Source organism: Erigeron canadensis, chromosome 2 (genome assembly GCF_010389155.1).
Source record: "Erigeron canadensis isolate Cc75 chromosome 2, C_canadensis_v1, whole genome shotgun sequence".
NCBI lineage: Eukaryota > Viridiplantae > Streptophyta > Magnoliopsida > Asterales > Asteraceae > Erigeron > Erigeron canadensis.
This window is the reverse complement of record NC_057762.1, coordinates 38,525,224-38,586,171: the sequence shown is the minus strand read 5'-3', so window position 1 is coordinate 38,586,171 and position 60,948 is coordinate 38,525,224. Positions and strand designations below refer to the sequence as shown.

The window sequence follows — 60,948 nt, the reverse complement described above, 5'->3', positions numbered from 1 at the left end:
TATTATTGTACCTCTCATTTGCGACATCTGAAGTTATATTATAGTGCCATAAACTTAAACTACATCCTTTGTAAACCGTAGGCTCCCTATTATTGTACCTCTCATTTGCGACATCTGAAGTTGTTAATAATAGTGCCATAAACTTAAACTACGTCCTTTGTAAACCGTAGGCTCCCTATTATTGTACCTCTCATTTGCGACATCTAAAGTTATATTATAGTGCCATAAACTTAAACTACATCCTTTGTAAACCGTAGGCTCCCTATTACTGTACCTCTCATTTGCAACATCTGAAGTTGTTGTTGTTATTATTATTATTATTATTATTATTATTATGGTAAAAGTTAGGTAAAGCATGAAGTACCTATTTTAGGTAAAACAGGAGAGGAATATGTAAAATTAATGGGAGGTTATGTAAAATTCAGGGGGCTATATATGTTTATCAAATTCAAAGGTTTAATTTGTAACTTTTTTTAAAGTGGCAGTACCTAAGCTTAGGTAAAGTTTGCAGTACGAATCATTTTCCCTTATTATTATTATTATTATTATTATTATTATTATTATTATTATTATTATTATTTATTATTATTATTATTATTATTATTATTATTATTATTATTGAAAAGACAAATTAAATTACATATATATATATATATATCTAAAGGTTGGTTATTGTAAAACAAGTATTAAAGTAAAACAAATAGGACACGATTTTAACCCTTAGATCATGATAAAATTGATGCATGAAGATTTATGAACCATAAATATATATTGATGCACGATGATTTTCGTGATACACGATAATTTTCAGTAAATAAAAATCTATTGTTATATTTGTTTTACGTTAATAGTTGTTTTATTTTACCTAAACCTATATATCTAATTTGTTTTCTTTAACAGCTGAAATTTTTTACATACATATCTCACTTGTAAAGCCTATCTTATGATGTGTTCTCAAGTTTTGATTTAAAAGAAATTAAATGAATGGAGGTGATGAGAATGGAAGAGAAGTAATCATCTCAAATCATCCCATATTTTAGAAGAAAATTTAAGAAACAAAATCAACAAAAAAATTCATCCATATCATTTCATTTCATTTCTTTTCCTTTTATTAAAAAAACTCAAAAACACAAATTGTTTTCAAATCATTTGTATCCTTTTCTTTTCTCTCCTAAAAAAACCTTAATGTTTGGTTGGGTCGAGAAATGAAATTAAAGTTACTTCCTTTGTTTGGTAGCTTATAGAAATGAGAACACGAAGGAATGAGATTTCTCAGGAAATGATCCCTTTACAATTTTATTTCCATCCAATTTGTAAGGAAATGAAACTTTACACATGAATTTCTCCGTGTCTTATGTTTGAAAAATGAGAAAGAAATTAAAAAAAGATGGGTATAAATATGACTACACGTGCAAGTCACATTCCACACCACTAAACGAAAAACTCTACCTTCTCTCTTTTGTATATAGTTTCCCAGATCAAATCAAAAACCTTAATTACCAAAAAAAAACCCTCTAATTTAAGATCCATCAGCCATGTCATACAACACATGTTCACCGGATCAATTAGAGTATCATATGATGGAGTTTGTGGTCGTAAATACAAATTCCATACCGAGATCTCAACATTCCAGCGAGAACTTTATACACACTCGCTGGAGTATGTATATCGAAATCGGTTACCTCGATAGCGGAGCAACAAAGACCTAACCCATTATTTGAGAAACTGCTACCTCGGGTTACCATTAGCAAGCAAAGAATTCGAATTCATCGAATTTAAGAAACTGAAATTGAATAGGATTTAATTAACAGTGGACAATAAGGTGGTGAAATAGAAAAAGATGATGTATTATTAATTTGTTATGTGCGGGTTAAAGTGGAGTAGTTGTATTTTGTTAAATAGATTGTATACGCAGCTCATTACCTATTTTAGGATTCTACAAAAATAGTTTATTTTTCATTTTGTCAGATTTTCTTACCAAACGCAAAAAATGATTTTAGTTCATTTCTCGTATAAATATCTCTGTCATTACCAAACAAAGGAGTTCATTGAATTTCTCAGTCATTTTATTTTTCTGTGCGTTTTATTTCTCTGAATTTCTCGCTACCAAATGTGCCCTAAAAACTCAGCATTAAAGAAAATTAAAGGTCATAAGTCAAATTATTTAAAAAATTTAAATCAAAATAGTTACAATACAACCCATAACTGTTTTGCATCGGTGTATAGCTTACACACCACAAGTAAAAGTAACATCATTTCTCCATGGATTATCTCTTAGTCACCATCCCACTGCTCCTCGTCGCTACATTTCTCCTGACGGCCGCCCATTTCCGTCGCAAATCCTCCAACTATCCACCAACGATCTTCCCAACCATCCCAATAATCGGTCACCTCTACCTTTTAAAGAAACCCCTTTACAGAACCTTAGCCAAACTCTCAACAAAACACGGCCCAATCCTCTTCCTCCAATTCGGGTCCCGACCCGTCCTCTTACTCTCTTCCCCTTCACTAACCGAAGAATGTTTCACCAAAAACGACATCGTTTTCGCCAACCGCCCTCGTTTGTTAGCCGGCAAGATTCTTGGGTGCAACTACACGAGTTTTGGTTATTCCCCATATGGGGACCACTGGCGCAACCTGCGCAGGTTCTCTACGGTCGAGATATTCTCGTCTCAACGGTTACAAGAGTTTGAAGAGACACGTCATGATGAAGCTCGGCTGATGACACGTAAGCTAGTTTCTGAATGTTGTGGTTCATCGCAAATAGTGAACTTGAATACGGTTTTTCATGAAATGACTTTGAATGTGATGATGAGAATTATATCTGGAAAACGGTTTTTTGGTGGTGATAATGATACGGAGTTAGAACAAGGGAAACGGTTTCGAGAGATAGTAAAAGAGACGTTTCTTGTGGGTGGTGCTTCGCATTTAGGCGATCATTTGCCGGTTTTGAGATGGTTTGGAGTTAAAGGTTTGGAAAAGAAGTTGGTTGCGTTGCAGAAGAAAAGAGATTGTTTTATTCAAGAGTTGATTTATCAACTTAGAAATGCGAGAGAAGAATTTGCTGGTGATAATTATAATGATAAGAACAAGAAGAGGAAGAATACTGTAATTGAAGTGCTTTTGAAGCTTCAAGAGACGGATCCTGAATATTACAATGATCAACTTATTAGAAGCTTTGTATTGGTAAGATCACCTATATCCTTGAAAGCTATATTTATTTTTAATGATACTACAATACATATATATGAATATGCTTGGTCTTTGTCTACTTGTCTAGCATTATTGCTAATTGATTGATTTAGGCATACACATTTAGACAATGGTTATTGATATAGGTAGCTCCATCAGATTCATTGATTTCTGTACTTAGAGCACTGATCTGATCACAAGTCACATTGCCTTACCCGCCCTTAATCAACCACTAGACCTTATCAACACCACATTAAAAAATAAAAAATAAAAAAGTTTTGCCATTCGTAAGCCAAACCACGAGTTGACCACTAGTCAGACCTAGTTGTATGCCCTTTTGGTCGGAAATGCCACGAGCATCCCTCCATGGGGGTATTGTGACTCCTCTTTACTAATGACAATGGAGACTATGCTAACTGATTGGATTGAGTGACCCTCACACGACGTCCCTAGGACCCTGTTACCGGGTTGATTCTTTATGTGATACTCTATAAATAGATTATGCAAGTTTCTGTTGGTGGCGGAGCCAAGAAATTTGTTCAGGATGGGACAAATTAACAATAATAAGTCAAAACCCATATAAAAGCCATGTATCAAGTTTAATATACATATGCTGCATGTTAAAAAATCGAAGTCCAAGGCGGGCCACGGCCCATCCAAGTCATAAGGTGGCTTCGCCACTAGCTAGACCTTGGGTATATATGTTCTATCTAAAATATACAAATAAGTAATTCTCTTGAAGTTGTATAAATATATCTTATTGATTTGGTGCATATTTATTGAATCTATGAACTAATTATAGTTGATGATTAGAACCTATTGACAGCGGGTACTGACACCTCTACTGCGACCATGGAATGGGCGTTTTCCCTTATGCTCAACCATATGCATGTTCTAAAGAAGGCACAAAATGAAATTGACAGTTGCGTGGGAAAATGCCGTCTTGTTGACGAATCAGACATAGCCAGTCTACCTTACCTCCGATGTATTATAAATGAAACCTTACGAATGTACCCTCCAGGCCCATTACTCGTACCTCACGAGTCATCAGACGATTGTGTGGTCGGAGGCTATCATATTCCACGTGGAACAATGTTACTTGTTAACCAATGGGCCATACATCATAACCCTGACTTGTGGAGTGATCCTGAAAGATTTTTCCCGGAAAGGTTTGAAGGGATAGAAGGTGAGAGGGACGGGCTAAAATTCTTGCCATTTGGGTTTGGAAGGAGGAGTTGTCCAGGAGAAGGATTGGCACTGCGTGTGATTGGGCTGACTTTAGGGTTGCTCATACAATGCTTTGATTGGGAAAGGGTTAGTGAGGAGATGGTTGATATGAGTGAAGGTCATGGGCTCACTATGCCCAAAGCTCAGCCTTTGGTAGCCAAGTGCAGTCCACGTCTAGTGACTCAGTTTGTTTAAAGTGTTTGACTCGATTTTGTCCCTCAAGTTAACCATGTAATATGAAAAACAGAGAAGGTAACCTTGTTTGTAAAATACTCGTGGCATAATGATGTAAAAAATGTGAGTTCAGTTAAATCTACTTTTGCCATTACATTTGTGTTTCTTATGTCTAAACCAGTAACAATGCCAAATTCTCAATTTTTGCCATATTAATGTCACATTATTTTTCATTTTTAGAATTTATCCATAATTTCATCCACTATTAATATTACCAATCCCATTAAATTCTTATCTTTTTGCTGTTACATCATTTTTCTCTATTTTAATACAAAAATAAATAAAATAACATTTACATTACATTAATTCAGAAAACCATTAGGTAATAGCCCAGTCGCTATCAGCCGCCACTTTTCAGGAAAGGTTTTGGTTCGAGTCTTACCAAAGGAAAAGTTGATATAATCAGGGGTTATTAAGTAGTAGGGAATCACCTAGACACTAGCCTGACTGAGTGATTAATGAGTATCAAATGATACATGGAATCAGAGAGTTTTCATCCAATTACTTTTTTAGTAAAGGCTTCAAAAAGTGGGCCCACATAGAATCCCCTTTTTGGCTTATCCATGGAGACGAACAGCCTGAACATCGGCATAAAAGTAAGGGCGTGGAGAACGGCCAAGATTCGATGGCCACGATTTGGTGGTAAAAGTAAAGCAACGAAAACGGTGAGGATTTGGCTCCCAAAAAACCTTATTGTTTAGGCCTTATTTTAAAAAAAAATCAATGTGAAGTAAGTTACGATTTACGAATGAATACGCTTGTGGTTATCGTAATTGTCTACGTTCTATTTATGATTAAGAAGAAATTGCTTCTACTTCATAAAAGTAAACTTTAAAAAACAATGTAGTATCATTTGGTTAATAGCCCAATGATAAAAAATAAAAAAAAAAAAATATATATATATATATATATATATATCTCCATTAGAGCTTGAATTTAGGGAGTCTCGGATTCAAGTCTTATAGTCTAAGGTTTTTTTCTAATATGTTGTTGTGTTGTTGGGCGACTATTAAGGTGTTTCCTTCTATTAGGTATTGGGTGAGGAGCTTCTCTAGCATAGATCCGATTATAACAACATAGTCTAGAATTTCCGTTGTGATATTTGATTTGTACACGTCTATATATAATAATAGATGATAATAGAAGAGGTATATCTATCTATATATGTATATAGATATAGATTATTGAAAGAGTAGTTATCCGTGCTTTTTAAGTCTTTCTCCACAATTCAAGTAATCCTTAAACATTGTCACATAAAATAAATCTTATGTGCCATCTCCATATATTTTTGACAATATTTATTATCTATATTATATTAATAAACAAAATACTCTATTGTTTTTAACTTTCTACCTTTAAAATACCCAAAATACCATTAATTTTCAACACATTCCTAACTCACACACTAAATCTATCCAATATATCCCTAATTTTTATATTTTACACTTATATTTATTCAAACTATCTATCTCTTTTATTAATCAATTTAAATATTTCCACTCAATATCTCTATATCATTCTTAATAAAATTATTTACAAAAGATACATCCCTTAACCATAAAATAACTACACTACAATTTACGTCTATTATCTTTAGATTAATAACCACATCGTTACCACCATCGCCACTAGCACCCCCTGCTACCGTTACCGTCGCCACATTGCTCGGGTATCCATCTCGTCATTTATATATCCCAAGTAACCTTTCAAATCCCATGATAAATAAAAAATAATTCAATAAATCCCATACAATATATGTGAAAAAGAATAAACTATATTTATTTCATTATTTAAATTCAATTTTATAAGACAAGTATAACTCTTTCATTATATTAAATTTTATTTTTTGTCATGCACATTTATTGTTTCCCATCTAACGACTAGCACAAAAATTGATTTGTTTATTTATTAATTAATAAATAAATAAGAAATTGATTTTGATTTGATCATCATTTCCTTCAATAAAATTACCTAAGTTTCTAACGAAAATTTCATACAAGACTATTTAATGTTTTAAAGTTTATGTGAGTTTTTTTTTTATTGGCATCATAAACTCTTTTGTTACTTTATTCTAATTTATCTTTAAATCATTTTGATAATTTGATGTATTTATAATATTTATATTAAATTAAAATTGTTTTGTTTATATTAATGTGTTTATATTTAGTTTTCTTATTCAATATTGATGTATTTATTTTTTTGTTTATATTAATTAAAATTTATCATTCATAATAAAATTGTTTTTATTTCTTATTTTTTTTGTAAATCAGTTTGTTTATATTTTGTTTATACAAAATATTAGTTATTGCGTGTGTTTATATTAAAGGGTTTAAATTAACATTAATCGAACAAAAACTTATAATAATTAATGAATCGCGTAGGGTAAAAAACTTAAGTATAAAATATAAAGTTAAAAACATGTCCAAAATGAATCTACCAGAAATTGAAAGAAAGGGAGTACTGTGAAGGCGGCTCTACAATATATGGGGGGCCTTTAATTTTATTTTATTAGGGGATAACTTGTTAAACAAAGACTAATTAAAATAAGATGCTACAATTCATTATTCATAATCTATAATAAATTTAATAATAAGTAGATGTTGGTTATTATAAAAAGAAGCATGAAAGTAAAGTAAATAAGAAAAGATTTTGATTATTAGATTATAATAAAGTTGATACACGAAGATTTACGAAGCACAAGTATATATAATGATACACGAAGATTTACGAAGCACAGTGATTCTCATTGGACGAAAACTTATTGTTTTATTTGTTTACATTAAAATTTATTTATTACAAGTATATATATTCTAAAAACCAATATGCAATGTACAACTCTTGAGGCTTAATGTACAACCCCTTTTTAACTTTAAACAACTTTAATTTTACACCCTAAACTTTTAACATTTTCAATTTTAAGGCTTTAACATCACTTTGGTCTATTTTCATTTGCACCCCCTAAAGTTTTTATCTCAAACCTTTGTCCCATATCAAAGTTTTTGTTTTTAAACTTTTAGCACAAAACTTTTGGGTTTCTCATAATTTTATCAAACAACTTTTACACCTTTGCAGCTTTACCTTTAAACATTTGGTTTTGATGATTTTTTTTGTTCCGCTATATATAATGGTATTTAATATAAAATAATTTAAATCATTGTTACGTTTTACGGTAGTTTAACATTTAAAATAAGACATTTTATTACATCACCGTCGTCATGTTGTCATTATTTGCATTAACATAGTTATTGTGTGTGTGTGTTTTTTTTCTTTAATACATCTTACTATTCATACGGTTTTTATGTTTTATTTTCTTTACTTATATATAGCAACAATTACAAGCTATGTTTGTTGATGACTTTATCATGTTTATATCCAACACTTTATCGTTTAAAAATCATGTCCTGAAGCAACGCAATGGCAAATTTCCTAATTTTATCTAGAAAGTAATCTCATTTTTTTCCTTCTCTTTTTAATAATATAATAATAACCCCGTTAATAATTTATACCACATGGTTTCCATATGTAAGTTACTATACAAAATATTTGGTTTGATATGAATTTTGAATTTTTAGGTATTATCAAGATATTATTAATATTTTATCTTATCATCGAATATTTAATTTAAGAGAAAACAATACTATCTTCAGCAGTATCGTAATTTTACTCATGTCACTTTGAATGTTACCCTAGTGAAGAAATATATAAAAGAAATGATTGTATCAGTTTGTATATCCAGTATTGCTCTATATTTAATTTATTCCCGTGAGGGCCACAACTCGGAAGGTTTGAACAACAGCAATTTGCATGATTTCTCATTGTATTAACTATACTAGTTAATCAACCCGCGATTAACCTGGACATCTTAATTAAAAATTTAAAACATAATAATATATTAAAAAAAAATGTATGTAACATTTGTTATGGATACAATAATGCAATAATTTAATAAATAAGATTCACTATTGCATTATAAAAAAAAATCATTTCATTCTAGTAAATGATTATGACTTTTATTAAACATTTAAGAGGTTAATTATTTTTAAAAATTATGATATCATAATTAAAATAAAAGTATTTTAAAAAAAAACATGAACTTGCCATATCATAAATTTTCCAAAAATACTTGTAAAAAATAATCTTTTTTATTTATTATAGAGATATATTAGTTTAGATAATCGTTTTTCTTTCTAATTAAATATTCAAGCAATAATAGCAAATACGAGTATATATCTATACACTATATAAATCCCTACTTGGGTTTTTCTAAAACTATCCTATGTGGCATGCTTTATGAGTGATTATTACAACTAAAGATCCTATGTGGCATGTGTATATTAGATTTACTCATACGGTTAAGTTATAATGGCGGTTACATATCCACAGCTTTTTTCCTCCTTTTTGATTTTGACTGATGAATTTGAATTTAAATCCTAAAACTGTATGGTAGTTACAACCGTCCATCTTGGTGCCTTAAAAAACAACCCATCGATCACCTTCTCAATAAATAACACACACATCAAATCAAATTCCGATCATGGATTCCAAAAATCCCGTAATGATACGCGAACTTCACACAAACCACAACCCGTGTTCCATAACTGTGAGGATCATCAGGTTGTGGAAATAACCTGTGTATGGCAATGTGAACAACATCGGCAGCATCGAGATGATCTTAATGGACGCAATGGTTAGTATTTTTTATCAAATTTAATTTCAGATGATATATGTATGGTTTATTCATGATTTATGATATGGTTTATATTCATGATATCATGAACATATAAAACGTACAACTACTTATGTTTGTTTCAATTTTGTGTTTTAGGGTCAACGAATTCAAGCTTCTGTCAGGAAAAATGTGATACCAACCTTTGAGAAACTTTTAGTCGAAGGTGGATTGATATACATGAGTAACTTCTTCGTGCATCAGAATGTTGGGTCGTACAAGATTTTGGATAACCCATACAAAATCAATCTTCACAAATTGACTGTTGTGAAGGTTATTGAGAAGTTTTGTGGATGCATTCATGGATTTAGGTTCGTTTCGTTCCCTGATATGACAGATGGGAAATTCGAAAACAACACCACAATTGGTATGTGTTGCTAATTATATATATATATATATATATATATATATATTTACAGTCGATTTATTAGTAATTTATATGTGGATGGTACAGAAGCATAACTAAGTTCATCTTCAATTTCAGATGTGATTGGTAAAGTTTCTGGATATGGTGATGTGATCATTGGTGATAAAAACGGTTCCCCAAATCAGAGGATGGATGTGCAATTGCAAGACATTGAGTAAGAAACTGTTGTGATTTATATTTCTTAATAACTACATCAATATTTTATATGTAGGGTAATTATTTTGATTATGTAAATATGTAGTGGTAACTGAAAAACTAAAGAAGATTAGGTACCTATCATCTTAAAAAGCAAAGCACAAATAGTTGGAAGTTAACTATATCTTAATCGTCTTAACAACTCAATAGTTGGAAGTTAACTATGTCGAATTACACAAATAAATGAGATAACACGAAATCAGTTATATGTGTTTGAAAAATAATTCATCTATTTTTACAATGAGAGATAGAATCTGCTTCTTGCATCTCTGGACTTCAAAATTTATATCTTATAATAAGAAACAATCTTTAAGCACCAATAAAGTAGATGTACCATCAGAACTCAATATTTAGACTAATTTTTTTGAATATGCAAATATGTAGTGGTAACAAGATGAAGGTAACATTCTGGGATTCATATGTGGATGACTTCAAGGCAAAATTTTTCAATGACAAGGCTGATGTTAATGTGATGATTGTACAGTTTGCGAAGTTGTGGGAATGGAGAGGTATTTCTAGAATATATATCATTGGTTTTTTTATTTTCTCGATACTACTTTAATACATTACATGTATGTTGACAGGAAATTTCTCTGTGTCTCATGGTTTCAATGTTGCCTGTATTTTCATGAATAGTAATATCGATGAAATCATTGCCTTCAAAAAAAGGTTAGTCATTTATATAGTCGAACATGAAATATGTGATATGAGCGTGTATGATATTAATTTTGATTTATTATATACAGTTTTGTTGAGAAAAACGGGGATGAAGTTGCAAATCATAAGATGATATCCTTAGCAGATCCATCAACTAAAGCATTCTTCACTAATACCAAATGTGTCCAACTGTTCGAGTTAGATACCATATTCTTCACTAATACCAAATTTGACATGTTTTTTTTTTTTTTTTTATCTCCAATAGTATGTATTTGCTTTACATACAATGTGCACATGAATTAAGTTTGGTTCTGATAACAATCATCATTATTGTCTTTACACTTTCTTCTTCTTGCCGATCTTCAATCTAATAATACGAGCATGTAAATGTTATTACTCTTACTATTTTGGCATGGGTACGATGGATTAATTCCAACTCCAGTAAATTGTGACATATTGCTTTATGATATATAATATGTTCAGAAGTTGCGTACTCAAAGATCTATACAATTTACATTAAAATTTTAAGTTGTCCGTGTATCGCATGAGTCTAGGCACTAGTTTTATAGATAAGTTTGTCTTATTACCATCATCTTTTGATGCATATAGTAAATCGCAAATGAAAATCATGAATTTCATGTAGCATTTATTTAAATATTGTCCAATCATTTAATACTTACGTATATGGATACATTTTTCAGTGATAAAAAACGAAAGAATAATATGGAGTTAGTGGTTCCTTAATAAAGTTTTTAATCTTCAGATATTTAATTAAAGTTTCAGTCTCAGTTTATATATATATATGATATGATATGATATATATGATATATGATATGATATATTATTATTAAATATTTTTTGAAAGTTTTTAGTTCTATTTTAAATATTTGATATAATTTAAAAATAAAAAGAAGATATTTGCTTTTGGAAAAGTAATATTAATAACCTGAGAACCTGACTGTCGCGATAGAAACTGGTGGTCAATTATTGTACTATATAGTGTCTGTTTGCGTTCTTTAATTATGTGGGCTTCACATGTCTACAAATTTTAAAATAAAATGAAAAAGAGAAAAACACATCATAGTATACTACACTACATTAAGGAAAAAAAATTAACCATACTTCTTCCAGTATCATTAATTATTGATTAGTCCAATTCATAGTACTTCTTCTACATCTCTCTACCACCAGTTTCAATCATGGATTCATCTAGCCACCATTCAAAGAAAATCAAAACTGCACACGAGCATCAATGGATCTTTTATTTAGTGTTTACTTAAATCAACCAATATGACGAATTTGGATATATTTTTAGGTGATAAAAATAAAATAAAATATGAGGTTGGTGGTCATTTAGTAATATTTATAACCTTGAGATATTTTATCAAGATTTCGATCTTAATTTTTACATTTATAATGATAAATTACTCTATTGAAAAGTTTTTAAAAGTTTTAGTTTATATTAAACATTCATATAGATAACTCAAAAGTAAAATAAGACCCGGGTTTTCGGTTAAGACCGAATCAACTGTTCAACGGACCGACCCTCAGTTTTCATACTTAACTTTTCTGGGATTCGGGTTTTGCCGGACTGGTCTGATTTTTAGGCCGTGCTCATCACTAATGAAATAGTGTGCTGTTTAAAAAAGTAAAAAAAAAAAAAAAGTTGAATAATCTTTTTGAATGTATTTTAAAAATTACCAAAATATGATATGTGAATTTTATTAGATCAATTAATTTTATCAATTAATTATAACGATTTTTAAGAGAATTATTTAGGAAGAATATATGATTATTTAGAAAATAATTAACATGGCCGACGAGTTGAAAACAGTGGTCAATCATTCTCGTCATTCCTTTGCCTTTGGCAGTGTGCGTTCTTTAGATACGTCGTCACATGCGCTTCAAATAAAATGAGAAACACATCATATCACATTAAAGAAATATTAAGAATATACTATACTATATTGTAGTCTGTACTATACTTAAAAGGATTGTCACCCATCCATAATTTATCAACCCACTACCTATACTAGTACTTCTTCTACCACCATCTTCAATTATCAATTCACCCGGCCACCATCTTCAACCCATCAAATGGATCCTTTATTTATTACTATAGCAGTGGTTATAGCTACACTAATTTTCGTCACTAAAAATTACCTCAGTCGCAAGAACCTTCCACCGACTATATTCCCAACCCTCCCCATAATTGGCCACCTTAAACTCTTGGAGCAACCCCTCTACAGAGGCTTAGCCAAATTATCAGCTAAACATGGCCCGATCCTTCTCCTTCGTTTCGGGTCACGCCCGGTCCTCTTACTCGCCGACCCTATAGCGACCGAAGAATGTTTCACAAAAAACGACATCATTTTCGCCAACCGCCCGCGTTTAATCTTCGGCAAGATTCTCGGAGATAATTACACCAACATGGCGTGGTCTCCTTATGGCGAACACTGGCTCAATTTACGAAAACTTTCTAGTACCGAGATTCTATCCTCTCACAGGATAAATGATTTTTATAGCATACGTGCGGATGAAGGAAGACTTATGGTACAAGGTATTGTGTCCGAGTGTTCTTCTTCGCACGTGGACTTAAAGTCGGTATTCAACGACTATACAACGAATATTATGATGATGATGATATCCGGGAAAAGGTTTACTGGGGTTGATATAGAGTTGGGCAAACGGTTTCAAGAGATCGTTAAGGAGACGTTTTTGTTAGGGAAATCGTCGAATTTAGGAGATCATTTGCCTTTCTTGAGATGGTTTGGGTTGACTAAAGATTTCGAGAAAAGGATGGTGTCATGTGTCGCGAAAAGAGATTCGTTTTTTCATGATTTGATTGATCAAGTTAGAGAAGGGAAAGGGGTTTTAATTGACAAGAATATTACCATGATTGGCGTCATGTTGAAGCTACAAGAAAAGGATCCTCAGTATTATACCGATGATCTTATTTCAGCCGTTTTATTGGTAAGATATAACTAAAATTGTATAATTTATATACTATGATTTTAATTATGTTGTGGTTTACGAAATTAGTGAACTTATTTTAATCTTGTTTGATGATAGAATATCATAGCGGCTGGTATTGAAACTTCTGCTTCAACTATGGAATGGGCCTTAGCGTTAATGCTTAACAACCCACATGTTCTGAAGAAAGCCCAAAATGAAATCGACAATATTGTGGGCACTGACCGTCTTGTTGAAGAATCAGACTTAAGTAAGTTACCTTACCTTGGTTGTATCATGAACGAGACGATGCGATTGTACCCTACAGTCCCAACACTATTACCTCACGAGAATTCGGAGGAGTGTGAAGTCAAAGGCTATCACATCCCAAAGGGGACTATGCTAATAGTCGATCAATGGGCGGTTCATCATGACCCGAAGTGGTGGAGTGACCCAGAAAGTTTTAAACCCGAAAGGTTTGAAGGGCCAGAAAGCATAACACCTAAGCTTAAGTTCATGCCATTTGGGTTCGGAAATAGGATGTGTCCAGGAAGTGGATTGGCTCCCCCTATGATTGGGCTGGCGTTAGGTTTGGTTATACAATGTTTTGATTGGGAAAGGATTAGTGACGACTTGGTTGATATGACGGAAGGTTCTGGGCTCATAATGCATAAACATCAGCCTTTGCTAGCCAAGTGTACACCACGTTCAATGACGCAGAAATTAATCTCTCAGGCTTGATCAAGACCTAGAGTTATGGTTTAAGGGCTTTAATTAATCATGTAAAACCAGAGTGCAGATTGGTTTGGCATATGTAAACAAAAATAAGTGAACTGCCTTTTTGTTGCTTTTGTATGTCTTTTTACATATATTGTGAATGTGAAGTTTTTATATAAAACTCTCCTTGTGTGTGTTTGTTAGCTGAATTGTTAAGAAGAGTTGTTTGTGAATCTGTTACATTGATTACTTAGTTGTTTATACTTTTGAGTTTTCACGATTGGAAACTTGGAAATTGGAATTCTGCCGGATTAAATGAAACTAGAGTTTTTTTCCAAACTAGTGTAATGTGTAAACTTATTTACTAAATTAGTATTGTTTTAAAAAAATTTACCAAACTAGTATAGTTTAAAATAAAAGCTCTTTTTTCATGATTAAATTTGAATTTGCCATTAAACCCAACTCAAAAAAACATCAAATTTGTATCGATGTTGGTAGATCGACCTCTACGACAGATTTCATGTGTCATGCCATTTTGAAAGCTATATTGATTAATTATCGTATCATATTTGGAGTTGATTCAATGAGTAATTCTGTATTTCATATCACATACGTTCATTTTGTTTCTCTAAATATGATTTGGAGCTCACTTAAGGTTAGTCTGTTTATCCACCAGTGTGTTTTTTAAATTTGCTTTTGTTTTGATGTTTAACTATTTTGAAATAAAAATAGTATTTTAGATATTTGCGAGAACATATATAATTGTTGCGTACTTTCATAGATAATTTGTGTTAGTGTTTTTTTTATTTCTTCAAGGAAATATCCAAAAAAAAAACAAACTTGTTTTGTTAGTTATGTCGATTATAATCAAATTAATAAAGTTTATTCCATATGCTTTTATTTTAAAAAATTATAATGAAATAAAGCTTTAAACTTATATCTTATTTGATTTGAAATTATTGTTCATCTATCTAAATGCTAACTTATGTATATTGTTTGATTAACAAAATGAATTAAACAATTGAAGGGGTAGTGGGAAAAGGGATTTTTTTAATGAAATTATATTATTTTAGTAAATATTTTTGAAACTATACTATTTTAGTAAATAATTTTTCTTATTACACTACTTTAGAAAAAAACTCAATGAAAACTCTCTCAGATGTAACAAATAAATTGTCAAAATGAAAATTTATAATGGGCCATTAATTTTAATGATTGTGAATGAGCAACATGATGATAACAACGTAAAGAAAATCTTAGCCAGTATCCATAGACACTTTATTTCATTGTGTTGCTGGTGCCTATAGACACCTTATTTCATTGTGTTTGCAGTTTCAGTATTCGTATGTGACTAGTACGTTGACGGTTAAAAGTCAACGAGGTACGATCGACAGAGAGGAGCGAAACTAAGATGGTGTGGATAGGAAAAAAAAAACTTAATTATATTTCAAACATATGACAAGTATGACCAGATTGTAAATTAAAAACTTACATGAATTATTTGATTTATGAAATTGTAATTTATCAAATAAATAAATAAAAGAGTTTATAAATGTAAATTTAAAGCCAAGAAAATATAAACACAAATGGAATTAAAGAAATAAGATACATGTAACAAATGCATTTACTTGGATGTATCTCCTTTCTTCAATATTGATAGTAGTTGATGATAAAACCATATTGTAAATTAAGATTTATGACCTTTAACTACTCATGAGCGCGACGTTAAAACCAAATCTTTATTTCTTACTCAGGGGTTTTTCTAATAATTCACTTTGATTTTAATTTCAAAACTTGTATCAACAATGTGTAGGGTTCTCTAGTATTCTCCAGTCTTATTCATTATACATTTCCAATAACTTGTGTGGATTGTTCATTCCAATAACTTGTGTGGATTGTTCAATCATAAAATGAGTGTCTTTTTATGATTACATAAAACCAACTAAAACATATACACAATTAATGGTTGCATTTTTAGCAATATCATATTCTATTAGTTGAAAGAGAAAATTGAATATAAGGTTGTCCGGCATCTAAACTTAGGTGTGAAACATTTACATATAACTTTTTAATATTTATTGAATTTTAATTAAATCATCTTCCTGAATTTTGTGGATTAAAAAAATAGGAAGAATTACATATATCCCCAATTATACTATTAAAATTACAAATATGCTCAACCAAAATTCAATATTACAAATATCTCCAATCTTATCAATTAAATATACAAATATATACATTTATATTAATTTTTTTAAATATAATTTATATTAGGACCTTTGTACCCTTTTAAAAACTTCACATATGTCTCCAACGAATTTTACGAAAGTCTGAAAATCATTATTTGACTTTTTCTAGCCTTTTATTTCTCTGTCTCTCGTTGAAAACTTCTACGTGTATGTTACCAATTTTGTTACCTTCCGTCTGACACCACCGGGAACACCACCCACCCGGAAAACTACCTGTCTCCCGCCGGAAAACCACCAGCCTTACCTCCGTACCTCGTCGACTGCATCCAGTCACCCACCCACCCCACCAGCTCCCCCTTCTCGTTTTCACCTCCACCCGTTAGCCACTTGCCATCAAAAACATACCCGCCGGACAACACCACCGTTGATTCAGAAAACCGTCGGTAGCCCACTTCCATCGACAGCCTCCACTCACCACTACAACCGTCTTCATCCTCCACCCTCCAGCGGCAGTTAATGGTAAGTCGGTAACCCACTTATCATTGTCGACATCCTCTCTTATCCTTTCTATTACATTTAATCTTTGATTTTGAGTTTGATTATTTAATTTTAATCAGATTGTTGTTGTAAGCATACATATATACATATATATAACTACGCATCTGTTAACTTTTTGGATTATAGGATGTTAAGGTTGGCTAGAAAATGAATTTTAAAGATTCTCCCCAAAAGCTTGCGATGGGATTCAGAAGATGCTTTCAAAATCAAAATCAGTAGCCAACAAATTATCATAAATAGAATTACAAGTGAATAGCTTTATTTTAGAATAAAGAAAAGAAAATGAAGAAACTTTTAGAAACATACAGTATTAGTTAAAGGGTATATTAGTCTAATCAACATCAAAAAGATGAAATTGGAGATATTTGTAATTTTATATTTTGGTTGGGGACATATGTAATTTTGATGGTATAGCTGGAAATATTCGCTATTCTTCTAAAAAAATAATATGTGAGTGTTTCATATCTAAAATGAGTGTCTTTTTATGATTACATAAAACCAACTAAAACATATACACAATTAATGGTTACATTTTTAACAATATCATATTTTATTAGTTGAAAGAGAAAAGTGAATATAAGGTTGTCCGACATTTAAGCTTAGGTGTGAAACCCCTTGCATACTTACTTTTTAATATTTGTTGAATTTTAATTAAATCACATGGCCTCCTGAATTTTGTAAATTTTATGGATTAAAAAAATAATATATGAATGTTCCACGTTTAAGCTTAGGTACTTAACAACCTTATATTCCTATTTTGAAATACACATAATTAAGCTTGACATTCGATTTCAAATTATCCACTCCTGCAATGACCAATTGTATAACAAGTAATTATCAATCAACGGAGTCCCCAATGGATGGATGGTTTCATTTTCAAAAGGGAATCCATCCACAATACCACTCTTAATAGTTGACTAGTTAAACTTTGATTCCAGAAGTCGAAGTTCATAAGCTCTAATAAATCAATCCATCAACCAATACTCCAATAGATAATCATTACAAAATAAAAAAAATACTAATGTCGAAACAAACACAAATCCTACTACTCGTTCATCATTATCATATTATCAACTAAAATATCAAATATAATGCATAAAAACATATTTACTTAATGTTTTACAAATAAAAGAGATAATGAAAACCAAATTTCTAGCAACAAAATAAAATGGTAAAGATGGATTTTTTTTTATTTTTGTTTTTATTATCTTCGATCTCCTCCAAAGCTCCTAATTACTCAAATCTTCAACTAAAGATGTCAATCACCAAATATGGGTAAAATGGTTGGTGAGTTTGGTTGGATGATGAAGATGATGGGATGGATGGGATAGATAATGAACAAAAATGAGGGTTTTGATCGTTGTTTTTTAGCGAGAAAAGAGGCTATGGTTGGATAGAAATATTTGATATTTGTATTTAATATTATTAAGTGTCTGTCCGAAGTGTTTTCGTCTCCTATTATGTTTAGAGAAATGTTATACTTTAAAACAAAGGGAATTGATTAATCCTCGTAACAAAATAGTTTAAAAATTCTTCTAACTATTGGATGATGGATATGATTAGAAAATAGAATTAGTGGATAACACATATCATTTTTTTAAAGCTTTAGAAGGATTTTTAAGCTAATATTCTAGAGAATTTATCATTTTCCTTGAAACAATTTAAACAAAATTTTACACATATATCCCATCAATCAAATCATCTTTTTTTTTTTTTTGTCTTCTCATTGATTGGTCCATGTCACATGATACTTGTAAACTTTTGTTTGAAAATTGTCGGCAAATTTAGTATTTCTCTTCCATTTAACGGCCGCCATCTATCTATCCCCAAAAAATGAAATAGAAGAGGAAATCTCATTGATTCATAAACTCGTATGTAATCAATACAGTTTTTAAAAGAACTAGAGTGCAGCCCCGTGCAATGCACGACCGAGATAGTTGTGATCGACAAAAATGTTCAAAAACATATCATCTTTCACATTTATAACACAAAAACCCAAAAGCCAACAATGACACCAACATAGTTTTCAAAAGCAACGATTCACATATTAATATGGTGTCATATTTTTAAAACATAAAAACTTCTAACCGAATCAATGTCACACTATCCCCTTGTTTCTGTACGTAAGTTTGTGCCCCATGTACACATAGAATAATATGTATGTACAAAAAATGAAGAAAAACTTATGTATTTCTTTCTTTAAGAGAGTGTAAAAGAAAACTATTGCTATTATGCTATTAATAAGAAAATAGATTAATACATGCATAAAATGATAAAATAAAACCCATTAACTCCTATATTACATGCTAACCCATGTTGTACATGGCCCATATGCTACAGTTAACCCAGTGAACCTTGGACTACTTCCAAGCTCAAATAATCATACCCAATCATCCATGAAGCAGAGCCGTACTTGACCCGTGAAGAAACTCAACCCATCAAGATTAACCCAACAATAACTATAGACGCCATCCTTCCATCAATCAACCTAAACATACTTGGTTGCTTTGAACTCGCTAAGACCTTTCATTGTCATATTCATAATCCCCAAGAGACCCTTGCACAGTACATGTGGAACTTATCAATCATGCGTTGATGTTCAATGTTGTAACACATGGGGATAATGTTCGGTTAGAAAAAAAGAAAGATAAAAAATTAAGTTTAGAAACGCTACTTACAAATCTACGTGCCCTTGATTTTGCAAATAACTCCTTTAACTGGGTTACTTTTCTTTCCCCTCGCAACTCCATTAAATAGATAAGGGGGAGGTGAAAGCGAATATGTATCTCCATTATTCTTCCCCATTCTATCGGATAAAACTCCAAGAGACCCTACGTCTCTTACAACAACTATCATACTACCGCCGATGCCCCTAAACCAATCATAACCCCCATCCTACCTTGTAACGTACAATTTGAAATCATATTATTCACATTCATCGTTTTATTAGAAATACCCATGATTCCGTAACTAATGAAAGAACTTTCCAATGGCTTACTACTCGGTGTAGCCATGGATCTCCATAAGAAAGATCAGTTTGTTCTATAAACAACTACCGGTTCTGTTGTTTACTTAGTGTAGATCCAACTCCACTTACATAAAAAGGCAGATTAGCTGCGGACTCAAATGCAATATGGTTGCTATACAAGACTATTTTGGGAAATCCAATAGCACCATATACAAAACTATTTTGGGGAGTTTTCAAGTTAGAAAACACCAGGTTATCATTGGGTTTATTAGCTAACTGGCCCTCTTCTCTTACTATCTCCTACCTTAACCCAAAACTCCTCAAGTGTCATCTCACCTAATGTTTGTTGGTTAAACCATAGACACGACTATAAAAGCTAAAAGTGACAAAATATATGGGTAGGTTCAGGTCAAAAAGGGTTGAATAGGTAAGTTATACATGCTAGGCCCATTGAGCTAAATCACTTTTTGGTCGAGAAACCTCAAAAAAAAACTTATGACCAATTGGTGTGTCAACTATAAGCTATGATCACCAAATCTATACGATTTATATATAAATCTGATTTAAATAAATTACTTAGGAGGTTTAAAGCACTTAAAACTTCACTACATGCAGCTACTAAGTTTAGACCCGTTTCCTTTTTAGCTATTTTGTGATTTAAATGTTTGAACCTTTTAGAGATAAAACACGACCTAAGTCAGCCCATCCATGAGTAAACGGATGAAAATAAGAAGAATAATATAGACATTATATAAAAGAATAACATAGACATTAAACTCGCATGTTATTTAAGCATGCCCAACGAAATCAAATCAAATTAAACTAAATAAATATCATAATATGTGAAAATAAAATTAAAAAGAATAAAAAACCATACAGAGGATTTAGATATGTGTAGATAACAATAGTTACAAATCCAAATAATGAGCCAATAATAATAATAATAATATAGAGGAGGATTAATGATAAATTAATGAGTGACTAATAACAAAAGAAAGCAAACATATTACCTTGTTGAGATTGTGAAAGATGGAATCAAACAATTAGAGAATAGTGATGGAAATTGAGTCGGTGAATATGAGTAGCATGCTAGCAACATTAGTATTAGTATTATTATTATTCCTTAATTAAATGATACAATTGGGTAAATGTTACGTAAAGGACTAAAGGTGGGATATATAAAAGGTTGAGTTCTTTTAATAAAGTGGGTAGTATATATCGTTTGTGTTAGGCTAATGATTTATGAACAATTACACAAATGTTAATAATTGATCATAGCATGTATTATCATAATTCATAACACTTTTCATCATCATAAATATATAATTATCACAAACTATTAACTAAAACTAATGTTCAGTCATTAACTAAAATCATTAATGAAGCTTATAAATTTTATCATAAACTTTGTGTTTAAAAAGCAATTATTATCTAACTTTAACAATAAGTATATAGATATAGATATAGATTGGAATGTAGTCGAGCCATTCTAAAAGAAAAAAAAATCAGAGTGCAGTCAAACTGATGTATATAACTCAATGCTACTTAATAACTGGTAAGCATAATAAATAATGCATGATAGTTTGATTTATTCATTTAGCCAAAACTCCAAACAGTTGCTTTTAAACATAAAATCCACACAACCGTATGCATATTCATTTTTGAGATCCATTCATTATCATTTAGGAGAATTCGTAAGAGTAAAGTTATTATGAATTATGTAACCTCTTTTACTCATTACTTATGCGTTAAGACGTTCATCCCATAGGACCTTTTGATATACATGTATAATATACCTATAATTAACTACTGTAACAATAAAGGTCATTTATAAACACTATAAATCTCATCATAAATAACCTCATAAAATATGTGTCAAAAAACCTTTAGGCTAACTTTATATGTTTATTATAGAATAACCTTAACCAATAGTAATCAAAATCATCAATTTCATCATAAATTTGATCATAATTTTTGTGCTAAAAAAAAAGAAGCTATAACTCAACTTAATGCATTAAGCCCCTCATAAATTCAATCATAAAGTTAATAACAAGTTTTGTTCTAACTAAGCAACTATAACTCAACTTTATATTATATCATAGATAACTTATTGGGCTTTTGTTAGTATATCGGTTTCTATTGGCTTGTGTCGTACAAATAGAATATGACCGCTGACTTCTAATGGCCCATGCTCTCAATAAAACCAAAAACAATATCCACCCATTATGAAATAAAGTGAGGTCTTTACGTAGAGGTGCAAAAACAAGTTAACCGGTTTCGGTTAATTTTTCTAGTAATCGTATTCGTTTTTTTTTTTGAAAATTAACCGGTACCGGTTAATAACCGGTTACTATGTGTGAAAGTTCTAACCTATGTAATCGATTTCGGTTTTTAAAAAACCGGTTAACCGCTTTGATTAACCTGTCCAGTTAACCGAATTCCAAAAAGAATTGAATGAAATTGAAAACCTGGACAGAACTACTAATAACATTACATGATCACAGGAGTGTTTAACAGTAGCCAAAAACATAAACAAAGAGTCCAAAACAAAACAAGACAATGTCACACTTACATGTTTTAACAAAAACATAAACACATTAGCAGCAACAAGAAAGTGGAAACAGTTTAATAAAACTAAAAAGAGTAGCAGTAGCCAGCACTCCCGCAGCCATAGCAAAGCAAGCAGCAACACAACAGAAACAGGAGCAACAACAACATCAGCCGATGATTGTGGGTTTGTTTGTTAGGTTAAAATTATTCGATCGATTTCTCTATAGTCTGATGATTGAAAGAAATCAAGAATTAGAGGGATGATTGAAAGAATTAAAGGGATGATTGATTGGGGATCGCGATCGATCGGTTTTTTTTTATTAGGGTTTGTATTCGGTTGTTGGGTATAATATTGATCGGTGGGATTCTTAGGTAAGTATAAGTATTAAGTATAAATATTATAAATAATAATTTAAGTAACCCCATAACTGGTTAAATTTAAAAAAAACAATCGGTTTCCAGTTAACCGATTAGGAATCAGTTATTGGTTTTGAAAGTCCAAATCGGTTACTAACTTGCGGTTTTTCTTAACCTATAATCGATTTGTACGGTATCGGTTATTAACCGGTTACGGTTATAGGTTAACTTTTGAATCGGTTCAGTTAACCGGTTTTTTTTTGTGCACCTCTATCTTTACGTGCTTGCCTGCTTTGGTTCCTTCTAGGTTCTAGCAGCGAAAAAAATAATGGAAAATGGAATGAAGATACAAACAAAACATGCGAGGCTCGTGTCCCACATGTCAAAACATAACCCAGCCAAAACAAAATTGGGTGAGAGCCTTTTGGCATCTGTGCGTGTAATGGGCCGAGACACGATCTTGGGCTTCTGGGAACTGGAATTCTGGGCCTGGTAGACATGCCAACAAGAAGAACAAATGTGAAGTTGAATGAGTGGTGTTGGTTCGCTAGTCATTTCCCCGCAACAAAACAATGAAATGTAAATGAAATACTCCATCAAATGGCAATTAAACCAAATGCGGGCACCAGGGAGTATATATCGGCCAGCAGTTTCATTTCTTTATCATTTTGACTGGTTTCATGCCATCATTTCGTCTCGGACATACTCCAATATCATTACTTCATTGGATTACTATTTTAAACACCTTTTATCCGTCTTAGCTCTAAATTGTCATTATCATACAAAATACCTACATAAAAGTTTATGCAAATACTATGTTGTCATTTTTAACATAAACAATGCCTTGAAGTACATACAAATAGAGAATATTAGGCATAAAAACTATAATGTAAATATGTATAATTCAACTAATATATCATAAGTCTTAGTTGTAATCAGTGTCTAGTCTTTGCAATCTTTAATGACTAATAACTAATAAGTTCAACCGTCACAAGTCAGGTTGATAAAAAATGAAGCGATATAGTGGAAAAAAAAAAGGTGAAGCGATATGTCCGGGGTAATGACACTTGTTTGCTTAACTTTTTTGTCATTCTTTTCTATCTGGTGACTAGCATCGTCGACAAACTGCAATACAAGTTATAACTTAGTTGATGAATATTCGTCGGCTTCCAGATGGTTTCAACTTCGCAGACATAATACACTTTGTATTATCGTAATACAAATTATATATGTAATTAACTTTTACCTAACAATTAAAAGTGTTATAATTAAACTAATACTTATTTTATTCAAACTTATTTATTACTACTATTTATATTTTATATTATAATATATAATTATTAAATTTTCATATTATAATCAATAATTTCAATTTAGACATACTTTTAAAAAACCAATCCTGTTTTATTATATCTATAGATAATGTGTTAGCTTATCCCCTAATTTATTTTTGTAGATCCAAAATGTATAAGGAATAGATATGAATTGAAAATCTATCTACAATATACTAAAATAGGATTGATGCTTTTGTCGACACTTGGCTTATTATCTAAACAACATGTATCCTTTTTAAATCCTTAATATTAAGTTACCTCCTTACTATTAAACACTAAGATATAATCATTAAAATTAGGGGTGAGCAAAAACCGAACCGGAAAACCAAAAACCGAAAAAAACCGAAAAAACCAAAAACCGAACGAAATCCATTGGTTTGGTTTTCGTTTTCTAAAAACCGAACGGATCGGTTCGATTTTCGATTTCATATGCCAAAAAACCGATCAAAACTGAACCGAATATAACTAAATATATTTTAATTTATTTTATTTTTATATCATAGTACATCTATATTTATTACTTATAATTTATAAATATGTTAATAATTTAATCTTTTTATCTTTTTATTGTACAAATCTATACAAATTGTATATTTTTAATAAAAACGTGCAGTAAAAACAATTCGTTTTATAAAAGTTATACAAATTTTAACACCTAAAAAATATAATTACTTAATAAAAAGCTTCTCTGTATTTGAATTTTTATATCATATTTTTTTCTTAACAATTGAAAGTTAAATTTATAACATAGTATTTAAAAAAAAACTTAAAAAACAAAATTTATTAAAAAAGCCAAAAAAAAACCGAAACCGATCCAAACCGAACTAGAAAACCGAGAAACCGAACCGAACAAAAACCGAATCCAATGGTTTTGAAGGGATCGGTTTTGGTTTCGGTTTTAGGCAAAAACCGAACCAAACCGATTCATACTCACCCCTGATTAAAATATAATTTAAGATAGATATAATCTCTATCCATTAAATCAAAATTACCAAAATATGAATTAGTATAGAACTAGGAGATCGAATGGGGGTTTGCCAAACATTTAGGAATCAATTATTATTAAGGTCGATCTTTTCAATATATAACCCTCCATGACGTTTGTGTTTCTCATTAAACCACGGTTGAGTTTTTTAGTCGACGTATTGTATAACTAAATTGCCAAATTCAAACCATTGATAAGTTATATACTCTTAGTTACTCACATGTGTTCTGTATTAGTTTATTTTCTTATAAGTTATTTTATTTAAACTTTATCATTTATATTCTGTTCTGTATTAGTATGAAAGGTTATGTTTTGTTTATATGTATTTGTGTTTTTGTTCTTTATTGTTTCATTTCTGCATGTATTTACAAATCATATTCGATCTAGCACTAATTTTATTTATTTTAAGTGATTTCGTCATCTAAATAGACAATAATGGCAACTTCTAATATGTTGATATGAAATATAAATACCAAAACAATTATTAATTCTACTATATATGTATGTGCACATAATTGGATTATAAAAAAAAGAGTGTTATCAAATTCATTAAAAGTAGTAAAGCAGTCTTTTTGAAATGGAAATATTAAATATTTTACAAGGAAAATTTATGTAATGAAATGAAATTTAATTATTAGAATTAATTTATGTAATGTTTATTTAGTATCACAAAATAATTCCAATTGGAATTGGTGTTTTGACTTTTGAGCCTTTTGATTGTATATATGGTAGTTACCTGGTGGTTTTTTTTTTTACTTACATTGTGTTTACAATATTTGTAATTTTACAATTTCAATTAGTATATTTTGCCTTTAGAATTAAGCTCACGCTTTTTAACTTAAGAAGGTCGCCAAGTAAATTAATGCTTGAAATTAGATTCATTTCCATTGGTAATTTAATGATAGAATTAATGTTTAAATATTTTGCATTTCACTGATGAATCAATTAACGTTCAAAATACAAATAAATATGATAAATCAATTGCAATTTAATACTAGAGTTAATGAAAAAATTGGTTCTAATAAATATTATCCATATATAGAATTCTAAACCAGGGCAATGTTTAGAAAAACCCAAAAAATATATATACTAAATGGTAAAATGTTTGTTTAATGTATTAATGTTTTCAATATATAATTATTTAGAATAAAAAAAATAATCACATCTACCAATAAAATAAAACAGGATTTAGATATTCTTGAAACGACACATGCCGTAATCCTTGATCGACACTTGTCCTTTTAATTTATTTAATTTATTAAATTAGTATCTATAATTATATATAAATTCAATTTTCTTATTAGACTAGAAACTAAACTCAAACTCTTGGCTTATATAGATACAAAACATATTATAACCTTATTTGATTGATTATTTTCTTATTAATAAAATTGTCTCTTTTTATTTCTCAAATCTTCAAACTCCCATTACTTATAATAAGTTATTAACATGAAAACTTCAAAATTTTGAGTTTACGATTCTAAAGCTATTTGACGTCATCCACTATACTTACAAAGTTACAAGTTTCGATTTTGATGTGATTGTAAAAATTTAAGGTAAATCTAAAACTATAAATAAACATATATGTGGCATATTCTTATCATTAATTTTTTATTATAATTTAGCTTTAATCATCGGTTTACTATAACCATAAATTATTTCATACTCACGAATCATGTATGTGACATATTCGAATTTTTTTATGATACAATCAAATAACTACTATACATCATACGAGTATTATGATTAGTTATAATTATGAATGGAAAAAACCAATTCGTATATCATATGAGTGTATAGACTAGGTAATTAGAGTAATAAAATAACATTTGCCACTTTATTTTTCTTTTTATCTCGCATAGATTTTTTTTTTAATATGCGTGAATTAAATATTACAACATTGGGTTTAGCCTATGTAAGTTTTAACACATACTTACATTTATATTACATATTTGTATTGTATGTATTTATAATAAACTAGAGATTTTGATGTTATGATCTCTTAACATAGGGATTATCATGTTGTGATTTCATAGTATTAAAGTTCTATTAGTTGCACATGATTAACCTTTAGGCTTCGCATGCTTATAATTTAAGTTATTCTTAAATGGTTGGAAACTAATATTATAAACCATATTACATGTCATGAAAGCAAATACATTATTTTATAATTAAAAGATTCATTTTTTATATTTTTTTCAAACATTTAATCAGGATATGACATCAGGAAACTTAATGATAAATCCTCACATGTACCCTATATAACAAGCAGAGCCGGTTATGAGGAGGCTCAAAGAGTGCTAAAGAGCCAGACCCACTTTTCCAAAAGGGCCCACAATTTCTATAAAAATTTAATAATATTTACTGTACCTATAGCTGTTGAACCGATAAGTTCTAGACTTTTGAACCTATATGTACAAACTTTACCTACTGTTATTGAAACATTTTTAATCTACTGTTTTTGAAAGGCCACGTATAGACGTACTAACATACTCATGTTCACAATTGACGACATATAACAAATTAATTAAAACCCTTATTTGCCTTATGTCAAAGAAACACATGTAATTGTAAGGTTTTTTTTTTCTTTTTTTTAAAGTTATCTAATTGTAGTATAATATCTTACTATTTACTAACTTATAGAAACCTATACCTTACTTGGATTTATTTATTAAGGTTTAAATGATTGAATATCATTGTCATACACTTTATTTATATTTCAATAATTCCATAAATGTTAGTTATTATTTTTTTTAAGTATGTCTAAATATTTTATTCGGCAACTTAAGAATTTATAGTCTCAACCTGGGGCCTTACTTATCCGGTTTATTGTTGATAACATTTACCGTCGTAATATTATGTTATTATTACGAGTATATTTTATTATTGACTAGCTTTTGTAGAGGCCCATTTTTTATGTTAGAGCCAGGTCTCGAAAACTTTTTACATTCTCAAAGACTACACTGACAACAAGATGTTGACAATGGTTCGTTACAATTATTCAAAAGGAAAAACTCTAAGACTTGTCATCCGTGATGATCAAACTCAAGCTTTTATGAAAAACTGAGAGTTCGCCTGACCAGCTGGGCTAGTGGGCTGGCCATCACTAGCTTTTTTGAACAGTCAAATACGACACCAAAATAATCTCACCGTATAATGGTGAAACCTTGTACATACCCTAGACAACGAGATATTGACCATGATGCGTTATAAGTATTTGGAGGGAATAACCCAAGGCTTGTCATCCATAAAGATCGAACTCAAGACCTTAGGTAAATCCGAGAGTGTTTCTTACTAGCTGGACAGGCCATCGTTGACATCCGTTTTATTTAATTTAGATTTTGGGGTGCTACGCCCAACTTCTCCGATGAGATACAACAAAACGGAGCCATTAACTCCGGCAAACAAGTTACGTTGCCTGCAACATTAGATCTAGGGTATCTCCAGCTAAAGTCTTCACAATCTGCAGGAAATATTTAACATAAAAAAAAAAATGCTAACTTGAAATAAGTTAATACAAATGGATTGATATCATAGACATCATGTTTAGTTTAATATTGGCTATCTACCAATAAATTAAAACAGGATTGACATATTTTTGAAACGACACGTGGCGTAATACTTGATCGACATGTGTCTTTTTAATTTATTTATTTTGTTAAATTAGCTTTTTTAGTTGTATAAAAATTCAATTTCCTTATTAAACTTAGACTTAAACTCCAACTCTTGGCTTATTAATACAAAAGATATTATATCATTATTTGATTGATCGTTTTCTCATTAATATATTGTCTATTTTCCTTTCTCAATTCTTCAAATACTATTATTTATATTAATTATAATAAGTTATTAACATGAAGACATCAAAAGTTTGAGTTTACGATCCGAAATCACAAGACTATTTGTCATCATCAATTATGCTTACAAGTTCTGATTTTGATGTGGTTCTAAAAATTTAAGGTAAATCCAAAATTCTAACTAAACATATATTATATTTATCAAAACTGTTCATTATAATTTATTTTCGATCATCGATTTACTTTAATCACAAGTTATTTTATACTCACGAATTATGTATGAGGCATATTCAAATTTTTTAATGATATAATCTATATAGCTACCGTACATCGTACGGGTATTAAGACTAGTATTTTTATATATTTATTTATGTTGCATGTGCAATGCAGGGTCAGAATGCAAAGTTTGCCGATGAAAATGTCAACGCATATCGATTCGATAGCGTGAAGGTATTGATAGCGTATAGATAGAGTTATACTAATTTTTTTATATATATATGATTTAAATAAACCTAAAACACACATGTATAAAACAAAATCAAATTGATTATTTAAGTTGAACAAAGTATTATAGATGGCTTGTAATTATTGCTTAAATATAATCTAGAGAGATGTCCGCACAACGCAGCGGCAATAATTGTTATAATGGTGTGGTTATTAAAGTTTAAATTTAATTACATTGATCGGTATCCCATGCATATTTGACCCGTAATATTAATAAAAAAAAATACATCCTCTTTTAAAAATATATTGGCTAATCAACCGGGTTCAACCCGGGTTAACTGATAAACGTTTTGCAAATAAACCGAATAATACCCGGATAGCCTTAAAATATGTTGTCATATTAAAATGTATAATAACAACATTAAATAAGTTAAAAAGTTGTGATAAATTATTATGTAAAAAATGAAACTAAAAGGAAACAATAGTATTGTAGTTGTGTACACACGTTAAAACACATTTGGTTGGCAAAAACAAAAACAAAACGTTATCTATAAAAAGAAAAATGCACCATAGTTTCTAGTCTATCATAACGAAAAAATAGGGTGACTAAAATCTTACATAATAATGTGGACATTTAATAAAAATTTATATTAATGATACATATTTAAGAAAGAGATATATTTAATTTTAAATAAAAAAGTATGATGATATCATAATTAAATTAAAAGGAGGTGTAGTAATACAATTTTTAAAAAATTTTGTCATCACAATTTTCTTTTTTTATTATAATATTGATATTGATTTAGCGGATCCGTAACTCAAACTACACCGAATTTGCATGTGATTCTCCTACGATATTAATTTTGTTTTAATGTATTGGTGAATATAATTTTATATTAATGATATTTATAAAATAAAGGTTGTTTGATTGTCATTTCTATACGTTACATTCCTCGTAATTCTGTCTTAGGTGAATATTTATTGATAACTTTATATTACTTTTTAACGTATAGATTGATTTGTTTTGCTGTTTATGTTTTATGTGTATGAAAGTTTGCCAAGCAAACCTTCTTAAAAAATCTTCAAAAATTTAGAAATAAATCAACCATGTTGTATATTAGGGAGATTAGATATCCTATAACTAGATGTGTGTCAGTGTGTTGCAGCGGTAAAAATAGACAACGTTCGAGGTGATGAGACAATGTTAATTTTAAATCAAACACTTAATCAGAACTTTTATTTGTATGATAGTTTTTGACAAAAACAAAGAAAAAAAGAAAAATGATAAATTTTCCTAAAAATCCTACTAAAATTATTAGAAGGTGACATGTGTTATCCACTAATTTCCTTTTCTAATCTTGCCCCCTGATTTTTCCACATGTCATCGTCTAATAGTTAGAAAGATTTTTAGGCTATTTTATTAGGAGGATTAATCACTTTCCAAGAAAAAAATATTTGACGAATAAAAAGAATTTTAATAAAGTCTGAAAATTTTGTAAAGGTATTTTAGTCACAATGTATAGAATGGAATTAAGAGTGTATTAAGATGGATGGTAAATTAAACATATCAGGTTTTTAAAAGTTTAAGGAGGGAGAGTTGGTTTCTCTTATAAATTAGTATAAGTATATACATTTCCACTTGTTGAAACCAAAACTATAGATTGGGGAGTGATGTTCTTACAATATTATTTTGTCATCTACAACAAAAGTGCAAACTTTATTGTATAGAATACAACTGCATAATGCAGATATTATTGTAGATTATCAAATTGTGTTGTAGAAATATCATTTTTCATATAGATTATGCATGTCTTTTGAAACCAGGCAATCACCAAATGGGCCTAAGACTAGTTTAGTTATCTATACTATATTATAAAAAGAATATCTCTTTTTATTTTTGGTAATGTTGAAAATATGTAATATTTTCACTTGGCACCCCTTAAAAATACTTTCACACACTACCTCCTTAACATTAATGATTAAATTACACTATCAATCCTTTATGTTTTGAAATATGTCCATTAACCTTTACATCAATTATATACACAACTCAACGTCGCTCCATCACCAACCGTTGCTCAACCATCACACCGTCACCGTCATGACTACCGCCGCATCGCGCGGGTACCGTGCTAGTTTACTATATAAATGGATAGTGTACCTTAGTTACATTTGGTAAACCAACTAAAAATAATTTGATGTAATCTAATACCCTATTATATGATTTGCGTGTGTTTTTTAAACAATTTTTTCAATCTAAAGATGTTAATTAGCCGCCTTCTGCCAATGGGCCTATGTATTATTTCTACTAAAAGATGGATCCATTTGCTCATTGAATCATTTTGTGTATTTCTCCTTGGATCAATATGCGTACATTTTTGTTTTAAAAAAAATAACAAAACTTGAACGTAACAATTTGTTTAATTTGAAAGTGTAAGCCTTGCATAAACTAATTTTTAAACATATACTTCAACAATTTTTTTTAAATACTATAAAGTTTTGTAATCAATAATATTTCTTAACTAGATTAAACTCGCACGTTATGCTAGTAAATTATTGTTCATAATTTATGATAATATAAAAAGCTGTCAAATTATGACTGATGCAATCAATAAAATTATAATTTATGAATATACGATATACGTTATGTAAATATAATAATAATAATAATAATAATAATAATAATAATAATAATAATATATGGAAGATGAAGATCATATACAAATATACCAATACCAATACCAATACCAATGATGATATAAATATAAAGAAGATTTAGATTTATTCAATTAATATAAAAATATGACTTGTTAGCCGACATGTAATTTTGTGTAGCCGACTTGTTTTAATTTTTTTTAACTTATTAATTTTTTTTATTATGATTTAATGCTGATTAGGATATAGAATAATTTTTAAAAAATGCTTAAAAGTAGGAAATAATGTAAGTATGACACATAAGAAAAAATCTTACATGATATTCTTTCATAATAGCCAACTAATCAAAAATTATACTCTCATAATTATATCGAGAGAAATTATTTTGATATCACATAATATATAGTAACAGATTCGATTATACCTTAAAATATTATTGTGGTTGCTGTTTTATGACTCATAATAAACAATAAAAGATTTCTATATATCACATTTCACAATCAGAAAATTACCAAGCTATTGGGTTCAATAGTGGCTTTGCTTTTTTATAGGTTGTTTTAATTCTTCTTTCGACGAACCTTAAAAGTACAAATAAATGGAGATTTTTTTTTCTTTTAACTATGATATTATATTCTAAAATCAATACGAAGCTCAGGAGCTACCTAAGTAAATGGAGATCTTATTTTAGGGAGCGTTAACATTAGACTAGTCAAATAAACACTGGTAACGTACCTCGTTTTAACATGTTTTGAGTTGTAAGCCTATATATTGTACCAAATCAATTTTTCTTTTTTAAAACAATATTGCTCTATATCAATACATTTATCATATAAAATAGTTAATATATAGTTAATTGATTTTTATCTACTATATAGTTGGATAAGTACCTTGGTAAACCAGTTTGAGATTATTTAATGTGAATTCTTTTTACACATTCTTAATTGTTAGCCCATTTAATTTATCAAATAAATGATTTGTTCAAAACTACTATTTATTCATTTTGTTAAACTAAACTTTTACATAAATATTAATAAACAATATATATATATATTTATATGGGTATAAATCTAGTTAAATTTTATATGAAAATTCATGTCAATTACATACTCATATATGTCATTATCATGCACCTTCACATGTGATGTATAGTATATGAAAATTCATTACAAGTCAAATGATGCTATATGTCATTACTAATTTTAGGTGTCGTTCGTTAAACGGATAATAACTTCAATATATCATTATAATTATAAGATAGATTAAAAGAAACAAATAACAATCTTAACGTATGTATATGGTACTTTTATTCTAGAAGTGCTCAGAATAGTAAAAGTCATACATTAAGAATAGGGTAGTGATATTTCTACAACTAGACTTGGTCATCTACAACAAAGATACAACTTTTTATACACATAATACAACTGCATGATACAAGTTTTGTTGTAGATGGATAAATTTTGTTGTAGGAATATCATTTCCCTTAAGAATATTCATAGAATAATGTCCTTTATGATAGGAAAATGTGTTTCAGTATTATAAAAAACTAAACACCAACTAAGATAGATGTTCATAAAAATAAAATACGTACAAACATTTCTCTCTAATAAGAAAATAAAATATCGACGACCGAGACAATTCATGTCAAAGTCTTGGGGGTGGGTTTGCTGTGTGGGCGTGTGGCTAGGGTGAGTCTTCTACACGACTCCATAAACCTTATTCCGCAACAACAATAAGACTCAGTTTTTAAGCAAGGTATGAAGGAGATGAGTCGTAGACAGTCTTACTTTTACCTAAAAGTAGAGCGAATACTTTCATAAAGACCTCCGGCCAAAAAGAAGTAAAAGTAGGAATGCGTAAAGAGTTTAGTTACCATACTTGTTGATCAAAAAATAACATAGAATATATACATGTCTGCCAATTATCCTCTGACTACATTAAAAATTAATAAAGAAAAATAGCAACATGCGCCTAACATACTATATCCATAAACCTTATATGTTCTCATATAAATAGCGTGAATCACCTTTTTAAACCTATCGATAAATTTGATATGTCTAGTACCCTTCTATCATAAAGTGTCCAAATACGATAGTCACTAAAGTAGTGTGTCATGTCATCACCCTCGGCCTGTGTTGCCATTTAGCATATTCATTTTTTTTTTTATTAAAGTTAAAGAAATTGTTCATCACCACATGGAAATGTGTTATTCTCAAATGTCTAATATATCTTATATAAGTTATTAACCAAGTCTATGATAAAAAGTCTCTTCACCGAATAAATTCAGTTTAAACCCTCAATGAAAAGGGTGAAAATTCCCTCAAATTGATTCCTAAACCCTCGATAAGAGGATATTGACTATTGAATGAAAATATAAGGTCAAAATTCAAAGATCATCTTTGAATTTTAGCTCTTGAATTTCATCTAAGGGCTAAAATACTCTTAACTTGACCCATCAAGTTGAAAATAACTTGAGGGGTATTGAGGGGATCTCCACCCCAATGAAAAGCCTTTATCACCAAGAGATTTGGAATGAAAAACTTATCAAGGCCCACAATAGATGAAAGTCAAAAATTTATAATAAGTTTAAATAATTCAAATTCTAAATAAAAAGGTATAAAAAAACACACTATATTTTTTTTGAACGACAAATTTGGGCTCAGTGACATACCTCTTCATATACCCAACTTGAATTTCAAAGGAAACCAATACTAGGAAAAAACTCATATCTCCATTCCTGTGAGTATATTTAGATTTACCTATATTTAACTAAAACTAACAAAAGAGTTCCTCGTAATCAATTATATAATCATTCACTTTCTAAGTAATTTTAGAATATATGTTACAATTATATGTTAATTTTAATGTTTAGCCGTTAACTTCGATCCTCATAGATTGCACGACTAGCTTCTTTTTTTTTTTTCCAGAATATTTACAACGGCCCATGGACAACATTTCATTGTCTAAAGTACGTGTAATGTTTCACTATTATACGGTAATATTTCCTTAATGTTGAATCGCGATTGGAAAAAAATGTCAATTTTATTAAAAAATAAAATTCAAAGTAATAGGTGAAATATTAAATGAAATTCAAAATGTAATACTAAATAAGAGAGAAGTTGGGAATTTTTTTAAAAAAAGATGTTTTTCGGATAAACATCTACTTGGTTTTAGTTAATATAAACTAGCACGGTACCCGCGCAATGCGGCAACAGTGGTGGAAACGACGGTCTAGTGGTGTCGGTGACAAAGTTATTGGTGGTGGTGATGTTAAGTGGTGTAGGTTGATGTAAATTTGAGAGTGAAATATTTTAGAAAATAAAGGCTTAAAGTGTTAATTATTAAAATAAAGGTTTAGAGTGTAAATTAATTCATTAAGAGCAAATTTGTTAATTTATAAAACTCTTTCCATAATGAAATTTTATTAAAGGTAATTAAGTACTTTTGCATATAACTATATTTCTAACACTTTTTAAAAATAAAAGGTTTATAATAGAAAAAACACCACCAAACGAGATTGGGATCAACCCATTGTATTATTATTATATTATATAGTATTATATTATACATAGGGTTCCAAACTTATGCTTTTTTAAATACCCTATTATTCCTCATTTTGTCAGTAAGGGAGAAGTTAGATGCGAGATCGAGACCAACCCCTTATGTAATATGTTAGTTTTATGGACCTTTAATGCATCAAAATGATATTTTTAAGGTCTCATCGTTCTTATTTTAACAGTGTTCTCACTGAAGTGTTACCCATCCATTATATATATATGGTTCCAAACTTATACTTTTTTAAATGGATAATGATAAATCAACCTAACTGGTGTGCCTAAGATATATCTAATAGTAAGATGATGACATTTGAAAAAATAAGGGGTAAGATTATGAAAGAAAATTATTGGAGTCCACATGTCAAATTTTTAAAGTTTTAGATTGATTTTAAACATATGAGTTAGGTTGATTAATCATTTTTATTTTTAAATATATTCTTTCTTAGCCATTTTGTCAAGAAAGGGAGAAGTTAACTCTTCGCCTATTGGTTGTTTATGTCACGTGTATCAAATATATATTGACCAAACAATTGATCATAGTAAACAACGCGTATTGACCACTAGATCAATCTTGATTCCATATGCATTCATATTTCAATCGACTCTATACATTATTTTTTGTGTTCTAAAATTTTGATGTTGCAATCAAAAGCGGAATTTAACTAATAAGTATTAAATATTTTAAACTTTTTGACTAAAAAAAGTGTAAAAAACAATATACCTTTTAGTTGTACGAGCTAGAAAACTAGTAACATTTGAGTGTATAATATAGAAAAAAACATGATTTGTGATTGTCAAAAGTTAGAAGAACATATTTATTGATAACAAACGATGTTTACAACATATTTCATGTCATCCCTAATTATGCAATACACACACTCACACACACACACACATATATATATAGGGAAGAGTGAATATAAGGTTGTCCGGCATCTATGCTTAGGTGTGAAGCCTCTCACATACTAATTTTTTAATATTTGTTGAATTTTAATTAAATCACATGGCCCCCTTGATTTTTATTGATTAAAAAAAATATGTGACTGTTACACACTTAAGCTTAGTTATCTAACAGCCTTATATTCTCATCCCCATATATATATAGCTTAGGTGTGGAACAATCACATATTGTGTGTGTGTATATATATATATAGCGTAAAGTTATTTTGAGAACCCTTTTTTTGCGAGAACTTTTGAGAACTTTTCAAATCACATCCAACCGATGATTATTCTTTATATGAAAATTATTTTTTGATTGTTTTCTGAATAACTTATGTGTAATATTGAAGTTTATAATTGTGTGGAGCATGGATTATCATCCGTTATACAATTATGTGGAGATTTGGATTCTTGATCACATGTGCACGAATATTGCTATGATTACATGTATGCAAGTCAATCACATGTAATCATAGCAATATTCGTGCACATGTGATCAAAAATCTAAATCTCTACATAATTGTATAACGGATGATAATTCATGCCTCCAAACAATTAAAAACTTCAAAATCACGCATAAGTTATTCTATAAATAATCAAAAAACAATTTTCATGTAAAAAACAATCATCGGTTGGGCTTGATTTGAAAAGTTCTCAAATGTTCTCACAAAAAAAAAGGTTCTCAATATAACTTTTTACTATATATATATGGGGGATGGGAATATAAGGCTGTTAGGTAGCTAAGCTTATGTGTGGAACACTCACATATTGTTTTTTTTAATCCATAAAATTCATGGGGGCCAAGCATTTATTCATTAATCAAGAAATATTAAAAAATTTATATGTGAGGGGTTCCACACCTAAGCTTAGATACCAGACAACCTTCTATTCACTTTTCCTTATATATATATGGGGATGTGAATATAAGGTTGTTAGGTATCTAAGCTTAGATGTCAGGCACTCACATTTTGATTTTTTAATCCATAAAAATCATGGAGGCCCAAACATTTATTCATTAAACAATAAATAATAAAATATTAGTATGTGAGGGGTTCCACACCTAAGCTTAGGCGTTGAACAACCTTATATTTCTTTTTCCATATATATATATGGGGATGAGAATATAAGGCTGACGGGTATCTAAGCTTAGGTGTGGAACTGTGGAACACTCACATATTATTTTTTTTAATTCATAAAAATCAAGGGGAGCCATGTATTCATTCATTAAACAAGAAATAATAAAATATTAGTATGTGAGGGGTTTCACACCTAAGCTTAGGTGCCGGACAACCTTATATTCCTTTTTCCCGATATATATATATACATATGTTATTGTATACGGGGAATGGTAATATAAGGCTTTTAGGTACCTAAACTTAGGTATGTAATACTCACATATTATTTTTTGTAATCGATAAAATTCATGGGAGCCCAAACATTTATTAATTAATAATATATATCGGGAAAAATTAATATAAGGTTGTTCGCCACCTAAACTAAGGTGTGGAACCCCTCACATACAAAATTTTTAATATTTTTTTTGATTAATTATTAAATGTTTGGGCCTCGATGAATTTTATGGGTTAGAAAGTTAATATGTGAATGATTCACACCTAAGCTGAGGTACCTAACAACTTAAATTATATATATATATATACGAGAAAGATAAAATGAGTCCAGCTTATTTTGAGACAAAAAAAGTCCATTGATTTTCTTACATCTCCTTTAATTCCAACCACCACCATGAATGATTCACACCTAAGCTGAGGTACCTAACAACTTAAATTATATATATATATATATATATATACGAGAAAGATAAAATGAGTCCAGCTTATTTTGAGACAAAAAAAGTCCATTGATTTTCTTACATCTCCTTCAATTCCAACCACCTCCTACCACCACCACCATCATCTCCGACCACCATCATGATCATCAGGCGACGACTATCTCCGGCAAGACTTACACATGTGTAAGTACAACTTATGTACACAACAATGAAGGTTACAGGCGGAGCCCGTCAATCCATGGCACTATGGCAGTGGCCAAGGGCGGAGCCCGTCAGCCTATGGCGGAGCCATAACGGCTAAGGATGGAGTCCGTTAGATAAATCACCCATCACCGGTCACCCCTATAACCCATCACCTTTTATGACCTATCACACTCTGACCTATCACCCTCAATGACCTATCACCCCCACCAGCTTTAGTTTATGAATATCCTTAAGGGCGAAGTCCGCTCCAAATCATAATTTTTGACAACCACCACTAGCCACCATCATCGCCGGAACTTACACATGTTTAAGTTGTACTTACACATGTGTAAGTCTCGCCGGAGATGTTCGACGCCACAGGAGGATCATGGTGGTGGCCGGAGATGATGATGGTGGTAAATAAACGTTTTTAATACAAGATACGCACAAATTAGTGACTTATGTTTTAGGTCTTTCTTAAAAATGTGAAATTATTAATTTTACACTTAGAAATTTTTTTATTTTTATTGTTAATCAAAGTGATACCTTATAACAAGTCGAACACTATACCGTAAGCACAACCCAACTATACTATTAATTAATGAAATATTAAGTTTTTCTCTTTTATATATACGACCAACTAACTAATCTTAAATTAATTCTCACAAATTAACAACCCGGTATAAACTAAACTTTTTATTATACTAACACTGTTTATAGTTGTATAAATATTTTGTTTAATAAATGTTGTTTACGATAATCTTAAAAAAATAACGAAATAAATAAATTTGTATAAAAAGTACATATTTTTGACAAGTTGAAAGGTTGTGGTAGCTGGCTTTGATTGCTTCATTCCGTTTTTTCTTAATATTTAAATACATGATTTACTCATAAACTTAGACAACCGTTGAATTTAGCTATATTAATAATACTAGTGCTTAGACCCCGTGCGATGTACGAACAACCCTAAATAATTTTTCTTAAACTTTATTTTAAGATTGTATCAATAAATAAATATAACCGAGTAGGACATAATAAAAATATTCTTATGAGTTAATTAATTTAAAGAAGAAGAATGCTAGATCTACCTTGGGATTTATTAATAATACACGAGGGCTTAAAACGCGTACATTGCACGCCGGAGAGAAATTATAAAATTGATTGCCCATAGTAGGCGCATATAAGAATGATTATGTTGGTTACCTGGATGTGATAGGTATTATGAATTTTCCCCACTTTGATATATAGACCCATGTGGATGCGCTATAACCTTAAATAATTTCTTTAACACCAGTTCAAGCATGCATGTAGCGAAGTAAATGTACTCCTATTACAACTAATGACCATTTTAAAAAAAATTAATGACTTAAAATGCATAGAAAAGTCTTATTTAGCAGTAAAATAAACCAAATATACCTCATAGTTTTCATCACAAATTTGATAGGCTGTTCTTTGTATAAGATTTGAAATTTGTTGATCATTCATTTTAACTCCAATAGCACCAGTGGCATATACAATCCTAACTTGCACATTAAACCTACCAAAAAAAAACAGAGATACAATTTTACCACACAACTTAATGATTATAGAGTTTTAATATAAAATATAAATATATACCTAGGATTAATGAGAACTTCTTCCTTGTTACATGAATAACAAATCCACATTTTGTTGTCCCTTAAAGCATCAATAATGTCGACTGCATCCATGTAGAGATCGGTCAACTTAACTTCTTGAGAACAGTTCACACATTCCATTGAATACCATAACTGGTCGGTTGGAATAAAACCGATTGTTGCAACAACAACCACTTTATCAAACTGTCAAAATGAAAATGTTTATACATTAGAATGTTGAAAAGCTAGTTATAAATTCGAAAGAAAGTTATGTTAAGAAGTAATTTAATCAAAAAAGAAAAATTCACAAACAATGAATACTTACATGTACGTCCATCAGGATTATCTCAATACTACCTATGTTATTAACATCTCCATATAGAGGTTGCTTCCATAGCCGCAAATTCTAACCGTTATCGTACATGGCTTATTATTTGGACGCAAATTTCTAATTGAAACATGATTTAGTGAAGCCATGCTAAAATTGATCTGTTATGTGTTTACGTTTTGAAATGCCTTAAAACTGAATGAAAGTGGCCTTATATAGACATAGACATGCAAGGAAGTAACCGCCACAAGCAATACACGAACGGTTACATATTCAAATTTTCGAAAATTTGAACTTCTTGAAAGCATAACTAATCCGTTTTCAAAAATTTGAACTTCTTATAAAATTAACTAATCCGTATACCTTCCAAGGAGCAATATTGTAATGATTTTCGGGCTTTCTTGTATTTTTAAACATGCCACATAGGCAATAACTAACAAATTTTGAAGTGAGATTTATATAATGTAGGGATAGCAACAGTAAGTAAGTAATTGCTCAGTGCCGCCTTCCGCGGGTTTTGAGCTCAATACCTCGACGGTGTATGGGGGAGGTTAAGATGTAGGCAGACCTTACCTCTACCTAAGTAGAGAGGCTACTTCCAGTATCTACTTAAATGGTAGACTAGGCCCTCCAACCTTTGCATGAGATGAGGATCGAACCCATGACATTTGTTTCAAAAGGCAAGTGTGTTTACCACTGATCCAACCATGCTGCTTATAATAATATAGCAACAGTAATATAGTATTTGCTGGTCAGTGATCATTATCTTTAAAAACCGATGGCGGCCATTTACCGGAATGTGTTGAGGCGCAGGCTTCGGTTACCTCATTAATTTATTTTTTTCTTATAATATTTTAAATGCACGACTTGCATGCAGTTTTGGTCATTGAAGGCTATAGTCTTGGAAAACCGTTGAAATGGCTATATTTTTTTTTTTATATAACATGTTGAAATGGCTATAATAAAATAGTATTTGCTGGTCAGTGGTCATTACCATTCAATTAATGAAGGGAGCTGAGTTGACAGTATTTATCAATCAATTAATGAAGAGATCGGTATTTAGAAGATTTAATTTACTTTAAGAGCGATCAATCAAAATATTACTCCTACATCCCATTTTAAATGTTCAATATTGACTTTTTTAAGTCTTTGTTTTTAAACTTTGACCGTAAACATTTTTGTTTGTATTATATATTAATTAATGAAATTTATATCAATAAAATATATTTTATAACAAGTGTTATAAAATATATTTTATAGGTGATTTATGATGATATGAAGAATTTTTGTAGGAAGGATGTTGTTATTGGTGATGAGGCGAAGGATATATCCATTTTTGAGTGTTTGTGAAAAAGGATGATGAAAAATGAATGTAGATAAAAATTGGATGAATGATAAATTGGTTTGACAAAAGCTAATTTAGTTGTTTGTAAAAAGAATGAATATAATATTGTTGTGGGTAAAAAGTTTTTATAGGTATAATAAATGAAAAACTAACATGATATGCTGATTAAGATATTCGTTAGATGGACATCCTAAACTATTGCGGACATTCTTAGTCACCAAATGTCAACAGGATGCAATCAAAATATTAGAGAGAATGAAAAGAAATTAAACAACATTACAAGACACCAAATAACTACCATTTCATACCATATGGATTAAATGTAGCCAAAAAACTCGAAGTCAAATACTGACTTCTTTGCACGGCTTTTAAACCACAAACAATTTTTAGCTTTAATATCATCAATCGACTTCTGCAAAGAGCAATTCACGCTGTTGAACACAAGATCATTGCGAGCACGCCATATACACCATACAACTGCCAACATAATTCTGTAATAGGCTTTTTTAAAAGAAGCAGACCCGCCAATTAATGTATCTATGCGTGTGAGCGTATCCAATAAACCTTTAATGCTAAAAGCAAAAATTGGGGAAATCTTACACTATTGGGATATAACCTTCCATATTGGCTACGCAAAACCACAATCAAGGAAAATATACTCCACTGATGATTTAAAACTACAACGTGTTGAATTTAAGTTTAAATGTGAGCAATTTATTTTTCCGAATGAACAGAACGATTTTCGACAATAATGCTTCTGTTGTCATTAGAAAGGATTGATAATAAATGATAACAAACTAAAAGAAAATATGACGGCTACACGTAAAACCGTGACCTCTTGAAATACTCCAGTAATAATACAATTATATAGTTTGCCGCCTATGAGCCTACTGGATAATAAAATATCAGTATTATCTTTCAAAACAGATTGCTGTTAATGGAATTTACCCGTGACTTCATATGAAGCTACACCATCATGCAAATGGTGCAATTAATAAACTCAAATACCCAAACTACCCACCAATTATATCTATATAACACCATCACGTCCTCATCACATTAATCCACAAATCCATATCATTCTTTTTTTCACAATGGCTACTTTGCTTATCGCAATCCTAGTGATCATAATCACAGCTTTCATAATCGCTAATTTCTGGCGTCCCAAAAACCTTCCACCAACAATATTCCCAATCATTCCAATCATCGGTCACCTTTATCTCCTTAAATCACCCCTCACAGAAACCTTAGCCAACTTATCAGCTAGATTTGGTCCGATCCTTTTCCTTAAATTCGGGGTTCGCAATGTCCTCATAGTAGCCGACCCTGTAATTACCGAAGAATGCTTCACCAAGACCAACGACGTCATTTTCGCTAACCGCCCAAAGCTACTATTTGCCAGAATTGTCGCACATAACTTCACCAACACGGCTTGGTTGAATTATGGCCCAGTCTGGCAAAACCTTCGAAAGATCGAGGCAACCGAGTTCTTCTCGGCTGATCGCATAAGTCAGTTTTATGACATACGTGCGAATGAAGGAAAAGTCATGGTACAAGGTCTTTTGCCCGTGTCTGCTACTTCGAAGGTGGCCAACTTAAAAGCGGTATTCGGTGACTATTGTGTGAATAACGTGATTATGGCGGTAGCAGGAAAAAGGTATAGCGCCGATGATTTAGCGCTAGGGAGACAGCTTCAAGATATCGTTAGGGACACGTTCGCGTTGGGAAATCCGTCCAACTTAGGAGATTATTTGCCGTGGTTGAAATATTTTGGATATAATAAAGATACCGAGAAGGCCATGTGGGCAATTGTCCAGAGAAGAGATTCCTGGTTTGCTAATTTGCTTGAAGAGTTTAGAGAAGGGAAAGGGGTTTTGATTGACAAGAACATTACCATGGTTGGTGTGTTTTTAAAGCTACAAGCAGCGGATCCCGAACAATATCCGGATGAATTTATTACCCCCGTTATGCTGGTACGTACGTTATAATTAATTAAGATAACTTCATTATTTATATATGTGTGTGTACGATAATATACGCATGCATGTAGCAGAGATCAGTAATTAAAAAACACAAACATCATTTGATCGAGCTATATCTTTTACGAACAGGACAAATTATGTGGGGTACAAATTAAAACAAACCCGACTTGACCTGTAAACAAACCCAAACTATATATCAAGATTAATCAACCCGGCCAATTAACAATGTTATAATTTATGATCGTGGATTGTGAATATGTTTTACGAAACTGATTCGATTAATCTTTTTGATATACAGAATATCTTATGTGATGCTATTGCGAAATGTTCTTCCACTCTGGAATGGGCCCTTGCGTTACTGCTTAACAACCCACGTGTTCTCAAGAAAGCACAAGAAGAAATCGACAGTATTGTGGGCACTGACCGTCTTGTTGAAGAATCTGACTTAAATAACCTACCATACTTGAATTGTGTCGTGAAGGAGACGATGCGATTGTACCCTGTAGTCCCAGTACTAGTACCTCACGAGAGCTCAGAGGATTGTGTAGTCAGTGGCTATGACATCCCAAAAGGAACTATGCTCATAGTCAACCAATGGGGAATCCATCGTGACGCTCTCTTGTGGAATGACCCGGAGAAATTTTTCCCCGAAAGGTTTGAATTGGAAATAACACCTAAGCTTAAGTTTTTGCCATTTGGGTTCGGATTAAGGATGTGTCCAGCAGATGATTTGGCTAACCCTTTGGTTGGGTTGGCGTTAGCTCTGGTTATACAATGTTTTAACTGGGAAAGGCTTAGTGACGAGTTGGTTGATATGACTGAAGGAGGTGGGCTCGTTTTGGTTAAAGCTCAGGCTTTGATAGCCAAGTGTACACCACGTCCAATAACCGAGAGCTTAACATCTCAGGCTTCGATACCCAAGAGTACACCACCACGTCCGATCACGGAGTGCTAAACATCTCAGAGTTGATCAAGTCCGTGAAAATCTTCACGATCGAGTTCAACAGTTATGGCTTTATTTATTTAAAACCAGACCGCATATTTGGTTTTGCATTTTTCATTAAATCAAAAATAAGTGAAGTACTACCTTCATGTTGTTTTTATCCTTTTTTTTTTTTTTACATTTGTGAATGTTGACTTTTTATATGAAAAACTCCACTTGTACTGGTTTGTTTGCTGAATTCTCAAAAAGGGTGTTGATTGTGAATCTGTTATATTGATTCCTTAATTAGTTGTCCCTAGGATTGGAAACTTAATTAGGAATTTTCTCAAGTTGAAACTCTCTCAAATTTTCCCAAATATATCGTTAATGAAAGTAAAATAGAGTGGATCGGAATCATTCTAGAAAACTTGGAATTAATTAAGTTTCTTATTTCTTTATTTTAACGTAATGACCAATTCAAGAGTAACAACTTACAAGTCATAACTACTACAGAATAAGAATAATATACGATGTTTTTAGTGAAAGTGATTTTAGGTATTAATATTCATACAACACCACCTTTTACAAATTTAGTTTCACCAACTCTTAGATTTTTAATATATTTTCATTAATATAATTTTCTATCACATAATTATCAAATGATTATGATTAAGATTAAAAAAATTAAAAGTCTTATTAAATGATTTAAATAAATTGAGATAGAAAGAATATAATGATGCACAAAACAAAAAACATGATTTTCTCGATTTTGTCAGATCAATGTGTTGTTAAATACTTAAATAATGATAATTAGTTATACACTATGTTAGTTTTATGAACTTTTAATGCATCAAAATGTAGTGTTTAAGTGTTCTCTATATATGTGTGTGTGTAGGTTGGATATTGTAAAACAAGTATTAAAGTAAAACAAATAGGACAAGATCTTGATTCTTAGATCATGGTTAAATTGATGCACGAAGATTCACGAAGCAATTGATGCACGATGATTTTCATGATGTACAGTGAAGAAAAACTTATTGTTTTATTTGTTTTCCTTTAATACTTGTTTTATTTTATCTAAAACCCATATATATATATATATATAGGGAAAAGTTAAATAATGATAATTAGTTATACACTATGTTAGATTTATAGACTTTTAATACATCAAAATGTAGTATTTGAGTGTTCTCACCGTGTTCTTATTTTAAGGCGGTTCTTATTTGGTTGTCCCTATATATAAATGTTGATTTATCTCTCTCTTGGACTATTTAGAAAAACGTGGCCAAAGACCATCGGGGATGGCAATTTGTGTAAGACCTTCGTTGGAGCGTCTCGTGGAATCGAGATTATGGATTTTATCTTTTGGTTGTTTAACTACATGTTTGTAGGCTGTAGCAGAATTCCAATTGCTTGAAACATAAGCGTATCTGTTCGTATGTTTCTTGAACGATGCATTTGCTTTTTTGTTGAAATCTTTTGGATTTTAATGTTTTAAGCATAATTATCAGCTAATATATACAATCGAGAGTTAAAATCTGAAATTTGTATAAAAAGAGTGACTTTAATGACGGTTCCATTAGTCTTATTTTTCCGGAAGGAGAAGACCAAAATGGATTTAGTGACTATTATAGCAATTAGCAAATAAGCCTCAATTTGGATTTTGTTTGAAAAGGAGAAGGTGAAAAGTATGTGTGTGGTTAGAAGAGAAGCATTTGCCACCTCATCTACGAGAAGGATAAATACTACTCGTACTAGATTTTGGTTGGGGGAGGGACCTTAATTCAAGCATTACACTTAATTTGAACTTTTCTTGCTTTAGTACGTACCAGCACGAAGCACGTTAGCAAATTCACGACTTGAGATTAAATCATAAAACTAGAATAACGACCCTGAGCTTATTTCAAAAAAATTAGAACATGCCGTATTTGAAGTTTGAGGCTTTTTAACCGTGTCAGCGAAAATTTTAGCATTACAAATAATGTTGGGCCCTTATTTTTGTACTAAGTGTTCAGGGAAATAAATTATGCTCAGTTGCTCACGGGCATCTTGAATTAGATATTGGACACACGGCTTTAGTTTTTACATAGCTATTAAGCCATGAATGATGAATCCAAAGCATCCAAACCAAAGCAAAGCATCTCTTATCCGGTCAGTCATATACTTCAAATTATTTATCATATGTAATGTAAGATGTTTTTAGTGAAAGTGATTTTAGGTATTAATTTTCACAAAATAACACCACCGCATCACTGTTGGCACCGACCCGGCCCTAAAATTTGGGCAAATCATATACAAAGGTTTACTCGGTGTCTTTTAATAGTTGGGCTGATTAAGTTTCATTCAATGTTAACTGGGCCAGCTTCCCATATCTCTATTAAGCTCATGGCCTTCTTGGATCAACCGCACATGTTATTCTTTATGGTCTTTTTTAAAAATAACTAAATAAATAAATAAAATGTAAGGCCTCTCAAGAATTTGATTATATATATATATATATTTAACAGCAAGTGTTAATGTTAATGGTTTAAACCCAGCAATAACATCCAAGATGGATCGTATATTTTAAGTTGAAACCCGCTCTCTCTTACACAACAGGAGTGATAACACATAGACTCACACGTTTCGTCAATTCCTCCAATGAAGGCCCCAACTGGCCACTTATATAGTTAGCATACAATTAGTACAAAATAATTTTATTAATGCAAATAAAATGTAGCGTGATAGCCAATGGGACTGGTGACCCATTGGTTAGGTTTTTGACATTTGGAGGATCTACCTAGGTTCGAGTCTCACTTTTCACATTTGTGAGGGTGGATTAATAGGGTTTTTCGAGAATCCTAGTTCCAGACATACGTATACCTATACTTGTTTTTTTTAAAAAAGTTGAATTGGTAATTGATGTGTATTTTCTAGTCTTAAAATTATAAACACGAAATACCTAGCTACTGACTACTACACACTTGCGGGCAGTGAACCCGTTCGTATGCAATATAGTGACTTGGTAAGTACGAGGTCGAACACAAGGACTTATTAAGCAATTATTACAATAAAGTGGTTCAGATTAAAAGGGGGTTTTGTGGCCGAATTGCCACTTTGCAAGAGTTAGTACGAAAATTCAGTAATCCCGTAGGATTAATCGCAAGAGAATATTTGTTGTTGAATTTCGAACAATAATTTAAAATGACACCTACTTGGATCAGCTCACATGCCAATCATCGGGTCTAAACATTACTTGCATTTGTTGAACGACTCAAAAGATAGACAAGACGAACTTCCGTTATACTTGACACTTTAATTACTCCAAATATAGTTATCGCTTCCGCGTTTAATTCCTATCCAAAACAATTAAGCATTAAGATTTTGAGTTGATTTTCACGATTCAACCTATAAAGCTTTCTTTCGAACTGCTTATTCACCTAATCAGATTCCTCTATCATAAGTGTTTACACATTCAAAGTGAGTTTAATTGTTTAAAATCTTTATCGTTGGTTTCTTCCAAACTCCAACGACTTTAGGCTAATTATAGACCGATCAACCTTTTCATAAACCAATTGACAATGACATAGATTTCTTCCGAACTTCTAATTACAATTATCAATCAATAAATATAAAAGATAAAAACTATATTTAAACTCAAATAAATATGGATCTTCGATTAAACGTAAAAACATTGTTCAATGTTTGCAAGTAACATTCACAATGACCCTATGACATGTTCACTACCCAAGCGGGTGCAAATAAGATTTAGCCACTCATAGTAACCAAGAAAACACAAATAATATTAAAAGAAATCATATTGTACCGATAATCTTGATGAATTCGACAAGCAATAATGAATCCTTGAATAAAAATTGATATTCTTGAACAAATAGATGATAGAAATCGACCTACAAGAGCTATCCAATTTGTTCCTTGCGTTTTTAGGGTTTTGAAGTGCTAAAAAGTGAAAAATTCCCGTCCATAAACAATTAAAGATGATATAGATATAAAAGCAGCGACTAACGGCTGTTAGGGAGGTGTAACGATCGTTACACGGGTCATCTAGCAAATCTGTGCACTTTTGGTCCTTTTTTTCTAACGCCCGTTAGAATTTTGTTGCACCATCAGTCCTTCAGTGACTAACAGCCGTTAGTTTGACCCCTAACGACAGTTAGCGAGACCTTGTAGTTACACCTTCCTTTTAACGGCAGTTATGATTTGGCTAACGGGAGTTAAGTGCTGAAATGGTTATGCTTGGTTCTTTTAACGGGAGTTAACCATTCTAACGGGAGTTACACTTCTTCCATCATGATTTCTTCACTTTAACATCTTTTTTTTCACACCTCTTTCACCCGTAACTTCCACAAACATCATTTCATCCTTTCTAAAGTCGTTTTTAGCCATTTTCATCCGTTTTTCATGTCATGTACCTGAAACCACTCACGCATACCATAGAGCATCGAAAGTACATACAAATAACTAACAAACGTGCATAAAACGACCTAAAAACCATGTGGGAAATATGTATATATTTAGTCACATCAGTAATAAACCATAAAGTTTAGGGGCTAAATTGGATATTTAATAATAATGAGGGTAACTTTGAAAGAAAAGTAAGTGAATCACCTCCTCTCCAAAAAGATGGCCAGCCCTCTAAATCTGAAAATCCTACATTAAAATTAAAGCTTTCTTCTTTATTTTTATTTTCAAAAGTCATTTGCTGGTGTTTGAGGTTGCAATGTTTTATGAAGATGGTAATCCTGTCAAGTCAACAGGTGTGGGGCGAAGTGTAGTCCTAGACATGCATGGTGCATACTTAATTTGTACAAAAATAAGATAGGTGGTTAAGGTTTTGCCTAAGATGGTGAAAAAACTTGTTTAATTAATGTTGATGCCTTTGTCCGGGACTAAGCTCGAGTCCCTTGTTCTGCTAACCGGTAGACAATGTTTAATATTTAATGTTTCTTTGACAAAGGATTACGAGGAGCAATTGAGGACATTGTAGTCTGTGGAGGTCCTTTCTTTGGGGACATCTAATGGCGACTTGTATCCTTACCTATTAAGTCAGGGGGTTTAGGGTTGTATTTGGTAGTTGAGGTTTCAACTTATGCTTTTGTGGTTTCAAGAGCCCAATCTTGGGGGCTATAAGACCACATCTTACGAGATAGTGGCACTTGTGGTATGGATTATGATTATGATTTTGGCTTGTCTTCGTGATACAATTCCAAGCTTTGACTTCGGCGGTTTTACTAAAAAGGACACCGCCCCACCTAAAGCCCAACATGCATTGGCGAGTGCTCTTTTTACTAAAATTGTCAAAGATATGGAGGTTCACTTTGACATGACCACTAGACAAAAAGTCATCTTTAAATGTTTATAGGCACCTCATGCACAAGACTTTCTTCTTACTATCCTTATAGATGGGTTAGGGCAACATATGTCACCGGTGGAGTATCGCACTATTCTCAAATACCGCCTAATGATTCCTCTATTTCCTGTTAATGAGATATGCCCTGTTTGTCGCAAGGTGTGTTTAGATTCTTTTGGGGAGCATGCAGTTCATTGTAAAGAGCTCACGGGGTTCAAATACCGACACGATTTGGTTAGAGATGTTCTTTATGACATTTTTAGGTGTGCTGGGATTTCTGCTAAGAAGGAAGCGCCGGTAAATTTTTTGACTGCCCCATTGGAAGGAAGATCAACACTTAGATCGGCCGACATTCTCGTCTTTGGATGGATGGGGGGTAAACATGCTTGTGTGGATCATACTGGGGTCTCTCCTCTTGTGGGCTTGGGATGCGGTACCTTCACGGCAGGCCAAACTGCTTTAAAGGCTGCTTCATGCAAAGTGGCCAAACATGAGAAAGCGTACCTGGACAACCAACACAAGTTTATACCATTTGCTTTTGATACCTTCGGTTTTCTCTCCCCTGAGGCCGTTGAGTTACTTGACATGGTTCAACGGTTTATGCACAATAACATTGCGATGTGAAGGTCTACGAAAGTAGTTTTTAAATGCTTAGGGTTTGCGATACAAAAAGGGTTAGCGACGCAGCTTGTTGCCCATTTTCCTTCTATTTCTATGTAAACTACTTTTTATTATTAATAATAAAAAAATATAGAACAGAATAAAAATATTTAGAATCTTTAATTTAATCCATTTATTATTTTGTTTGTGTAGAACTGAAGACAAGGATCGGTGCAGTTCAATGAAGGTGTTCCGGTGTTAGATTTGCTTCCTAGGAGACATGCTTGTTGGGCTTATTTTTTATTTATTTAAGAAGATAGGTACTCGTGCAATGCGGCGGCGGCGGAAACGAGTGGTAGTAACGATGTGGTTATTAATCTAAAAGTAATTGATGTAAATGGTAGAGTAGTTATTTTATGATTAAAGGATATATCTTTTGTAAATAGTTTTATTAAAAGTATTATAGGGATATTAGGTGGAATTATTTAAATTAATGAATATAAGAGATAGATAGTTTGGATAACTATGGTTAGAAAATAATTTAGGGAGCTCTGACCAAAATCGAACATTCAAAAAAAAGTATTATAGAGATATTAGGTAAAATTATTTAAATTAATGAATATAAGAGAGAGATAGTTTGAATAAATATGGTTGAAAAATATTTTAGGGATATTTTGGGTAGATTTAGTGTAACTTGAGATTATATTGAAAATCAATGATATTTTTGGTATTTTAAATGTAGAACGTTAAAAAGAGGGATGGGTTGTTTGTTTTAAAATAGAGTATAGATATAGATAAACTTAAAAATTAAGAACTTAATAAATTCAGTCAAACTTTATGTTTTTTTTGTTAATAAAGTAAACTAACCGTCAATTATCTATTTTTTACTTAATATATACAATAGACATTATTTATACATCCAACCACTTAATACATTCAGCACTTAATAATGACTTAAAAAAAACGTGCCAAGTCAATAATACGGTTTCGGGAGGAAGCAACGCATCGCATAGAGAGTGGTCTTCAAGGAGGTAATAAAACATGAAAAATGATTAATGTGACTAAGTTACATGCCTAAAGATAAGCTTAAAAAAGAGTTCACGCCATGTGACAAGATCAAAGATAGAGATGATGAAAGAGAATGAGTGAAAAACATGTATCATATGATGTATGGAGTAGGTCTATTTTTAGGCATATATATCATTATCCGTTTTGGGAAAAGATTAGTGTTCCTAAGTAAATAGCCTAAAAATCCTCATAATCACTAAATAATGCCACATGAAAAAATCAAAGGGGGTGGGGGGTGGGTAAAGAAAAATAATAAATGAATTACACATGTTAAATGTCTATAGTATTAAGAGGATTTTTAGGTTATTTTTTTATGAGGGTTGATAATTTTTCATTAGTTATATTATTCTAACTTTTGATAATTAATGAAAGTACACTTACATTAAAGCTAGAAAACAAAAGTGAATGCAAATTGGTGGTCAGTTATCTGCCAGTAGTGATGGTGAAGGAAAAAGCTTGTAATTATCTTTTGCTTGTTGCTAGCCATATGATGTTTTGCCTTGGGTTCATTTGTGGCAAATTTAATAGAGGTTTTAGCATATGGTGTTTACATAATTTTTTGTATGGATAAATATATAAATTAAGGCGATGGTGCATTTAGGAATTCAACTCAAATCATTTGTAGAAGTGGGAAGTCTGGTGACACCAAACTTTGCCATGTGCTTTGGCCACTTTTTTGATTCTCTAACCCTTTTTACCAAAGTTCACGCAAAAGACAAAAATTAAATGAAGTTCGGTCACTACACCACCGGATTTCACCTTTTTCTAAGCCATTTTTACATGCAGACCATATAGAGTTGAGTTATAGTAAGAACTAAAAAATTGTCGAGAACTACGAGAACTAATAACATCCATTGGATCAAGTAGATCAATGACTAAAAGATTTAATGGCATTTCTATAACATATTAATAACAAACTACCCTCTCCCTTTTAACTCTCTACCTTTAAAATACTCAAAATACCTTTAATTTTCAACATATTCTTAAATCTCACACTAAATCAACCCAATATATGGGAAAAGTGAGTGTGGGATTGTCACGCACCTAACTTATATAGGTGAAAAACCTCTCACATAATATATTTTAATATTTTTTGTATAATTAATAAATGATGGCCCCCATGAATTTTATGGATAAAAAAAATAAGATGTGAGGGGCTTTTCACCTAACTTGGGTGTGAGACAACCCTACCTTCACTTTTCCCATATATATATATATATATAGAGAGAGAGAAGTTAAGGTGGTGCTGTTAGTCACCTAAGTTAGGTGAAATCCCTCTCACATGCTAGTTTTTTAATCCATAAAAAGCATGGGGACCCATTATTTATTCATTATATATTTATGGATTAAAAAGTTAGTATGTGAGGGGGATTTCACCCAACTTAGGTATGTGACAGCACCACCTTCACTTTTCCCATATATATATAGAGAGATTAGGTAATATAAAACAAGTATTAAAGTAAAACAAATAAGACAAGATTTTGACCCTTAGATCATGATTAAATTGATGCACGAAGATTCACGAAGCAATTGATGCACGATGATTTTCATAATGCATGGTGATCTTCAGTGTGGTGGTGAAGTGACCGGACCTCATAGCACGTGGCAAAGTTTGGTATCTTAGACACTGGACTTCCTACTTTTGCAAATGATTTGAGTTAGAATTCCTAGATACAGCATTGCATGCCTTGATTTATTTTCCTATCGGTAAAAAAATTCGATGTTTATAGTCTCAAATCAACTACTTTATGGTAGTAGTCTAGTAGAGTAGTAGATATCTACACCAAATAACATTAGCACTTGTGATTATTACTCTATTTGTTATTATTATCGTTCCGTCTAACCCATGGGTACGTATAACTTAGTTTATATATACTCGTATAGTATATTTTAATTATACTAATATACTCGTTTACTATAATTTAATAGTCTTCCGCGTCATCGTTTATGATGTAGTATACATCAATTGCATCTAACACGCATTTTAATTTTTATTCGACTCGTAGAGAAAATTTAAGTTTTTCATATCTATCAACACATCTCGTTCATTTCTTGTCACTGTCAAATTGTAGTTTCAATTTGTTAATGGAAAAAAGATCCATAAATGGTGTAATTTCAATCTGTTAATGGCAAAAAGATCTGTAAATGGTGTATTTTCAATCTGTTAATGGCAAAAGATCTGTAAATGGTGATGTAATTTTTTTTTTTGAAAGAAATAACTTATGTTCATGTCATCATATAAATTGTTTGAGCCAAAAATACAAGCAGAATTTATATATTGTAAAATTATATATATTTATGCCTACCACAACTGAGAGAAAAAAAATGAATTTATAACCTGATTCCCTGTTAGTGTTTTGGAGATCGTGTGATTCTTTAAGCTAATAATTATTGCTTATATTGATAATACAAGAGGTGTGGGTTGTAAATTTTGCAAGTGTGTGATACTCTTCTGTTTTCTTCATACCTCCCCCAATATAGTAAATTGTGGTCTTTGATCTCTTTACGATGCTTTTTTTCATGTTGCTACAGGACCAACATCATTTGCCCCTGGCATTGAGCAAGCAATGACTATAGTGGAACAAAGCGTGAGACAGTATCATGTATTATTAATTAGCAATGTTGATATGGTGCCGTTATAGCTTATAGTTGATTCTCACACACTAAATACTGGTAAGGAGCGGTTTAGGTAGAGGAGGTATTTACGTATTGCTTTGTCTTCAATGGCAGAAAGGCTAGCTGTTTTTAAGTGACATGGGAACTGTCCACATTTTCAACTTGAAGTTTGATTCAGGGCCATCCAAGAGCCGTTTCACACCTAACGTTCATGAAAGGTACTCTAGATCTTTCGTTCTTTACTTTTTCTTGCTAACTTAGTTGCACGATAAAAAATTTAGATTGGCAAATAGTTAGTTATAACATGAAGTGTTGTTTGGCCTTTGGGGTGAGTGGTTGAATGTGTTTGTGCTGCTTATTTGACTCTCATCAACGTATTCGCACTAAATCGGCACATATTTACAAGTTGCCTATCAAAGAGAACCCATAACCTATTGATTGAAGGGTCACCATAAATACAACCGGTGAGATAGGGTAAAGGTTGCAAAATGTGTATGTTACGGCTGGGTAATGAGACAATCGGTTCTGGTCAAAATTTTAACTTTTTTTCCATTATTGTTAAGGCCGAGTAGGGTTGTGACCATGCTAACCAGCAAGGGACTAACGACTATGATTAGGGAGTAACATTGTTATATGTGTGTGAAACCTTCTACATGGTAGTCCATGTTTAGGCATCTTGACCAGCTATTTTCTAAAGGGTTTAGTATCTGTGAATGTAAATAACTATACACGAATATCTATAGTGTGAAAAAACTAAAGTTGTGTTTATTCTATGAAATAACTTTCAAATATATTGTAGTATTCGGGTCGTGACAACCATATAAGCTGTCACTTGTAAGTTTTTGATTGGTTGGATACATACAATAGATGAGATTTCAAAGTTATTTCATACAATGAACACAACTTTAGTTTTTTCACACTATAGACATTCGTTCATAGTTAATTAAATTCATAAATACTCCCTTTTCTAAAATAGCGAGGAGGTTATTGATGGAAATACGAACTGGAAAAGTGATGAATGTTGTCTATTTAATATGGATGACAACTTAGTAATATCAGTTGCCCTCTGTCCAGAGTGTGTAGTTGCGTGTGTAGTTGCCTAAATGTATGTTAACAATTAAATTTCTACTTCTAATACATGTGTGTTGGTGAACAACTTGAAGACCCGCTTGCTAACGCAGATTCCACTAGCCATGCTATATTGTTTGTTCAATTTGTAAAGATTAATGACTATGGAGGTACACTTATATTGGTAATCATGGTTTCTTGCTTTTTATTTATTTATTATTAATATGCTTTAGCTTTTGAATGTCTCATATGGCAAAACCATTGTGATGTGTTATCTTGGTCACTAAAGAATCACACTTTTTATTTTTGCTGCAAAACTATTTTATGGTTGATGCATCAAGAATGAATAAGGTTGGAGGGTATAGAATATATAGACCTGAAGCTTTTAAGGTCAACTATTATGGTGGCAGCACACAAATGATAATCTTGTCACTTGTGCATCTAGATTTTGATTGTTTTTCAACTTTTATGTTTGGGTTTTAATGTTTTGGGTGACGCCTTATTAGTAAGAGTTTGAATATTTGTACTTTCGTTAATTCATTCTATCTTTATAGATAATGTTGAACATGTTTCGTGTATTTATTGTTTCTAACCCGGTCAACGATCGGATATTGATCTAGTTATCTATATACGCCATCCTTCAGACTTAAATCTTTAACATTTTCATTTATTTCTAAACTATAAAAATCCAAAGAACTTGATATCTTTGGATGATCTTATCCGGGTATGCCTCCAGATATCCATTCATTACCCTAAATGCATATATCAAGTCAGTATCAATCTTTATAATGTGGGGATAGTGGACTTAAATGGAAAGTTTGTATAAAAATGACGTTGATATGTCACGTTGAGCTATTTAAATAATTAGAAAAACGTGGCTTCCTTCGAAATGGTTACAAAAATAATAATTCGCCCACTTATAAAGATTTATAGATATCTTTATATATATATAAATATAAATTTATAATTTATATATAAAAAAGACAACTGACTAAATAACTTATTAACCAATCACAAACTCAATTTGATAAAATTAGAATTTGATGATGTCATCATTAAAATTTTAACATTAATTTAAATAATATAATAAAATTAACTAATAAACTTAAATATCTATTATAGGTCGAATGGTCGATCATATATATGTTATGGATAAACACAATTAACTTTTAACATAAATTTAATTCTTTAATTAATATAATAAAGTAGAAAATCCAATACACTTAACCCATTCTTCTTCTTTTTTTTCTTTAAAAAAAGAAAAATAGTTTCCAAGTTAATTATTATTCATATTATTATTCATCTTTGGTATTAAATATTATATAAAATTTATAATAAACACATATAACATTGTCCAATTCTAATTAAATCATTTCCATTAATTTTTTTTAAATGATAGTAACTAAATTTTTAACCATAATAAACTAACATCTAATAGTGATAACTACGTAATCTCGTGTATTGGACACGAACTTAAATTTTATCCGTAACTAAAATCAAGTTATATTTATGATACAGATTATTCTTATATGAACTTAAACCTATAAATAAAATCACAACAAACAAAATTTTTGAAAACCTCACGAACTAACTGCTACTTTTATTGCAACACTCAGCAACATCCAACACCTCCAATCCTTCTGGTTTGCACTAAAGTGGCCTACTGTGCGCATGCTAAGACTTTATATATACTAAAAGACAACTGAGTAAATAACTTATTAACCAATCACAAAGCTCAATTTGATAAAAGTAAGATTTGATGATGTCATCATTAAAATTTTAACATTAATTTAAATAATATAATAAAATTAATTATAAACATAAATATCTGATATAGGTCGAATGGTCGATCATATATATGTTATAGATAAACACAATTAACTTTTAACATAACTTTAAGTCTTTAATTAATATAATAAAGTAGAAAATCCAATACACTTAACAAACTACCATTCTTCTTTTTTCCTTTTTTAAAAAAAAATTAGTTTCAGTTAATTATTATTCATCTATGGTATTAAATATTATATAAAATTTATAATAAACACATATAACATATTAAAATTAATCTAATTAAATCATTTCCGTTAATTTTTTATTAAATGATAGTAACTAAATTTTGAACCATAATAAACTAACATCTAATAGTGATAACTACGTAATCTCGTGTATTGGACACGGGCCTAAATTCTATTAGTAATTAAAATCAAATTATATTTAGGATACAGATTATTCTTAGATGAACTGAAACCTATAAATAAAATCACAACAAACAAAATTTTTGAAAACCCCACGAACTAACTACTAGTTTTATTGCAACACTCAGCAACATCCAACACCTCCAGTCCTTCTGGTTTGCACTAAAGTGGCCTACTGTGCGCGTGCTAAGACTAGGCGAAGAATTCACCCCTTCTGATCCATTCATTTCTGCAAGCAGGGAGGATCCAGAACGGGAAGTAGACGCTATAAAAGGAGATAGGATGTTATAGAGAAGTTGTTCCTAACAATAACGAAAATAAAAATATGTTTTTATAAGACATCAATGAGTATTCGGTCAATTATGTAATCAAAGTTAGGATAATGTTTCTCTAGAAAAATTTGTATAAAAGAAACTCTGCTACATCATCCAACCTTTATATGATCCAACCTTTATATGATTTATCATTCTATATTTAAATATGTCAATTCCTTTTTAAGTATATTTTTACATGTAACGTATAAGTGTTTCTTTTGTTTCTGGTACTAATTCTTATGTTAATAATGTTGTAAAACCCGTGTATATGACACGGGTCTAAAATCTTTCGTTTTAAATCATAATAGTAGTTCGTTTGATAATCATACGTGATAGATTAATTAATTAATATTATATAGGTTTTAGGTAAAATAAAACAAATATTAAAGTAAAACAAAATAAAACAATAGGATTCTCTTCGCTAAAAATCACCGTGCATCAATTGCTTTGTGAATCTTCTTGCATCAATTTAATCATGATCTAAGGGTCGATCTTGTCCTATTTGTTTTACTTTAATACTTTTTTTACAATACCCAACCCCATATTATATATTAGGATTGTACATTGTTAAATCATGTCTTTAAACAACTTGGTTTTAGATTAAGTGGCTGTCTGTGGCCCTCTTTGAAGATTTTAGGAAATGGATGTTGTCTTGGAGACCAGAGACTGGATTTCAATTTCTCATGGTTTCAGACATTTACCCCTTCGGATGCGTGCGGCTGTGTTATCGCACTCTTGGTCTCTAGGGTTGCCTTCAGGTTTCAACCTCTAGCATACTTCCCGCTTGGTTGTCATGATGGAGCTCGAAACTAACACGTCGTTCAAAAAAAATCATGTTTTTATCCCGCCTCATTGGTCAATAGTTATGGAATTGTATGTGTTGACTCTGTATATTAAATAAAACAAAATTGTAATTACATCATCATTTTATCAAAATTCTTATATGGCACCCTAAAATCTTTTATAAAAGTATTTTCTTCTCAACTAAATAAATTATGACATCATTATAACATTAAACGACATTACTTATTTTATTATAATTTTTTAAATCTTACCATATTAGATAATAAATAAAGGGTAAATGGGTGAGAACCCTCTTGCTCCATGTACCACTTTTAGTACTCAGTGCTCACACATGGGATCACAAGATATAGTTTATCAACTTGCATAAGACAAGTTTTGAACATGTGACCTCTATCATTCATCTATGAGTCCATGTGGTTACATGATGGCGGTTCCACTTGGGTTTTACCTCATTGGTATCACCATCATATGAATAAATATCTTTATGAATATTTGTAAATTATATATTTTATATTAACATGACAAAATTGATTTAATTAATTCATATTTCATGGTTTCGTTAATATATTATGATTTTGGTTTTTTTTTCCTTTATCTTCATTATTATGTATATTTCATAGAGAAGAAATAAATTGAAATCAACCCTTAAAAAAAAAGACAAAGTAGACTAAATATCAGTCACTCATTTTTTCCTTTCTCTTCAAATCTCAATCACTCATTTTTTCTTCTCTTTTTAACATAAATCATTTTATTCATCTAGTTCATTCAAAATCTTTTATCTCAAAAACCGTACATCGATAAATTATAAAACTTATATGGATATATATCCTTAAAATTCCATGCTGATGGTCCACGATTGCACAACTTATGTTTTAATTAACTTAGACAAGAAAGTAAGTAAGCAAGTAAATAACAAGAACAAAGTTAAGTTCAATTGTAATACATCAATGCAAGGATAATCATATGTATCATTGATTAAACGATGAATACATGGTTGATCTTACACACTTGACTTACAAGAATACAAAAGAACAATGATAATTGCTAAGTCTAGACACACTAAAAACTTAAACAATTACAAGTGATATACACTTTCAAGGTGACTAACACCCTTGATACAATGTGGTTGTGTTGCTTTATATAGGAGAAGACTTGGGGCAACACAGCCTGCTTTGATTGTGACTTGATGGTGGTTGTCGACATCCAATTGGCTCATGGTACTTGAATCATGTGCCCTTGTCTTCTATACCAAATCGGGTAAGAGAGAGAGAACCCTTGCTTTGGTCCCAACATGTATCTTTGCCATTCAAGGCATATTGCAGTTGGTTAACCACCATGTGACCTTTTTGTCTTCATTTGATTTGAATTCTTCCCGCCATGACCACCATGTTGGAGTATTCAACTTGCTGAAGACGTCTCTTCATCTGCTGATGACTTGCTAAAGACTTGCTGACAACATGTGTCAGCAAGCAAGTCTTCTTCAGCGAATCCCAGACTTAACAATCTCCCCCTATTTGCTGAGGAGACTTGTGTTAGAGCACATAAAGTGCACAATTTGTTGTCCGATGCAATAATTCTAAAAGGCTGAGAAATTCGTACAATTATGCTTATGAAGTTTAAGTTCGTAAGAACTATTAACTTTGTACATATATGCCTTACGAAGATTAAGTTCGTAAGAACTATTAAGTTAGTAAGGCCCAGCCCGTTTGTACAAATTTGACAGCCCAGTCTGTTTGTACAGCCTATAAATATAAGTCTTAGGTCACGAATTTAGGTTGATGATTTAGTTGCAACAAAGAGTCATTCACTAGGTTCTGGAGGTAGAGATCTATACCTCGAGATACCGCACAAACTATCACGATTCGTCTCAATGATTGTAATCCGTAATCATTGTAGATGTTTTTCATACGGATTCATCTTGTAATCATATGATTAATGATAGTATTTTCGTGTTTATCTCCTGTTCTTATTATCTTCGTGTGTGTTTATCATGATAATCATTAATTAACCCTAAAGACGATCATAGACGGATTCCGCACATCTATGATTGTTAGATCTCGTGTTAATCGATCCGGGAACGTGCTGAAACACGTTTTCACAAGTGGTATCAG

General features: G+C 31.1%; 4 protein-coding genes across 4 annotated transcripts; all 4 read left to right on the top strand.

The window, feature by feature from the left end:
- The first annotated feature begins 2,215 nt into the window (after positions 1 to 2,215).
- LOC122588391 (cytochrome P450 81Q32-like) lies at positions 2,216 to 4,731 on the top strand. The gene is made up of 2 exons (XM_043760496.1): positions 2,216 to 3,186; positions 4,006 to 4,731. Exons 1-2 carry the CDS (start codon positions 2,263 to 2,265, stop codon positions 4,612 to 4,614), a joined length of 1,533 nt encoding a protein of 510 aa, XP_043616431.1. The 5' UTR covers positions 2,216 to 2,262; the 3' UTR covers positions 4,615 to 4,731.
- Positions 4,732 to 9,328: 4,597 nt separating this feature from the next.
- LOC122588227 lies at positions 9,329 to 11,402 on the top strand. The gene is made up of 7 exons (XM_043760350.1): positions 9,329 to 9,340; positions 9,479 to 9,746; positions 9,864 to 9,960; positions 10,386 to 10,510; positions 10,586 to 10,670; positions 10,748 to 10,855; positions 11,360 to 11,402. Exons 1-7 carry the CDS (start codon positions 9,329 to 9,331, stop codon positions 11,400 to 11,402), a joined length of 738 nt encoding a protein of 245 aa, XP_043616285.1.
- Positions 11,403 to 12,605: 1,203 nt separating this feature from the next.
- On the top strand, positions 12,606 to 14,530 carry LOC122587050 (cytochrome P450 81Q32-like). The gene is made up of 2 exons (XM_043759120.1): positions 12,606 to 13,631; positions 13,731 to 14,530. Exons 1-2 carry the CDS (start codon positions 12,756 to 12,758, stop codon positions 14,349 to 14,351), a joined length of 1,497 nt encoding a protein of 498 aa, XP_043615055.1. The 5' UTR covers positions 12,606 to 12,755; the 3' UTR covers positions 14,352 to 14,530.
- A 28,476-nt stretch (positions 14,531 to 43,006) lies between these two features.
- LOC122589939 (cytochrome P450 81Q32-like) lies at positions 43,007 to 44,932 on the top strand. The gene is made up of 2 exons (XM_043762271.1): positions 43,007 to 43,891; positions 44,199 to 44,932. The coding sequence occupies exons 1-2, from the start codon at positions 43,013 to 43,015 to the stop codon at positions 44,853 to 44,855; spliced, it is 1,536 nt and encodes a 511-aa protein (XP_043618206.1). The 5' UTR covers positions 43,007 to 43,012; the 3' UTR covers positions 44,856 to 44,932.
- Positions 44,933 to 60,948: the final 16,016 nt, after the last annotated feature.

Coding starts and splice junctions, on each gene's coding strand:
- LOC122588391 (XM_043760496.1), top strand. CDS start 2,263: ATGGATTATCTCTTAGTCACCATCCCACTGCTCCTCGTCGCTACATTT. Junction 3,187..4,005: donor TTATTAGAAGCTTTGTATTG/GTAAGATCACCT, acceptor GTTGATGATTAG/AACCTATTGACAGCGGGTAC.
- LOC122588227 (XM_043760350.1), top strand. Junction 9,961..10,385: donor GTGCAATTGCAAGACATTGA/GTAAGAAACTGT, acceptor GCAAATATGTAG/TGGTAACAAGATGAAGGTAA. Junction 10,671..10,747: donor ATCATTGCCTTCAAAAAAAG/GTTAGTCATTTA, acceptor TATTATATACAG/TTTTGTTGAGAAAAACGGGG.
- LOC122587050 (XM_043759120.1), top strand. CDS start 12,756: ATGGATCCTTTATTTATTACTATAGCAGTGGTTATAGCTACACTAATT. Junction 13,632..13,730: donor TTATTTCAGCCGTTTTATTG/GTAAGATATAAC, acceptor GTTTGATGATAG/AATATCATAGCGGCTGGTAT.
- LOC122589939 (XM_043762271.1), top strand. CDS start 43,013: ATGGCTACTTTGCTTATCGCAATCCTAGTGATCATAATCACAGCTTTC. Junction 43,892..44,198: donor TTATTACCCCCGTTATGCTG/GTACGTACGTTA, acceptor TTTGATATACAG/AATATCTTATGTGATGCTAT.